The sequence below is a fragment of the Ammodytes marinus genome (assembly GCF_949987685.1).
Source record: "Ammodytes marinus genome assembly, chromosome: 17".
In the NCBI taxonomy this organism is placed as follows: Eukaryota; Metazoa; Chordata; class Actinopteri; order Uranoscopiformes; family Ammodytidae; genus Ammodytes; species Ammodytes marinus.
This window is the reverse complement of record NC_137221.1, coordinates 4,993,693-5,064,123: the sequence shown is the minus strand read 5'-3', so window position 1 is coordinate 5,064,123 and position 70,431 is coordinate 4,993,693. Positions and strand designations below refer to the sequence as shown.

Below are 70,431 nucleotides of genomic sequence, written 5' to 3'. Positions count from 1 at the left end.
TAACGCTGTCTATATTCACATTTCTGGTAATCGTGCGCCCTCTTGTGGCCATATGGAGGTATTACACCACTGGTATAAGTAAGTAAGTAAGTAAGTAAGTAAAATTTATTTATAAAAGCACATTTATAACAGTTTTCACTGACCAAAGTGCTGTACATAGTGCATTCAGTAGGCCAACATGGGCCAACATGAAGGTAAAATAACAACAACAACAATAGAAAAAATAAAGATAAAAAAAAAATACAAAATACATAACCCGGACTTCCACACACAAACATATACAGTAGTGTAAAAGTCAGATAGCTAATGGGGAGGGAAAGCCAGGGTGTACAGATGGGTTTTGAGCCTTGATTTAAAGGCAGTAATGGAGGGGGCATCACGTATGTCAGGTGGCAGGTGGTTCCACAGGCGTGGGGCAGCTACTGCGAAGGCCCGGTCACCTTTTTGTTTTAATCTGGATCGGGGGATGTGGAGAAGACCCTTATTGGAGGATCTTAGGGTCCTAGGGGCTGAGTGGGGGTGTACAAGGTCCGCTATATAAGATGGGGCCTGACCATTGAGGGCTTTGAATACCAGGAGAACTGTTTTGAAAATGATCCTTTGTTGTACAGGCAGCCAGTGAAGGGAAGCAAGAACGGGTGTGATGTGTTCCCACTTTTTTGACCCAGTCAACAGTCTTGCTGCTGCATTCTGGACTATTTGGAGGCGTGATATGAGGGACTGAGGGAGACCAAGGTAGAGGGAGTTACAGTAATCCAGCCGTGATGTTATGAAAGCATGGATAATTATTTCAAGGTTGTGATATGATAGGGAGTGCTTTATTTTAAAGATGGTTCTGAGCTGGTAGAAGCTGTTCTTCACTACGGATGAAATTTGCTTTTTAAAGCATAACTCAGAATCAAAAATGACGCCCAGATTTCTAGCGGATGGTTTGATGAATGGGGTTAGACTACCTAGGTCAGTGACGATGGGTTTTTTGAATTTGGAGGGACTAAAGATAATGACTTCTGTTTTGCTATTGTTTAGCTGGAGGAAATTATCCCCCATCCAGTCATTTATCTCCTTGAGACACTCTTGGAGCGTCTGAAGGCAGTCCCCGGATCTCAGAGGGAGATATAATTGTGAATCGTCGGCATAGAAGTGGAATGACAGGTTATATTTTCGGATTATATTCCCCAGTGGGAGCATATATAAACAAAACAGGATTGGACCCAGGATGGACCCCTGGGGGACCCCACAAGACAGAGGAGCAGAGGAGGAGGAGTGCTGACCTATGGACACTGAAAATGGTCATTATATCTAATAAAGTTAGATATAATGACAATTTTATACTATTATACTTCCGCTCTACTCTAGCAATACAACTTTTACGGTGGCGTACGTAACTGTTCGTAATGTGAGCTGTTCAATAGGCATAGACTATTTTACCTTTGCAATCAGTCAGTCTATTCTAATTTAACGTTGAATTTTTTTTCAAAAAGCCTGGATAATTGTGAACAGCGTGAGCCCACGTTCATGAGGAGAAATTACAACCATGGACCTATTAATGTAGTTAGACCAGTATACGAGTTAGACACATTAACATAGTGTTATGCTTCAGCTCAACACTTTTTAATACAACTTAAACAGTACAAATGTTAAATATAGTTTTTATTAGGCATAATTGATCATTTATGACCCTAATTCAGTAACAACCTCTTAAATGTAAGTCAACTTTAGCTTTCAACCAGTGTTGGTTGTAACCTTCATGGTTTTCGTTCGATGTAGTGGCCGTTTGTGTTGAAGGTGCGCCCTCCTGTGGCCATAGGGCGGTATTACACCACGGGTATCAAGTTAGACACAATTACATTGTATTACACTTCCGCTCAATACCTTCACAATAAAACTTTAACGGTCGTGTACAGACGATAGACTGTATGGTAGGGACGTGAGATAAAAAATTATTCAAAACTAATTCGTGTGTGACCTGTATTCACTACAAACCAGTTAAATTGTGAGTTAACCTTAGCAATAGGTTCATCTTATTCCTACGGGCGCTAATGTAGAAATAATTATGGCTGGATGTAACTTCCCCTCAGTTAGCGGAAGTGGTATTAAGCTAGTTAGTCCCAGTGGCTAATCGCGGTGCCTAACTGCGAGAAGCTGAAGTTCTGAAAGCAATTCGCCGTGAATTTAGGAAGTACATCTTTATATTTAAATATACATTTAACCAGCATTGGCATTTTCTAAAGTTTCACTGTGCCGCTCCGGTACGTGTCTCGGTGTTTGCGGCCGCTGTAGAATCAACCAGACCAAGCTAATGTACGAGTACTACAACAGTGTGCTGAAAAATGTTATTTCCCCCTTGACAAAAGCTAGTTTCCACCATTAGAAAAATATATGCCTGGGTTGAGTTCATAATAGATCCATGGCTGTTGATCGTGCGCCCTCTTGTGGCCACAGGTGGAACAACACCACTGGTATCAAGTTTGACACAACAACCTACTACTAACTATGCTTTTACTGCTTTCTTCCGTTTGATAAGGTCACATCCTATCTATTAATTCTCTTTTATACGATAGGTTCTCGTTCTTGTTCAGTAACAGATAGTAAAATGTAAAACTTTTGACTTTCATTGTTTTAACTGTCTATATTCGTGTTTGTGGTAAACGGGCGCCCTCTTGTGGCCACATTAAGGTATTACACCAATGGTATCAAGTTAGATATAATGACATACCACTACACTTTCGCTCAACACCTTCACAATAAAACTTACAGTTGCGTACAGAGAGACTTGAGATGTTTGAAAAAATAAAAATAAATCAAAACTAAGTCTTTTGTGAACAGCATTCAGTAACAAGTTAAATCTGAGTCAATGTTAGCATTAAGTCAATGTTATAATCTTCATTTTATCACGATTTTAGTGGTGTAATGTAACTAACAACATGTAATCCAGTACTGTACTTTGTGCACTTGTAGGCTACTTTTATTGAGCATTTTAATACATTTTGAAAAATGTAATATGCCTTAATATTTATTTTATTTTATTTTCCATAGCATATCTATGTTAGCTTTTTTTTTTTTTTTTTTTTAGAATACAGTTGTTTGTATTTTAAACTTGTGTTTTGACTTTCTTTCTTCCATTGTTTGTGGAAGTACGAAAGTTATTTTATTTTATTTACCAAAACAAAACTAAAAGTTCCCCTTGCTGGATAAAGAAAATTACTCAATTGCATCAACACATAACATTTGATTATTTATTTATTCTAAACATTCAAAATGATTGAAATCTGGTAATAATTCAGTAACAGCTGGTTATATGTGAGTCCATCCATCCATCCATCCATCCATCCATCCATCCATCCATCCATCCATCCATCCATCCATCCATCTATCTATCTATCTATCTATCTATCTATCTATCTATCTATCTATCTATCTATCTATCATCTATCTATCTATCTATCTATCTATCTATCTATCTATCTATCTATCTATCTATCTATCTATCTATCTATCTATCTATCTATCTATCTATCTATCTATCTATCTATCTATCTATCTATCTATCTATCTATCTATCTATGATATCTTTTCGATCGATCGCTGGGATTTTGAACGACCGTTTATAATTGATACGAGTGGTGTAATTCCCCACTGTGGCCGCCAGAGGGCACCAGAATACCAGAAACCCCAGTATAGACATTAGAAGCAACAGAGCTCTGCTTTGCTAAAAATGCTACAGCATGTTACCCGTGGCTTCACATCGTCCTTCAATCCTAATACAAAGAGTTAAAGAGTAGGACTTGACTGCGAGTTAAAGAGTAGGACTTGACTGCCTCGTATAAGCATTAGTTTACTGTTCTGCCCAGGGGAGGATCTAGAACATTTTACATGGGGTGGCGAAGGGGGGACAAGAGGTCTTGGCAGGGGGGCATGGGAGGACGGTAGCGGGAATCCCCATATATATTATATTGATCATCATTTCTGATAAAATAAGACATGTGTAGCCTATATCTTAAGCCTACATAGCTTACCCTATACAACACATTGCAACAACAGAAAACAGGCAATAATTGAAACATGTTATTTTGAGTGACATGACATATCACTCTAGTGTAGTGGAATTTATATGGAAGGAGAATAACAATAGGCTACAGTAGTTTAGGCTGGGACTGCAGTCAGACCCTCTGCTTACCTTTCAGCCATGTTAACCCTATGTCTCTCTCTCTCTCTATCTCCCATGTTGCCTGCTGATCACTACCTGCCTCTGTCGTCTGTCCCTCTGTCTGAATATAAAACCTCCTCTTCATCCCTCACATTTATTTCTTCTTTTCCCTCTATTCCTTCACTTATTTATTCATGTCTTTAACATATGATTATGTAACCTGGTTTAATTTGTGCAGCTCGTTTGCTGTGATATGTGAGAGTTTTTAGTAGGCTATGTTTGGCTGTTCATACAAAAAGTATCGATCTCCTAGCTAGCACTGTCAGTGTCACTGTAGTAACTTAATGCCTCAGAAACGGCAACTCTCTCTCTTTCTCTCTCTCTCTCGAAACGGCGACCCAGTGTTAAATTGTATGGATCCGAACATCCAGGTTTTTTTTTTAAATATTTTTATCAAGCTCTTGCCTGTACTACAACAGGCCTACAAATTAATAAAAGGGCAATATGCTTCTACACGTCACAAGCGAGTGATTTCCCTTTTGGCCAACGATTAATGGTTGTGCTCTTATTGATGAATTAGCTACTTTTGCATTGCATTACATTAATTACAAATATAACTTTAAGTTAAATTGGTGTGTTTAAAATTCACAAGGGTAAACTGACTTCACCTTCAGATGCTCGGAGCAGGTCAGTAACTCTTCGCCGGGCTGCATGGCACAGCAGCGCGCTGACTCGCTGTGTGTGACAAACTGTGTGATCGCCGATATGCGCATATGATGCAGGGCCGTGGCTAAGTATTTGAGGGGCAGGGGCGCAGGGCATAAGATTAGATTCAAAATTATTTACTTTTGTTCAATTTATTGTTTGTTTAAATTATTTGTGTGGCTTGTTGACATAGTGGAGGTTTGTTCTTACAAGTACATTTTTGAGAATGCAAAAGTTAGGGGGGCAGCTGGGGGGGCAAGGCTCTTCAGTGGGGGGGCCACTGCCCCCCCTTGCCCCCCTGTAGAACCGCCCCTGGTTCTGCCACATCCTTACTTTGAATTGATAGGGGCTAGGGAATAAGGTGGTCAGACTAAATTGAGCTCATACAACTGAGAAATTTGGCACGTTGAATAACATTATTACTTAGTTGATTTCTGGCCCTAATCCAGAGACAGCTAGTTATATGTGACACAACATCAGCATCAAGTGAAGCTTGTTTCTCCGTTTAGCGCGACCGCTAACATTTTATTTTGATAGGGTCGAGCGGAGGTGTAATACTATTGCATTGTGTCTAACTTGATACTGCTGGTGTAATTCCTCTCGTGACCACAAGAGGGCGCCCGTTCAACATAAATACTAAGATACCCTATGCAAAAAGCTAAATAGAGAATCAAACTTCTTCTCATTATGAGTTATTCTTGAAGAGTTTAGGTTAATGTTATTATTAAGGTTAGGGTAAACCTTTTTATAGATTCTACTGCTGTTTTTCTAATGATACACGACGTACATCCATGGGAAGCAGCGTCTTCGCGGTCTATTGGCGTCTTCCAGTGGACAAACCGAAAACTACAACAACACTGAAGAAACATGGCGGCCGCCACAAGGCTCATATCAAGGTTGACACTGGTCACTGGTAAGTTTAATTCAAATTATTAAGTCAAAAGTTTAAGTTTACAACGCATCATTCAGTGTGTATAGACTAGGAGCTAATAGTAAAGCGACTGGGTTGGTGTTTCCGTTGGCAGGGAAGTCATCGTCAGATTTCCCAAGACCAAAGGAGCAACTGATTTTCAATTGTAACTCTTAAGTAATCTTGTTAAACGTTGATAGAGTAAGTTAGGGCTAAGCTTTTCATACTAACTCACAACGAGTACGCGATCTTTTTGTTATGAGCTTCAGTTGAATCCTAGCTCTGATCCGTGACGTTCAAATAAAGTAGTAACCTACTATCTATGGTAGTCACCTTTCACCTGGATCGAGGCTCATTGTATAATCACTTGAACTTTGAGTGAAACTAAAGCTGTCATAATATTATTTAAACGACCGTGATTGTTTTCTGGATTAATCGTTTTGTCTATGATAAGGCTGAAACTTGTGAACAGTTTTCCAAATCTTCACATGAGAAGCAGCAACCAGAGACCGTTAAATTTTTCTGCCTGGTTTCTGCTTATGACTGACTAAAATAATGAATCCATTATGATCCAAAATAGTTACTGATTCATTCATTGAATGTAATAATTTTAAGCTCTTATTTAAAATAAAATAAAATATTTTGTCTGTTTAAATCTCCAATGTTTCTTTTTTTAAGTGTCAGAAAAGTCCATTTACTTTTGGTTACTGGAAGTTTACAGGGAGTGGCAAGAAAAATACAGAATCAAAAGCTTTTAAAAATTTAACCGAAGACATTTCTAACTGATAGCCAGACTTGTAATCACATGTAGGGGTGGGGTGGCATGGGGTGGTGGGAAGGTAAAAGTGTATATGCCTTGTACAGTAGGCCTACATATGTTCATTTTTTAAATGTATGCTTGTCTGTTTTTTAACGTGGCTATGTCTCATATGTGTTTTTTGTGATTGTTTCAAAGCCCTTATAGAGATGGGATTTGGAAATTAACAGTAGCTATACATGATGTGATGCTGGTCATTACATTGGAGATTTGTTGTTTAAGTTTCTATGTGGTAAACCCATACTATCTATGGAACATGTCCCTGTGAAATAAACATGTAATAAAATGAGTTAATCTCTTGACTACATTCTGTTTTCTTCCCACAGGGGGGGGCAGTGGGATCGGCCGGGCGGTGTGTCAGCGCTTTGCGGCTGAGGGCGCCTCTGTGGTGGTCGCTGACATCAGCGAGGAATCGGCCAATGAGACGCTGGGGAGCCTGACATGTGACCTGAGGGGACAGGGACACATGGCGGCGGTGGTGGACGTGTCATCGAAAGACAGTGTGAAGAAGCTGGTCACAAGGATACAGGTGTGTAAAAAAAGCACACACACGCACGCACGCACGCACGCACGCACGCACGTACGCACACACACACACGCATTCACACACGCATGCATGCACAGTCTTCTTCATTCATCAACATTTTCAGAGAAATACATGCTTTCTGCCCTCTCTTGACTAATCACTATCCAATATAAGCCATGATCTACGTTGTCGTTTTGTTACTGTGATGTGTGTTGTTTATTATCGGTGTATTTAGTCTGTTGTTCTGTGTTGAAATGTATTCTGCAAACCCCTAACGTGGTCCCCTCCCTGTGCAGACTCAGTACTTTCAGCCTCCCTCGGTGTGTGTGAACGCAGCAGGCATCACGCAGGACGACTTTCTGCTCAACATGGACGAGGACCAGTTTGACAGAGTCATCCAGGTCAACCTGAAGGTACGCAGCCGTGGCAACAGAGGCTTAAACCAGGAAGTGTTACATCTATATAAGGGCTGAACTCTGGGGTAATTTACAGTATGCTGCAGGGTTTACCTGCTCCGGGACATTAAAACAAACCAGTTCCTATATATACCTGTATAGTCCAGTATCACAAAAAGCCATTTGGCTCAGTGGGCTCCACAGTCCCCCCTGCAGGGCCCAGTTACTCAAAAAGTTTAATCAGAATCAGACAAATCTGGATTTCCATTTTTTGTTATTGTTGTTGTTGTTATCCAGCATGAGATAACCCACCTGACTTTGCGTTCCTCTCTCCCCCTCCCAGGGAACCTTCCTGGTGGTGCAGGCCGTGTCTCAGGCTCTAGTGGCCTGTGGAGCGCCCAAAGGTTCCATCGTTACCGTGGGCAGCATCGTGGGGAAGGTGAGATACCAACAGGCCTGGCAGACTTATCATGTCGATTTTACAGTTTTAATATTGTTTTGCATAAAGGCGTAAGAGAAAGCATATTAACCTAGCGTTAAAGTTAGCGCTATTTTCATGCTGGACGAGAAATGTAATCTTGTAGAGGAATAAATGTTTAATTAAACATCCAATAACAGATGGATTTAAAGTGAGTAACTCTAGTAATATTTAACATATGCCTTAAAGAAGTTACACAAAATATATTTTGACAAGTTTGAAAGGAATTTTACACTTTTTTTTTCTTAAAACATTCTGATCAACGTTAACACAAGGCACACAGGAATAACCCTAAAGTTACACATACTTAATGCATCCCTCTGTCTGTGTGGTTAATGTTTGCAGGTGGGAAACATCGGACAGGTAAATTACGTGGCCTCCAAAGCTGGAGTGGAGGGTCTAACCAGGACGGCTGCCAAAGAGCTGAGCAGGTGAGAAGAGACTGAAGCCCCAGTGACACATCGGGACAGAGATGATGAAATTAGTGTTTTTCACTTCTTCTCTATTCTCTTCTTCTCCAGGTTTGGAATTCGCTGTAATTGTGTTCTGCCTGGTTTCATATCGACTCCGATGACCGATAAAGTTCCAGAGAAGGTTATTAACAAGGTAAGACACACACACACCCACCCACCGACACAAATTGCAGAAAGTGAGCTTAGTTGATAGTCGTGAGTCACTACTGCATTTGGCCATTTTATTTCTGGAAGGCAAGTTGAGTTTTTTGATTAATCTTTGAGTGACACTTTTTGAGTGGCTGCATTATTCTTTAAACCACAGCAAACTGAACTAAAGCTGCTTGAATCACTGACTATCAACAGGCGTCATTGTCTCATTATAATGTCTTCCTTCATCTCTTCCAATGCAACAACATGACAATAGTGTTGTTGTTTCAATATGTCTTTGTGGGTTTCAGATCAAGCCCCTGGTGCCTCTGGGAAGGATTGGTGAACCTTCAGGTCAGTGAAGATTTTTTTTTACATCACTCTGATTTGTTTTCTCTGCATATCTTCATTCTCATTTCATACGTAGTTTTTAAATGAAGGGGTGTGTCCTGTTATAAGCTTCTGACAACACCAGAATATAAAAACTTAAAGTTCTTGAATTTAGGGCTTAGATATCATATTGCATCTGCTACAGCTACACCAGCTAAAACAAATAATAAAAGTTCAGTTGTACACTAAAGACTTGGGGCCAGTTTCGCAGACATGTATTAAGCCTAGTCCTGGACTAAATGGAATTTTGAATGGAGATAGATCACGCAGTAAACGTACAATTTAGACCAGGATTAGGCTTAATCCATGTCCGCAGAACTGGCCCTTAATGTATTAAAATAGTTCCTTCCTTACACCATCATGTCATGTACAGTGAAATCAATGAATGAAGGGATATGGATTACATCTAGTCTGTATGTGTGTCTGGCATGTTGCAAAGCCTTCATCACACTTGTCGTTCTTTATGTCTTCCTCCAGAGGTCGCTGATGCCTGTGCCTTTCTAGCTTCAGACGATTCTCGTTACATGACAGGAGCCAGCATCGAAGTGACAGGTAGAATATGATTCAGTTCTCTCACAGCTGCTTTTGTAAAAACAACATTTTAAGTACTCCAATGCTAACACTTTATTAAAGAATATACAAATACAAACATTTTCAATATCTTCACATTTTAATTGTATGTCTCTGTGTCTTGGTCAGGTGGAGTTTTCATGGGCTAAACCGATGAAGACCAATGAGAGGCCAGTTACATCACAGTTAATACTTGTTTGAAATTTGAATGGGTTTAATCATGATGACTGTTGATCATGTTTGATAAATCTGGTTGTTATGTACTGTACCACGTAAAGCTGCTTTTTGTGCCAATAAACACTTTGTAATATTTCTGTACAGAATGTTGTGTTTTAATTTGAAAGCTCAAAACTAGAATTGTCTACTGATCACTAACGATGTCTGTGAAATTATACTTCATGCAGGTTCTGGCTGTGTTCCAAACGGCCTACTAACGTCCTACTCATACTAATTGTTTACATCAACTTGAGTATGTTGTGGTTGTGTGGGCGGGAAAAAATCCCCCATAAAAATTTGAGATTAAAATACATTGTTTTCCCGCATTCTGGTGACTTTACAATAACACACAAATCAGTGAGTCTGTTGACTGATTTAAAAAAAAATCTTTACTAGATCGCTGTACTGCTATCAAACAGTCTTGACCGCAAAATGTGTTTTCTTTCATGTTACTCAGTGCATGTGTTGACGTGGTGAATCAATCAGGCCACCTTAGCAAATAGCCTATGATAATTGACCGTTGTTTGTTTTGATCGTCTCTCTTCCATGACATAAGATGCATTGATGATCCGATCTTGAAGCGCTCTCTAAAGTTAATATGAATTTCAAACAGGTTATGCAAACCCAGAATATTTTTTTTTTCACTGGGAGAAAAAAAGTCGCCGCGCGCTTTCGCCATTAACTAATGGTTCAAAGTTTTAAAGTGATAGGGGATTTGTCTGATAAACCCGAGAAGATAGTGCGGTTGGTGTCAGGAAATCGGAGGCGAAGAGTCCCCCTGGATGGCATGAGGAAACCCAACAACAGCTAAAATGCACGGCACACAAACAGCCACACCAGATCAACCACTGCACATTAATAACCTTGCACTGCGACCCACTACACAGTATCCCGTGACGTCAGAACCCACCTGTAGCGGCACTGGACGAGCGGTCTTACCCCTGCTATCTCTCCCACTCGACCCCCTTTACTGCCGCGTCTTATTAAAATAGGCTACGTTTCATTCATACACAGAGCCAATTTACAACTACAATACAAAATATAGTATAAAGCAGTGGCGGCTCGCCCATAGAGGGCGATAGGGCGCCGCCCTCCTTGAGCCATATCAGCAAAAAACGAAAATATAATAATGAATAATAATGATGTTTTTTTTTTTTTTTTTTGTATTAATAATCATAATTTATGATTTCAATACAGTTTTTACCTGCATCTAAGTCTGAATATCATTGTACAATCAGCGTCTGTGCTCTGTACCGTCACTCTGGGGCGATGTCGGGCTGGTTGAGAATCGCCCCCAGCGCTCTCATAGACATCAATGTAAAACTTTTTTTTTTCAAACTGCAAGCCTCGCAATGCAATCTCTATGGGTTCCAGGGGTGCTCGCCCTAACGTGTTGTCGTCATACGTACAGTAAACAATAAACCAATTACAGTGACTGATACAGTCACATGTCCAGTATGCAGCCCAGAGCGGTCATATTCAAGACCAACACAACTTTATATCAACTCAGGCTAGGCTGGCAAGCTACTTACTTGATCGGACTCGGACTAGGTCTTTCCCAGACAAAATGTAACCATCAAGCAAGTATCTACCAAGATGGATTGGGGGATCTTATAAACGCGGATTTTCACGGGGCTCGTTTGAACGGCTAACGAGGCTAGCAGGATGCTAATGCGCTAACGCTCTGTCCTGCTGCCGCTGCATGATGATATGGACTGTATACTGGCTTTTTATCCATCCTGATGGCAGCACAGAGACCGCATGGATAACTTTGGGTGTCACCCCTATGCATCATCTCTCAGAAAAGGTAAAACAAACATTAAACATCAATCTGCATATACGAGCCAGCGCCGTTCAACAGCTGATCGGCTATTGAACGGCGATCAGCTGTTGAACGTCGTTTAGCTGACAGCTGCTTTCACCGTCCGACATAAACCCGCCTACCAAGTGCTGTAGACAGTAGTAACCCAAACCAATGTGATGATTAGCACTGTTAATGTTGCACATGCTATGCCAGCATCCATTTTTGTCTCCTAACTTTTAAAGGAAGCCTATCTGAGGAGCACACTGGTAGATGACAAGTTATCTGTGATGGCCACAGCCGGATAATTAAATCATTTTAGAGCTAAAATAATTTTATTCAAGAAATTAACAAACTTAATTTCCAAAAATACTGTACAGTGCAATGCTTGTCTAATGTTGCCAGAGTGGTTATGCCAGATGAACAGGAAAAACAAACAGTTAAATGCAATATGACATTGTCATATGCTATCTGATTTAGGTTAATTTTGGGTCATATTTCCCATCATGGCAACAATTGCCCCCCCTGAGATTATTGTCAGGAGCCGCCACTGGTATAAAGTATTATACAACGTAACTCTCGATACAACTGATGATGATAAATTACTTTCAACTCTGCATGAAATCTTCAGGGGAAGGAACTCCAAATGGCCACAAGATGTCGCTGTTCTGCCGTATTGTAACATTTAAAGGAAGTGTGATGAATTGTGCCGATAAAAATAACAATGTCCAACATTCAACATAAGAGAGCAGGATACATAATTCTAAGCAATTTTTAGGTTCAAGGGTAAAATAATAAAATCGTAAATTTCAAAGCCACAAATTAACTTGTAATCAATCCCTCGAACCAACTAACATTGCAAAAAAAAAAAAAAAAAAATAAGACTAATGGGAGAAGATGAACTTATAATGCACAGAAATTAAAACCGACTTTCAACTTGGCAAAAGCTGTATTTTCATTATTCACAAAGGCAACCAAATATGTTTTATTTCCATTAGTAACGAAATATTACTTTGGCTATTGATGACAGGGTTTTGGAAGAAAAACAAGAGTCAACAGCTCTTTTTAAAAAGATTATATATTACAGAAACAAGAATTTAAAAAAAATTACTTACACACATTATAAAATAATACTTTTTTCTCTTTTCAGCACCATATTTTTTTTATGTTGAAATTTTCATCTTCAACACAATAGAAATAAACAAATATTTTGAGGTCATTCTCTCCGGAGAATCTCAAGGTCAGATTTTTTACGTTTTGGTTATCCCAGCCCATTTCCTGCTATATATAAAAAAAATACAAACAAATAAAAATTGAACAAATAAAATCAGAACGCTAGTTGTCCCCTCCCTCTCTCTTACTCCCTCCTACCTGCTGTGGTCTCACACAGAAATGAAAAAGATTTTAGGATTTTGTGTCATTATTTCTTAGCACTAACTCAGTGAAATGCATTCCTGTGATGTATTCCAAAGCCAACTGATATAAGTCAAACAGCAGCAACGACAAGGAGATGTGACAGAGCTGGAGAGTCACCATTTAATTATTACAGTGGAAGCAAAATTTAACAGCACAGTACAGTCGATGAAAACACTAAAAAGGGTTATTACAATAAAATATGGCCACAGATTCTTTGGTTCTACAGAAGGAGTTTGGACAGGGCGTGAACAGAAGCACCACAACTCAGGCTGGCGGTGAGTCTTAACGTCAGCTACAGGAAATAAATACAAATGAAATATATATATATACCACATTTGACTGGAATATTTAATGGTCCTTAGCTTTTTTTTTCTTATCTCAATGCACCCTGTTTTTAAATAAATACAATAGAATAGCACTATTTCTGTACAAATGGAATGTAATGCACATTTTCCCCAGTAAAAAGCTTTAGGAGATTGTAAAAAGAGACTAAAGAAAATGAAGGACTCAAAAGGGAATATTTAAACGTTTATGCTTTGTATAATTAGCACCTTGCCACACGGTTTCTTTCAGTAACGCATGCGTTTTATTCACTGCTGTAGGGGTAAAAAGAAGGAGGGACTGTGGATCTCATATACATATTTAAACCCTGATGATGGTCTGTGCCAAGATGCAAAATCAGAAAATGTGTTCTGGATGGAAAACAATGATCTAAGTGACTCAGTAAATACTGGACTGGTGTGGTAGTGATCCTAGGCACCAGTAACATGCAAGTACATTAGTGTCACCTTTAGCACAGCTTATAAAAATAATGGCTTTTGAATCCACTGATCTGGGTATAAACACATCTTCTATCCTGCCTCACAGCATGCAGCAGGTTTGGTCCAACGTTAACAAATGAACAATTCAAAGTTCGGGAGTCTGGGCTGAGGAAAGATTTCCCGGTATAAAGAAGACTCTATTAACCTTGCTGCACGACACCAGAATGATTGTCCAATCATCAGTTTGAGCTGAGAATCACATTTTTAGACTGTTTTAATACAACTTCAAGGTGGTCAAGAAGAGAATATTACAAAGAGTAGAAAATTCACAACAACAAAACAGATCAATGTAATGTAACAGGCATGCTGGTATCATTCGGTTAGTTCCCTCTTTATCTTCTGATTGGAAACTGGTGGCTTCAATTCTTTGGTTTCTTTTGATGTAAAAACATAAGATCTGAGTTACTCAGTGTTTTCAATGTGAGCAACATGATTGACAAGTCACTGGCTGTTCATTTATTTCTCACAAACTAGACCACCAAATAAGTTAGGCCTTACACCTGCTGAACATATGCAACCGCCGGCCATGGTCATTTTCCGGACAGGTTTGACGTCTGCTGTTTTGATTTGATTTTAGTTCCTGAGTTAAACATGGACAAAGTTAATTCCAAGCATTTATTCTTAGCTTAACTTCTTCTCTGAATGACTAAGGGATACAATCCCCCACAAACGCCAAAGCAGTGAACCAAAAGACATGATGTAACTGTTCAAAACACCGTAGTTACAGACAGCTGCATAGGAGCCTGTTGCACAAATGAGTGACCGTCAACCACGTCACCACAAAGAAATGGAAATAATGTCCGAGTGTGACCCTGTTTGGGAGGAGGAGGGGGGAGGTAGAGCAGGTGAGATGAGTGGATAAAAAGAGAGACAGCAGGGAGGAGAGAAGAGAGAGAGGGGGATCGGAAACGGGGGGCTTCAGGCCTCAAGTCGCCGGCTTGCCCTCTTTCTCAGGCCGGCCCCTTTCACTGCTGGTAAAGAAAACACTGTTTTATTTTGAAGAACACTCTCTCCTGGTTTATTTCTTCCTTTCTCGCGGTCGTGGGCAAAAAACGATGGTCTCCTCTCCGCAAGTTTTTTTCTCCTCTTTACTTTTGTTTGACGTCCATTAATTGTTGGGAGGATGTTGTTTTCCCGTGGCACGTACTCGAGCGTGTCTGTCTCACGACAGCTTCTGTGTGTGTTAGTGTGTGTGTGTGTGTGTGTGTGTGTCTGTGGTTTTAGTGTGTGTGTGTTTCATATCATTTACAATTAATTTACAAATTACTGGGAATGTATGTTTATTATATATAAGTGTTTCTCTAAGTGCATGTGTGTGTGCGTGAGTGTTTGCATGTGTTGTTCCTTGCATGATGTGTGTGTGTGTGTGTGTTTAGCCTTGGAAACAGACAGGTCCCACTTCAAAGCCAAACTGCTGGTTGCTCTCCCCAAAGTCTGACACCTTGATATCCAGCAGAGGCAGATGCTCCACCTGTGGTGTGTTGATCTCCAGCACTGTCCTGTCAAAGCCCTTACGATACTGCAGAGAGGAAGAGAGATAGAGACACATGTCAGACATCAAGATATTTACTAGTGTCATCTGGTGCTTGAAGTTCACAACCGATTATCATTTATCATGTTGTATGGATTATCCTACTATTGCACTTAAAGCACTGCCATTTTGTTAAGATAAGTGCTGTATAGATAGAGTTTAGTACTAATTTTAACATGGGCTCAGTATCAAACACAGTTTCCTAAGAAGTGACGGTTTCCTAGAAAGACTTATTAACTCAGTTCTTTCAACAGGTTAGAATCAGTGTCTGTGTGTCAACTCACAGAGCAGCCATCGACCAAGGCCTTGATGTAAGGGTTGGTCTGGTAGCTGAGCTTGTCTTCGTTAGCTGCCTGGAGGTGCAGTGCGCGGTGGTAGCTGTTCTTGGCGCTCTGGTCGGCCCAGGCCACAGAGCGGTGGCAGTGGTAGGTCAGGTTCTGACGAGCCTGGACACTCAGGAGACGCAGGAAACCAAGCTGCACTACGCCCACTGGCTCACCGCTGGAGTCCACGTAGGAGAACTGGGAGGAGGAGTGGGAAGTAAGTAGGTAAGTAAGTAAGTAAGTACAAGTAGCCTAAGACACATTTTATTTAATGACCTAGGTTACAAAGTCGCGCTTATATTTGAGAACAACACATACAATGAAAACAGAAACAAAAAATACACGAGTGTCATACATGCAATTAATGAAGAGCAGGTAATAGAATGTGATTTGTAGTAAGGACAAGAAGATATTGAGGAGGAACATTTTTTTAGGGCAAAAGGTGGGGATAGTCATGAAGAGTGAGGGATAACAGTGAAGGTAAAGGGGGAGAAGGGAAACTAATACAAAGTTAGGATCTGCACTATCTACTAAGAAGGAAAGTGTTTCAGGACCAGTGTACTTGTGATGTCACAGAGGGGCACTAACCTTGCTGCCAGTGGTGAACTGACTGTACCAGGATCCTGGAGTCTCTTTGTCCCAGGAGCTCATCTTCACCTGCCACAAGAACCGTCCACATCCCATATTACAGTCTCATATTTTACACAATCTGGACAAAAAGTTTTTTCTAAACTTTTATAGCACTGAGCTCTTCTTAATTTTATCACGTGAGAAAACAATCGTCTTGTGTGTGCAGATGCAACTGGAAAATGTAAGTGGGAAAACAAAGAATTTCCACAGACACCGATTTATAATCCCACCTTTTTTTTACACACCCAAATGCATCACTCCTATCCTATACATTTTCAAATATAATGCATCTCTTAACTTGTACTCAAACACACATTGTTTTTGGACTTTATATCGCAGGATTTAAAGGAGAATTGACAGCATTGCTAATCTGATGCACTGACCGTGTCGATGGTCTTGCTGGGGTACAGGCAGGTCTCGGCTCCATTAGTGAAGTTGCAGAAGACCTTGAAGGAGTCTCTGGAGCAGCCCTGGTTGGGGTCAATCCAGTACTCTCCTGCAGAGGGTGAGAGGGACAATGCAAGGTGAAAAAACAACAACAAAACAAACTCAAAACTAAATTCTTAAAAAGTCTAGTCATATCTTATGCATTACCATGAAATGTCAGTATGTCCTTATTTTATATAAATACTGTAACGTGTTTTTTGTTCTCATATTGGCAAGGGGATGTCTCTAGTTTTCAACAAATAAATTATTTAATGGAAGGATCATTGCTCTGAGTTTAAGTTTTGTACTAATTCCCGTACCGTCTTTGAGTTCTGGCTGACTGAGGTGCAGGTCTTGGCAGGTGCGTGCGGGACTGTCCTGTGTGCCCAGAGGGTAGCGCATGGTGTCGATCTCCTGTCGTAGTGAGTTGAGGGAGCCGAAGATCTCCTCCATGCCTTCACTGCCCATCAGGAACTCTGTGCCCGCGGCGTCAGAAGCAGGCATGTCTGTCTCGAACATCTGGCTGGCGTCGATGGAACGCTTGGACTTGGGACTCCTCTGGATGGGCAGGGGCTGGATCACCTCGCCTGGTGGGCCCTGGTTAAACAAGTTTACATTACACGTTATTTCTCTGACGCTTTTATCCAAAGCGACTTCCAAGAAGTACATTCAACCATGAAGGTACAAGCTCAGAACAACAAGAATCATGCAAGTACATTCACTTCAAATTAACCAAACAACAGAGTGCCACATGTAAGTGCACATTTATTTTTTATTATTAAAGCATCATCTTCCTAGCCTAGTAAGTTCACATTACACACATTAAACAGTGTCGTGCAATGAGTGAAAATAGAATAATTAAAATTATACATTTTATGATACAAGTACTTACAGGAGGTCCGGCAGGTCCTTGTACACCCTTTTCTCCCTTTGGACCGGCTCCTCCCTAAACACAGCATTGAGAGGAGAGATTCATCAGATACAAGTCAACACATATTTACAGTATATATTTGTGTTGTTGTGCAAACACTCTTTAAATATACTCACAGAAGAACCCTTAGCTCCTTTGATACCTTGAGGACCCTGGAAAAGACATGCAACTTTAGTTTAGTGACTGTGACCATACTTCAGTGTTTTACTGCTCTCATTAATTATTGTGGTTCTTAATAACAACTGGAAACTATGTCAAGAAGAAGAATAAAGTGAGATGATGTGTTGATGGGATGAGAGAGGACAGTCACTCACAGGCAGACCAGGAGGACCAGCAGGGCCGAGGGGTCCGGTGCCTCCAGACATTCCCTGGAATAACACACAAGATGTGTTTAACATTAGATCAGATTCAACTCACTTTATTTTCATTACACAGTAAACTGAGTACAATGCAACTGAATGTAGGTGGGCCTAACCAGAGTGCACACATCAGTTATATGCATATGCGTCTAGGCCTATATACAGTATATATACACAACATCTATACTGTATATACAGCAATACAATACAACAGTTATATAAATATGAAACAGTAAAGTTCAAGAAGTGCAAAAAAGTGCGAGTGATCAATGGGGACTAGGCAGTATTATATGAGATAGTGACGTGTACATGCCAGTAGTTTTCATACATTAATATCTTATTGATAAGTGATAAAGAGTTCAGACTTACATTCTCTCCCTTTGGTCCGGAGCTTCCGTGCGGGCCGGACAGCCCTCTGTCTCCCTTCTCGCCCTGCTCTCCTGGGGGTCCGATGAGGCCGATGAGACCGGGGTGTCCCTTCTCTCCCTTCTTTCCGGGGTCTCCACGCAGACCGGGCAGACCAGGGGGGCCCTGTGAGGAGGGGAAGAGAGGACAGTGAGGAGGTGGTGTTCTTTTTTTTTAAGTTGTTTTTATTTAAGTTTTCAAGTGTTATACAGGAAAAGAAGCTAAATGCATGTAAAGTTAAGGAAAGATAAAATAATATCAGAATCAGCAACTTGGTTATAGATAGCATCTGCTAGGTTCTGATATGAGGTATTGGCACTGCAGTACAACAGATCACTTTCATTTACAGCATCATTGATGTTTCATGTAGGCATAGGATAAATTAAATTCGTAAGTGTCCTTTATATCAGAGGGTAGAGTAAATATATATGTGAAATTAAAAAGTCGTTGTTATCTTACAAGAGGTCCAGCTGGTCCTTTCTGTCCAGTAGATCCAGGAGATCCTTGCTCGCCCTGAAACAGTCAGAAATACATTCAGCAGGTTGTAGTCGTCCAACACGCCATAGAACAAATGACTTAATACACACATCACGTCTTACATGTGGTATATAGTATTTTTGTATTAATCACAAATACATCAACATCTTTCTACTGACCACTGATCCTGGTAGTCCTCTGAGACCTTCTGTTCCTGGTTTCCCTGGCTGACCCTGAGGGCCAACGGGGCCGGTTTTACCTGCGGGGCCGACAGCACCTGAGTCTCCCTGGAAATGATGATGACAAGAAATAAGATTAAAAAGGTTTTAATAATAAGTCAATAAGATATTATATCATTATTAGATTTTTAAAACAATGATGTAACGCCATGACATATGCATCACCATTGCCCAACAAAAGAAAATTAAATTATACAAATACTGTAAATGACCTGTTTTTTTTTTAAGATATTTTTTTTGGCATTTTTATGCTTTATTGATAGTGTAGAGACAGAGTTGAAATGGGGCAGAGAGGGGAGTGACATGCAGAGTACGACCGCGGGCTGGAATCAAACCCGGGTCCGCTGCTGGCCGAGGCCCATAGGGGGGACGCGCTACCAACTGAGCTAAGGGCGCCCCCTATAAATGACCTGTTTAACTTAAATAACATTTTCAAAATAAAAGCAGAGTGGTTTATCCTGGGGTCATTGATGTTAAATAACATCACCAAAAAGAGGGACAGTCAGTGATGCCACAATGTCTATTTACTATCATAACATCGTGTCTGTATTGTTTTCCATGTTGTAGACTGAACTTTATCTGTGCAGAACCATAGGGACCTAAACATGTTCTAAAAAGCTGTGAACTTACCTTAGATCCCTTCTCTCCTTGACGTCCCTCTGGTCCTCTTGTTCCAGCAGGTCCCTGGCAAATAAAACACAAAACATTACATGAACAATCACAAAATAACTTTTATATTCTGTCATTTCAAATTCCATTCGTTCAATTTAAATATATTGCAAGAAAATCTGCCATTAGATAATGTAATTTGCATGTATATCAAATAAAGGCCTTTCTTCTAACACTAGATAGAATCCATTTTGAATTTAACACTGTTTGCACTATTTATTGGATACTGACTGCAATACTACAGCACTGGTACTGCAATTGTTATATTAACTCAAAGTACAAACTGTCTGAGTTGGTGAAACAGGTTTTATGCTCCAACATTTACCACATCCTATCCACTACTTAACACCACAAAACAAAACACTTTGGCCAGTGACATAGGAGATGAGAAGCAGAATGGATGCATGATGGAGGAACTGTGCTGTTGTTATAGAAACACTCCTCATCGTCATATGACGTTAGTGATCTTACCCTCTTCCCTGGAGGGCCGAGTGGTCCGTTCTCACCAGAAGGTCCAGGTGAGCCCTACAATATGAGCCAGAGAGAGCAGATTTAGGACACATAGACAGACATCTTTATAACACTTCCTTTACATATTTGCATTGTTGCAAGTTTTGACTTACAGATTCTCCTGGTTCACCGTCTTCTCCTCTCTCTCCCTTGGCGCCATCTTGACCCTGAAGTTAAGCAGATCATGATTATTTATTGTTTATGTTTTTTTTGTTTGGTTAAGCAAAAAGCTCAAGACAATACGTGTTTGGGACAAGCTGAACTGAACTGTCGGCATCCATGCAGCCACATATAACACAGCTTTTAAATCTAATAGAATATATTATTATTATTGTGTTTTAAATAAGCTTCTGACATGTATTTTTCAAAAAACCACACTCACTCTGGGTCCAAGCTCTCCAGGGGGACCAGGATCACCAGGGAAACCAACGGGACCCTGAAGTCAGAGACAAAGACATTTCTCAGAGATTTAGCACCACAGATCAAAACATCATCTGAATCTGTCATGGTGTAATGGTGAGTTTCGTATCTGAATCCATGTCATGATGTTATGGTGTAATGGTGTGTTTCGTACGGGGTTTCCTTTGGGTCCGTCGTCTCCAGGTCTTCCCCGGCCTCCACCGGATCCAGCAGTTCCAGGCTGTCCAGACTCTCCCTTCTCTCCACGCTCTCCACGAGGGCCCTGCCAACAGGAGACCACAGCTCTGTGTTAATGACTCAGAGATGAGATGAGACGGACAGTGAAAAAGGACCAGAGTCAGTATCATGATATTCAGTTCAGACATTCAGCCACTCACCTTCTTTCCTGGCTCGCCTCCGATTCCAGGTGGTCCACCCTCACCGGGTTCTCCCTATGGAGCAAACAGTTTTTTTTAGCTTTCCGAAATAAATTAACTTTTTTTGCTTTATATCAAATATCAAACTTTGCTTGGATGTTAGCAAGAAAATCTTTATCTGTGCACCTTCTCTCCAAGAGGTCCAGGATTACCCAAACCGCCAGGAGGACCTTGAGGACCCTGAAAAACACAAATCACAAACAATTTAAACAAACTGCTGCAAAAAGCTAAGAGCTGCTTTACTTATTTACTGACCTGCTGAACATATAGTTTACCAAAATACCATTTTAAATGCTAATAGGTCATTAATTTGAGTGTACCCCACGTAGATGACATATTGTTTCTTAATAATAGCTGTTAATACTCACGTCAGCACCGTTAGGTCCAGCAGGGCCACGGGGTCCTGGGGGGCCGGGAGGACCCTGGAGAAATAAAGATGCTCAAGTTTTATCCTCATTTATTATCGTACTGAGATGAAACAAGTCACTGAAACGATCTCTACGACTGATGTCATGTACGTCTGAAACTCACCAGAGGTCCAACATCTCCTGTCTCTCCCTTCTCACCGGAGGGTCCTGGCAATCCCTGCAGGACAGAGAGAGAGAGAGAGAGAGAGAGAGAGAGAGAGAGAGAGAGAGAGAGAGAGAGAGAGAGAGAGAGAGAGAGAGAGAGAGAAGTAACACACATGATTAGTTAACTTAGCATCTTAGCACTAGAGTGGAGCTCAACATTTAAGAGTGAACTTGAGCGATTCGGCCTTCTGAGTATATGTTTTTTTTTACCTGCAGTCCGATAGGTCCTGGGGCTCCTGGGAATCCTCTGGTTCCTTCATCTCCTTTAGCTCCAAAAGGCCCCTGCTGGCCCCTTAGTCCAAGCTCTCCATCAGCACCCTATAGCACCACAGAAGAAGAACAACATAAATGAATACAAAGGGAATAAAGAGATTGAGATTAAGGTGAAAACATTGTCTTCAACCACTCATGGTAGTGATTGAATTTTCATTGTCTAAACTTCTATATTATAATTAAGTTCAATTTCTCTACAGCTTCTGTATTTTATTTCCTGGTTTGATAGGAATTATTAGAAGAACTGAGTTTGTTGCGTGAGCATTGACACTTAGCATATCCAAACAAAAAGAGTCCTACCTAAAAAAACAATTCACACCAAACGAATCAAACTGCAAGTTCACAATCATGAACAAGTACAACCAAGTACATGATTTCGACTTCAAAGGGTAGACGTTTTTACTTACAGCAGCACCAGGCTGACCCACAGGTCCCATTGGCCCGGGGGGACCAGGAGGTCCCTACCAACAAACAAGAAACAAACAAACAATGAGCAAGACTACAAAACAAAACTATTTTGATAAGATGAATAGAGACACAACAATTTTCATAAACACAAATTAATAGAATTTAGAATAGAATAATATAATTTTCGACTTTTCAATAAATTATAGGTCTTCACACTTACATGCTCTCCTTTAGCTCCCTTGCCTCCCTTCTGCCCATGCTCTCCAACCTCACCCTGCAATGACAAAGACACATCACGTTACAGGAAAGACAAAGGTCTGGAATGAATCATCAACCCTGATAATAACATGGTGGATGCACACCTCAGTTACCATATAAACGGACACAATTAATAGGGTAACTAAGTGGTTTTAAAAAAGAACGTATAGAGTTACTGGCCTTGTCTCCGTCCTCTCCAGATACGCCAGGTGATCCTGCAGGCCCAGGCAGACCCACGGGACCCTGGACTCCATCGCGACCGGCTGGGCCAATAGGGCCTTTCTCCCCCTGAACATGGGAACGAAGAGGAGAAGCAATAGTTTAGAGGTTCTCTGGATGGATCATGTCTTGAAACCAAATTCCCAATGTTGAAGCCTAATGCACTAACACAGATAAGACGAACATGTCCAGAATACTCACAGGAACTCCCTTCTCTCCAGCGTTACCGGGTGGCCCCTGAGGGCCGGGTCGGCCAGGAGGGCCAACAGGTCCAGCGGTTCCAGCCAGTCCCCTCTCACCGGGAGACCCCTAGAAAGACACAACATCATAAAGACAGTGCCACTTAGAACTTAAACCTTTGTTAAAACAATACTGTATGTCATTCAGTCATTAATGATTTTAGGAAAATAAACTTTTCAAATGGTTTGAAACCTACAGCAGGTCCAGGAGGTCCGGCAGGTCCTTCACTTCCCTTCAGTCCTCCACCTCCCTGGAAGAAAAGAACGGATTCATCAGTAAACTTTCACCTCACCTCTGCTACACACTTTTATCAAAAGGTAATATGTCATAAAATTTGTCAGGTCATAAAAGTGATAAATAGAAACCTAAAAATGGATTCTTAAAAACTACTGTCCCGGATGATCTGAGCAGTGTTTCTCATGGTGGTACTCACGGGGGTTCCAGGCAGTCCTCTCTCCCCAGGGAAGCCTCTCAGTCCTGGGGGTCCGTCTTTCCCGGGGCCTCCGGAGGGTCCGGGGTCGCCCTTGGTTCCTTCCTTCCCTGATGGACCAGACAGTCCCTGCTCTCCAGGTGGGCCGGGGGGTCCGGGGTGGCCGCGCTCGCCCATAGCGCCCGTCTCTCCAGATGGACCCTGGGAGGAGGAGAGGAAATAAAGAACAAGTGCAAAGAAGGTGAGAATTAGGAATGAATAGATGGCGAAGGGAAAAGGGAAACAATCCATTGAAAATAGGACAAAATGTGTTATGAAAAGTGATTTATTGTAATCAGTAATGACAACATTCTGCACCATGATTTGATAAACTTACCTGAGGTCCAACTACTCCAGGACCGCCAGGTGGACCCATTTTACCTTGGAAACCCTGGAGGAGAGAAATCCAGTTAGCAAAAGAAACATCTACACAATAGTCAACATTGCTCGTACTGTACAGATGCATCTTTATGTGTGTAATCCACATCAGAATGACTCAACTCTTCTTATGACATGCATCACAATCTCAGGTTCATGACTAGGGTGGATGTGAAATAAGCAATTTAACAATCTGTTTAGATTAAAGATTGTTTTGTCGGCAAACATTTTTAAATAAGGAACCAGTCTACAGGACATGGCACAATATCCCCAATATGTATTAATTCATTAGAAATCCATGATTGGAATAAGGGTAAAAGTCTTAAACTAATCCTTTTTAACAATGGAACATTCAACCATCTTCAAGAATAGTAAAACTTACAACTTCTCCTCTCTGTCCAGGGTGTCCAGGCAGCCCATCCTTTCCTGGTGGTCCCTGTAAGGAAACATCGATTAATCTTATATCAATTAAAACACAACTTTAAGAGAGCTTCACCTATAAGAGGAGGGGACACTAATCCATTACCCAAGACCATGTGAGGAAACTATACTATAATTCTCTTATGAACAGCTAAGTGATACCCCATTGAGTATATACAGTATCTATAATCGGTCGATAGGAAACTGGTATCAAAACATTTCTTACTGGAGGTCCCTTTGGTCCTGGGAAACCATTGGCTCCCTGAGGCCCGGGCAATCCCTGGTGAGAGAAGAACATATGATATAATAAGAACATGTAAGAAAACCAAATAGAGCCAGTCACAGTCTTAAATAAAATCTTAAAAGTACGAGGCAGGCAGACATTAACGCAGACTAAGTGATACGCAACAGGACATGCTTTTCAGTAGCAGAAGAGTAAGCACTCACCCTCTCTCCAAGTGGACCAGATGGACCATCACTTCCAGATGTTCCCTAAAAAAACAACAGTAAATTCAAAATTACCTAGTTGGATCTCAACTATTGTGCTTGAAATAAAAAATTAAAAAATCCAAATATCCATCTTTGAAGTTTCAGTTGATCAATATGAATATGCAGTCATAATAATAATGAAGAAGACAATAAAAAACATGACAAAAAAATTATAACGTTCATTATTCAATGAGTCAAAATCATCATAATGTAACTCCAAAGCATAAATGTGGAAACAGTTTATCAGTACAAACCTTTGCTCCTGATTTCCCAGTCGTGCCCCTTGGACCTCTTTGCCCTCTAGGGCCCTGAGGACACAAACAGTAAGTATGATTAGTGAACAGCCTTCATCACTCAAAAACTATGCAACAGCGACGCTATCTGTGATTACCTTGATGTTGAGTTAAATGTATCAAATCATATTAAAACAGTTCTCAAATAACTTAAACTTCACACTATGCTGCAGTGATGTGCAGGTGTATTAAGGGACTCCGTGACATCACTGCTGGGTGTGGTCACAGCAGGGTGTTGTCAGAGGTGTAATTGGCTAACAAGTTTCCACCAGAGAGGGCAGTAAACCCTAGCCTGGAAATCCAGACCCTGATATCTTGAATGATAGAGGGTCTGGCCACGATCAATAGTAATTTCCAACTCAAGGGGCGGCTCCTACTCGTGCATTTCATATGCCACTGCACGCAGTTGGATAGCACTACAACCAATCAGAGCGAGGCACAAGGTGACGTATTAAGCCCCGTTCGTTTAGCGAACAGCTGTTAAACTGTTAAATTAAACTTTTGCCGTGGTTGGTCGGCAAAACAGAACATTCCACTTACTTGCTAATGAAAGATTTGAGTGCCGTCTTCCAAATCATAAAGGGTCGAGGCCAAAGCAGTCTCAAACTCAAACAACATATCCGCATCTTTGATGTTTACTATCACGGCTTCGACGGTGCATGCACATCACTGTCGTCATCCGGTTACGTCCGCCCCAGAGCACCATACAAAGGGCTCTGGCCCGCCCATATTAGATAGAACCAATTGAAACGTGAGTCTGGATTTCTGGACTTTTTGAAAAAGCTTCAATGGAGAGTGTCCAGACCAACAGGCGCAGCAAATTTAATTTGCCAGCGCCTAGTGGCAGGTCTGGAAATGCCAGGCTAAGTAAACCCTGCTTTTCAGCCTAGTTCTATAGTGAAATAAATTTAGAAAGCCTTCGTGCCCCGAGTATAATAGCTTTTGTTTCATTCTAAGTGTTTCAAAGAATGAGTGAATGAATGTGAAATAGTACCGTTGGTCCTCTTTGTCCTCTTGGTCCTGACTTGCCACCAAGACCCTGAAAACAACAACAAACAAAAAGACAATTGCAGACTCAGTCAGACGGAAGTGAACTGTAAATATTTACTTTATTACTGATTCTATAACTTAATAACTATAACTTAAACAGGATTGATCAGTCTAAAGTTAATTAATCAGCTACATCATTTGACATTCCCACTCTCACTTGATAACTTGATACCTATTTAGAACCTTGAGGAACTGTATAAATCTGACTTGAGAGGCAAACATCTTAAAACAGAACCACTGACTTACCCTTGTTCCCTTCTCCCCATTTGTTCCAGGGAATCCCGGGAATCCAAGAGATCCCTGAAAAACAAATCAAAATGATCAGTGTTTTTCCCCATACATAGGGTGGTGTGAAAAAATAAGTCATTCTGGACAAAGTCAGAAATGAGTAGCCTAAGTGAACATGGTACATGCTAAATGTGTTTTTCTTACCTTGGGTCCAAGTCTCCCAGGATATCCAGGAAGTCCAGGTACACCAAGTTTACCCTAAAATCACATGATGACATCATAAATATTTATCCTTTAACTTCAATAAGTCACAACATCTGTATTAAAAACCTGGCAAACATGATTTATGCAAATTCAGAAATACAGTATGCCATAACATGAAGGTAGCTGATATTGTACTCAGGTGTGCTCAAGTCATATTAACATACAATAACAATAATGCAAACATGTCTTGCAGTAACCCCAATGTTAAGTTGCAGGAACCATTATACAAATGCAACACAATAAAAATACTTATTCAAATGAAGAGGAGAGAAAACAGGGCAGCGCAATGGTATTTGCTGCCTAATGTATTGTCAAAGAGACTCAAAGCCACCCCAAATTTAAAAAAAATGGTAAATATCTTAGTAAATTTGTAGGAAAAAAAAATGTAAAGGAATATATTCACTCTAAATGAATAATACACGAAGCAGGAAATGCTATCAGTAACCTACAGTTTCTCATGTTGCTAATAGCCAATGTAACATTATTCAGATTGAACGGATTGTACCTTCTCTCCAACCAGTCCGAGTGGTCCGAGCTCACCAGGGGGTCCAACGCGACCCTTTGGCCCCTCAGGACCGTCCTCTCCTCTGGGCCCTGAAACTCCGAGCTCACCCTATGAGCAGGGGAAAAAGCAAAACCATTAAAACACATCAAACGCAATGCAAATAACCAATAACTCAAAGACATAATATAACCCATAGATATGGAATGAAAATAAATATTTCTGAGAATTAATAAAACCGCCCCTTCATTAATTGATAAATCATTCTATTATTTAACTAAACAAAGCAGTTATTCAGTATATCTTACCCTGTCTCCCTTGGCACCAAATTCTCCCTTAACTCCAGGGAAACCATCTTCTCCCTAGAAAAACACAAGCAAACACAGAACATAGAGTGCTTACTCAGCAAAAAACCATAACAATATTGGTCTTGTCAAAGACCTAAACATTTTCTATGTATTTCAAAATGTACATATATGCGTGCTTTCACTATGTTATTGTGATTTGAGAGAGGATGTTTGGAAGTATCCAACTGTAATGAATCACTTACCTTCTCTCCCTTGTGGCCCTTCAGTCCACGGATTCCCTGACCTCCCTGTAATCAAAGAATATCATGATCAATACACTGACAGGCTAAAGAATACTAAAGTCTTTTGTTGATCCAGTTTATTGGTACATGCAATGCAAAATTCCACAAAAGGAGATTCATTTTTACAAAGCAAATTGACCTCATAACAGTTAAAAAAACAGTTGATTTCAAAAGACAATAGATTAAAAAATGAACCAAACTGACCTTAATACCACGAGGGCCAGGATAGCCCAGACCGCCCTGGGGACCGTTGGGACCCTGGAGATGGACAAAGGAAGAAGGACGAGTTTACAAAACAATACATGTGTTGGGTCATTGTTTACATGGACACCTACAACTGGGAAAACATATTTAAAGTAACTGCAGAAAAAAAATTAACTGTACATGTGCATTATAATCAAACTATTTCAGATGTAATTCATCTGTTATGAGTTATATTTAATTAGTGAATTAAGTTTGTTAGATGAAAGAGATACTGTGTAATGGGGTTATTTTTAATTAACACCCACATGGTTTCCTTTGGTGCCAGAAGGCCCCTCCTTTCCTGGGTGACCCTGCAAAGTGAAGACAGAGAGTTTAAGCCTCAGAAAGGACTTCCAGTGGTGGTGGATTCAACTTAATTCAGTTCTATTGACATAAACAAAGACAACAGATAAAGACAAACATACAGGTGGGCCGTCGGCTCCTGGCATTCCTGGAAGACCTGGTTTTCCTGTGGGACCCTGGTGGAGGAGACAGGGTGGTCATGATCAAAGATATTCAAGATTCAAGAAGTTAATTTGTCATATGCACATTAACAATTACAGAATCAGTCATTGACAAACAAATACTTGAGTCCCAGGCTCCTCTCAACAATGCAATATAGAAGAATAAAAGGTATAATAGAAACACACAAGTGAAGAGAGCTACACCTGAGACACAGGACGAGAGGATACAATATTAACAATTAGTAAAATAGTTAACCTGGTCACCCCTTGCAATTCAGAATAAGATATAATATGCAGTGCAAATCAAATCAGTAATGTTTTTCAGTAAAACTGGAATGGTTCACAATATCCAGATAGATTTGCTAATTAATACAGAAGATACGACAAAAATACTACAATAATTCTGAACATGATGCATTCATTTGTTTACAAACTAACAGGCTTCAATAAAATCAATAAGTACATTCTTGATTGTATAACTTTTGCTTGATGAATATATGTCCCTGAACAATTGAACTTCCTGTATCTCGTAGCACTTTTGATAAACTTTACATATATTCTGTTTCTTACTTTCTCTCCGTGGGGTCCGAGGGCTCCCTGGGGTCCTGGCATTCCCTGCAAAAAAAACCCAATACATTTAACATGTGTGCATGATATTGAATGCCTGTTTTCCTTATCACACAATCATTTAGTGAAATAAGCATGAGGTACTGGCCAGCTGTCCTCACCTGTGTTCCTGAGGTTCCCTGCTGACCTGGAGGTCCTGGCTCTCCTTGGGGACCCTGAGACATAGAAACACAATACCAGAGAGTGATGACTAATGCAAATCAAACAGTAGGTTAAAGAGTGAGGGACAGAAGAGCAAGAGAAAAGAAAATCTTAGAATTACTCAAAATAAATGATTTGTGTTACTGAAACTATCCGCTTACTGAAAAATACAAGTATCTTGATAACATGGTAGATAAGTATAGTATCTGTATGGGGACATATATAAAGTGACACTGACCAAGTTTCCTTTGGGACCATGGGGCCCGTCATTTCCTCGTACACCCTGAGAAGAAAGAATGAACATAGAAAAATCAAAATGGCATTCTGAAACTAACTGATAACTGAGAGCAATTCAAACACAGTTACACACAACAATAAGACAATAAAGGTGAAAGCCTCTATCCAAAGAAATATTTTGATCAGTTAGGAAAACTGAAACTATATTTGCAAATGCCTTGCTCAATGCCAATCACAGCTAATTATAGATTTCGGGGGTAATGATAAATGTGTGAGAATCAGCAGGCATTTAAAAAATGACGCTTAGTTAAATGGGATCTCCAATGATTTTACACATAAACAGTCTTGGGGAAAGAAGTTGTATGAAGCCTTTTGTGACTCCAGATGGAGCTCCATGAAGTCTGGTGGAGTTGCATTATGGGTAAGATAGATGCCAGGTTTCGATGAGGAAGTAGAATGTGTGAAATAAAAACAATCACTTTTGATGCTTTTCAAACAAACTGTCCATATAGTGAATCAGACAATGTTATAGGAGTGCAATGCTAAATCTGTGGAATCTACTGGGGGCGGAGCTCAACCACTTTAGCCAAGCAACTCTAGTACATATGAAAATATAACAAATATATACATGGGACTTGGCTGCCTGAGTCGTGGGTGACACTGTGTGTCTTGGCATTGTTTTGAGGCGATTGTGGTCACATTACATATTCATTTTTAGATGACTTGATATCCTGGTCTTTATACATCAGGACACAGCATGTTGTTTCAGGAGGCTGACTGGTCACAGAGGGATGAAACAATGCATTTGAAATAAAAGCAGCACAATGTGGTTTTAAAGTGTTTTTACTTACAGGAGGTCCAGGGATTCCAGAAGGACCTTTGGGTCCGAGCAAACCACGAGGTCCCTAGAGACACACACAAGCCAAGATCAGTCAGACATCAAAGTTGTCAATGACATATTCAAGCAGCCTTACAAATCGTCTTTAAGAACAAATATTAACATAGCTAAATATTATTGGGGGTCAAAGGTCAGCAAAACGTACAGCAGCAACATTAGAATTACGACATTGCACAGTAGGATACTGATAATTTTGTCATAACTGTTTTGATGATGATGATTTTGGTTGATGACACATCTATTTTTAGGGGATTTTTTAAAATTATGTTATTCTTATAAAATATTTTGAAATAACCATTGGAATAACCATGGGTGAATATCAAATGGTATAAAAATCATTGAAAAATCTATTTGGCCTTGAAAAATGTAGTATACATTATTTTTAAAGAATATTATTTATTTAAATTCCCTATTTAAGGTTAATTCCCTATGGTGAGAAACATCAGGTGCTACAGATGGACCTACAGATGCATTTCTGGGTTGCTTTTTACAACAGAGATAGGAGAAGCAAATGTGACAAATACATAGACAAGAGGGAGCGATTTAAAATCATATATATTGTCATGAAAACACTCACTGGTTCACCTTGGAGACCTCTTTGTCCAACCTCTCCGTCATCTCCCTGCAAACACACAGAGAAACAGCATGCCAAGGATGGAACAATGCTTAACAACAGTTATAGGCCCACAAAATGAACGGTGTTTTTAGCAGTGCCTGGATTTATTTTAGATTATTTTCTCATATCTTCGTACCCTCTCTCCGTCCTCTCCCTGAGGTCCGGCGGGGCCCATCCCTCCTGTGTCACCCTGCGGAGAGAAAGAGTGGAGGAATAAGAATAAGAAAATTCTAAAGCTCTGCTTAGAAATAGATAGTAAGTACAAAAATTGGTATATACTGTACAGTATATTCAAGAAAAATCAATATAAAGATATACTCCCCCTACTACTACTCATATCAATAATATGACTGAGTAAAGTGTATGTGCTATTTCAAGTCTTCAAAAATTTTATTGTTCACACAGGAAGTACAGTGAAATTAAGGTTGCAATGCGTAGAGTAATGTACAAATAACAAGTATATTACAGGTAGGTTATCAATAATAATAACAGCAATAAATATAAAAAAATATATCAAACAATATGTACAAATATTTGATAAAAGTGAGCAACATTATTTACAGGAACAATTGTGCAGCAGTATTTGCAATAGGATCAGGATATGTAAATATTTGTATACACTATATTTGTGTCTATTTGTGTTTGCATGTAATTGGCAGAAAGTGTATGTGATAGTTTTCATTATGACTCACTCTGTGTCCTTTGTCACCGGGCAAACCAGGAAGGCCATCAAAACCACGGTCACCCTGGGAGAGACACATAGACAGGTATTATTGCAGCATCTTAATCACACTCCTGTGACGCCTACCGGATTACACATTCATTATTTCACACATAACATTTTCATCGTGGAATCACAGTCCTTGTCTGTATGAATTGGCACTTTAATGACATTGTTATTAAAAGTATTAACTATTAAGTGGGATCCATTCCTGGACATTTAAAATCCCATCCATGTGAAAAATTCAGCCACAAACAAAGTGTGAAACTGATAATTTGCTTATTTTTTGATGATTTCCATAAAGAAATGACAGCAGAGTGAAGTTACCTTAGATCCAGACTCTCCTGGCATTCCCCTCGCACCATCAGCTCCAGCACGGCCCTGTTAGGAGGAACATGTTATTAAAGTGCTACGGTACTCTATATGAGACATAGTTGTACCACTGCAGGCCATGCTTTGCTAAGAGAGAGAGAGATTTTGAATGGGACTATAGGAGATCTCCAGGTATGGACATCAATAAAGTGTTTAAGAGAGTTGGGAAATCTTTTTCTTTTTCTGTGCTACTTTCTTCTTGTCATTGGTTGAAAATTTGAAATATCTTTAGAATTTATTACAAACAGTTCTTAATCTTGGAGTAGCACCGGGGCCTTTTAGAAAAACAACATTAATGTCAAGTTAATGAAAACACGATCCCAAGACAAGCAGGACACGTTTTATACTCACTCTTCTTCCTGATTTTCCTTGAGGTCCCATCATACCCTGGGGTCCCCTGGGTCCCTGAAAAATTAATTAGGTGTCTGTGATACATTTTATTCATAGATCTGAGCTGTGTTCAATAGTAACGTAAACAATACTGTATGGTAAAAGGAAGGGTTAATTACACCATTTGACATACAAATTATTTTAATAAATTAATTGTTTGATTTAGAGGTTCGAGTTCAGGTTGTACCAAGTAAGTTTTATTTATTTATTTTTTTACCTGTGGACCGGGGTCTCCACCCTCTCCTTTATGACCATTACTTCCTGGATTTCCCTGAAACACACACAATAATCATCACTATCATCAAATGTATTTGATATTCCACAACGACGGGAAAAAGATACAGGAAAGCTGTTTTTGAAAAGTACTTAGACTTATACAAGACTGATATTGAATTGTATAAGTCTATAATTGTATTGTATTGTGTTGACTCAGCTAGATTGTGAAATTGATAGTTAGCAATGCCAACAATAAACTCTTGAATTGAACAAGTAAGGGTCCAAATGACAAAGTAAACATACCAAGGGTCCGGTGCGTCCAGTGAATCCCATTGGTCCAGAAGGTCCTTTCAGGGACAACTACAGACAACAACATCTCAAAGTCAATGATGATGGAGATGAGAGCTTGTAGTGTTGATTTATGTAGAAAAAGAAAGGATTAAAAATCTCCCAGAATGAGATCAGCTAAACGTCTAATATTGAAAAGTAAACAAGACGCTATGAAGTCAAACATTTGCTGTCATTTGGTATTTCTCTACCGAGTTTGTGTGATGTGCAGTCAGCTTCTGTTGTGTTATGTAACATAATTCATTTTGTCTTATTGTACTCACTTCAGTAAGGTAAATATCTTTTTCTTTAGCATAAATAGCAAAGACAGGCTAGTGACTTTCAACTCATATATCTATGAGCATTATTATACAGCTAAGAAATTAGAAGTTGTTGACAATCAAGGGCAACAGAAAAGCCTGAAGACTCCACAGTGGAGATGTGAAGTAAACATGATGACTCACCCTGGCCTGAGACAAGATAGCCGCTGCCTGGGCTTCTTGTGCGGAAACGGATGGACCCTTTTCTCCTCCACTCTGACCAAAACGGAACTGCAGAATGAAAAAGAGATGGGCATTTAGACTGTGTGAGACACTGTGCCTAACGAATGGTAAGTGGCAACTCCTGGATGAATTGAGTATTATTTGTTCACCAAAAATGCAACAAACAAGGCAGGTTTATAGACTGTAGCTGTGATAAGTGAAGAACCTCCAATGTATTGGTCTCTGAGCCATTTTAAAAAGCATGTGTACTGAACATACAGAATTACACAAAATGGTATAGCACTTATTTTTCTAAAGCACACAGACACACACACACACACACACACACACACACACACACACACACACACACACACACACACACACACACACATACACACACATACACACACACACACACACACACACACACACACACACACACACACACACACACACACACACACACACACACACACACACACACACACACACACACACACACACACACACACACACACACACACACACACACACACACACACACACACACACACACAAACTACGATGGCAGCAGCTACCACACTAACCATCGTGAGCTATTTGGGGTTTAGTGTCTTGCCCAGGGACAATTGGACATGTGGCAGTAGGCGGGATTGAACCACCAACCTTGCGATTAGTTGACAACTACTACCTGCTTAGCCATAGACGCCAAAAATATTGTACCAATGATAAATCTTGCATCCACAAACAACCCATAATAGTACAAACAAACATCACACACTTTAATGGCCACTCAGACAGTTTTGACAGTTGTAATCAAGGATCAAAAGTTGAGGGTGACTCACAGGCAGCATGACAGAGGTACCGGGAGGTCCGGGGATTCCGTCAGCTCCATTCAGACCGGCCTTACCAGGAAGACCCTGCAGGACGGAGACAGGGATGGGTGAGCGGACAGGTGGAAGGGTAGGGTGGAAGACAAAATAGGCTTCTCTTGCAAAGAACATTTTTATTGGCTAATAACATCAGCATGTGCCCAGATTTCAGCACTCATGTCTCTGCAAACACTCACCCTCTCGCCAGGGTCACCGACAGAGCCAGGAGGTCCAGAAGATCCGGGGGGGCCGGTAGGACCCTGAAAGAGGTGGGGGGAGAAGCTTGAATATTCAGATTCAGAATACTTAATCCCAAAGGGGGAATTCATTTTTACAGTCTATCCCATCGATGTAAATTTAAAATAAATAAAGTAAATAATACATAGGCTACACTTACAACAGCAATCAAACCTAAACATCAGCATTAATATCAACAACATAAAAATGCCAAAAACAACAAGTGCACAGATCAGTGGGTTGCGTTTAGTAGCCTGATAGCTAAAGTAATTAATTAATTTCGGTAACAATTTGTTTTCCGTGCAGGCATACTTAAAATAGCGCCGGCCTGACGGCATAACTAAGAATTCTCTAGAAAGTGCATGATCGGGTCGAGCAACTATTCTTTCTGGTGGTCATTTTCTATGTCAGTCAGGTACAGTTTTATTACAATGTTGTCCTTAAGAAAACAGGGAAATAACCATTATTTACTTACAGCTGTTCCCTCAGGTCCTGGAGGTCCCTCAATCAGCATACCCTGGAAAATATACAATAAAGTTCTAAACATTGTGCAGGGGGACAAAAAACTTGACTAATGGAACATTCAAGTGTGTACTAAAGTCCAATTATTCCATTAATCAGACCCCTCTGACTAAGTGTGATACATTTAGTTTGTTTGTGATTAAGTATTAACCAACACAGTTCCCTAATTAAAAACACATTTGTATCCTGCTAGAAGGGAGTCCATTTTCAATCGCTGCATTTAAGTTAACACTTATTAAAGCATTATGGCAGTTAATTATGCCCAAAAGAAAAAAATACGTTTAGATGACAGTGGGAACATATAAGCCTTTGGTCTACGAGGACAAGTAGCTTAGCTTTGTAATTTATTCTTGGGAAAAGCTTTAAAAGCCATCGGAGATTTGACAAGTTTCCCATTCAACATTGGTCCTATGCATTGGTCCCAGACATTTATAATGTAACTCACAGGCTCCAAAACAGCAGGATCTCCTTGCTCTCCTTTTTGGCCTCTGACGGCAGCCTGAGGAAAACACACATGTAGCCAACAACACAGCCTAGTCAGTATAGAAATACTCACACACACAGTCACACATACAAACAAAATAAAAAAATAAAAAAACACTCTGCATTTGACAATAGTGTCATGCATTTCAATATCAGGTAGATGTACACTTACATTAAGAACCCCAATTTAGAATGATAAAAAGGAAACCTGTTTTCTTTGTGATAAAGGCATAAGCTTCCATTCAAATACAGATGATTCAAAAATCAAAACTGTTTTGTTTGCAGATACAGAGAATCATCTGGGCTTATTAGCAGTTCTACATTAAGCCAAACACTGAGATAAATGGCATTTAATACAAAGATGTAGCAACTAGTTTTTGCTGCATTTCCAAATGCCTTTTTATGCAGTGTATGTTCAAGTTAACACTAATGTTTACTAGGATCCCCAATAGCTTCTATCATGGCAAATGCTATTAATCCAGGGTCCTGAGACTATACACAGTATAGATTAAAATCCATTTCAACCACTGATTTGTGGACTATGTCCTTAGAGTATTTGAAATGCATTCAAATACATGTTTCTCTGTGACTGATTGAGCTTGCCTGGCATAGCATGTAAGCTATGAAGAGACCTTACTTGCATGGTGGCCATTTTTTAATTTACTTACATCATACTTTGGGTGGGAAACTACAACAAGTGTTAACAACCAATATACTGTATATACAATGAATGCAAGGGTAAACTGAACGAAAGGTTCAAGTCTAAATATCTAACTAAAGGGTCAAAGTTGGAGCTGGTCCGAACTGATTCATAACTTTTAGGTCTATGTAAAGTTCAAATGAACCACCATGGATAAGAAGGTCAAAGGACCCTGAGTGGTAAACACTCAATAAATAATTGTTTCACCATAAAGGCCTTTCAGAAACGGCAAACTCAAACAAGTCATTTGAGAGGACATTCAATACAATTTGGCAAAGACTATGAGAGTTGGTTGAAACAGATTTTATTATTTTTTTTGCCACTGAAGCAAAACGACTTACGCCTCCCTCATCTGTCACAGCGGACAGGGCAGGGCCCATGTTGGCATTGCCGTCTCCAGTCTCAAGCATGGGCTCATTGTAGTCCCTGTAGGAATAGTCGTATTCCTTAAGGCCCAAGTCCCCAGGCACATACTCCTCAGTGAAGGTCTCCTCGCCCACACCGCCTGCCTTGGTGGCATCTACCTCCTCTCCCACCAACTCTGTCTCCTCCTGGGGCTGGTTTGGGTTTTATTAAAGCCGCAATGGGATAGATAGATAGAGGGGCACCAGAGGAAGAACCAAGCAAAGGAAAATAAAGATGCAAGAGACAGAAGGAATAGTGACAGGAGAGAGGTACGTATGTTGGGGAAGTGTTAGGAAAGGAAAGAAAAAATATAGAATGAAACCAGAGGGGGAGCGGAAGAGGGGGGCATATATAGAAAATAAGTGAGTCTTACCTTTTGCAAATAAACAGTGACATAGGGACAGACAACAGAAAGACATCTGGCAGACTGTATTAGTCTTTCCTGCTGTAACTTTAGTCTGATATTCTCAGGTGAATTATGGATTAACAGGTTTATACTGCGACCTTAATTCTTCTGTTAATCAGTAATAATATGTTTCCTCCAAAGTATATCCCCATCAGCTTGTGTGTGGTGATTACATTATTTCTCAAAATCTGCCTGAACTATATTTCACTGCTAACGTTTGGTTTAAAAATAGATAGAGGGACAAAATACACCTTTAATGCCTAGGTCATGCTTGCTATTCCTCTGAACACACAGAACTGATATGAAATACTTTGTGAAAACAAGCTCCTGCTTTATGCTATGCTCTGCAAAGCATTATCTATGTTATTTGCTTATTTACTTACCATGAGTTTTTAACAAATACGATCCAATGGAATTATACTGTTTTATTTCTAATATCTAATATGAAATAATAAAAATGTGAATACATCTGCTTCACAACAAATCAAGAATAATGTGCATATTTGTCCCTAAAGATAGCATGACACACAACTGACACATTTCCCGCCCAGACATAACATTGACATACTTAGAACCAAAACTGGATAACAAAACAAAGTCATCAAAGTCAGCTAATATACTGTAGATTAAATGTTAATAACAATATTGATTATTGCCAAAATTAGTGAACTATGAGAAACAGATCAGAAATGCGAGAAACTCGTTCTCAGATTTTGATAGTTTAGGGCTGTAAAATTAGCCACAGTAACGTCTGTATTCTTTAGTTCGGTTAGATTTTACTCTCAAACAAGAATGCATTATATTCATCTCCCCTTGTTGCTGTGGTTAAAACTGCATATCAAATATCCTCATGCGGATCCCTTTTTCACAAGATTTTTTGCTCTTATGTCAAGATCAACTTGATCAACCAAGGACCCAGAGATGAGAACAAAACAGAAATCTTGTTGTTATGGAAAAGGGGAGCCACATAAAAATGTTTGATGATACAAGAAGATGGATGTGGTGCATTCTCCTTTGTTTTTCTCGTATGTCTTGTCACGTGGCATCGGTGCCGACAAAACATTGATGTGTGGTTAGAAATGAGTGAGGACAAACAGAGCTAAAACTACTTGGTTAAACTACAAAGACTGGGCTCACCACCACACAGGTATTACTCTGTTTTCTTCCTTTGGCGATAGAGGGTCTCTTGTATTCTAGGTGAGGATCTATTCTTCTTTATCAGTGTACTTATTGGTAACTTAATATATTTTACCGGGTATTTAAACAAAAACTATCTGAATATTTGGCGTTTAATTGACATGTATGTTCTTTATTAGGTTTTTCTATTCTGTCGGTCTTCTTTGACTATGTTGTCTTCTTGACCTGTGTCACCAATTAGTGTGTCATTTTCTCTTTACCTGTAAATGGCTTTCGTCTTGTCCAGTGACCTCACCGTCTGGCATTGGGACCGTCTCCTCATAGTAATAATCAGTCTCTGTAGGGGTGTGGCCAGCCTCGGAATATTCAGTGTCTACATCCTGATTGGTCAAGTTGACAGGAGTTGGGGAGCAGTGGGGAGGTAAGCAGATTTGATTGGAAGAGCGAGGTTAGTTCAAAGTCTGCTTGTAGGAGATGATGAGTTAAAAGGATAAAATGGAACCCGTCATTAAATTGTGGTTGCCAGAGAGGAATATGTGTTTACAGGCAACTCACATTTTTAAAGTTGTGAGGATCCATTTTAGAAAAGAAATTTCAGTAAGTTTCAGAATCTCAATACCTATAAATGTTGCCATAAGCAAGATTTAGGGAGACATTGAGACTACATTGCTGAGATTTCTTTTTATTGTTGAACAACTTTTGCTTTATTAAAGCACACAAAGCCAAGATTCATGACAGGGTAAAGTCTGCTCTTACTGGAAGTAGGATTGAGAGCGTCTATCCATCCCTTGAAATGAAAACATCATAACTTGATGTTTTGGGATGTCTAGTTCCACCCAGGACCAGAAAACAGAGAGACACACCCAATCAACAGCCTCACAGAACAAAACAGCTGTTACTTTAATGTAACAGTCAATTCAAGCTATGAATTTCCCAGAACCCATTGATGGAACATGAACCCCACAATGTCTCTCTACCTTGAAGCATGTCAGCATCGTAGTAGACTACACATTGAATAACATTTAAGGACACTTAAAGCTTGCTTTTTAGTTTCTGTGAGGCTGCTTCATTCATATTGAATACAAAATATGTCCAGACACAAGGAGACAGGTATTAGAGAGAAAACACAGGTAACAAAAAGAGAGAATGACAGTGACAGGGGAGTTGTGTTGTGTTGTTTGTGTATAGAATGGGATAGTATTTGTGTTTTATCAGGTTTAGTGTTGTGCATAGAAATCCATGCTCATTCATTTGACCGATACGTTAATGGATTCCCCCCGAAAAGAAAGGAACTGAATGTATTCAGGTTTTGAGATCCCGTTTCAGCAGCTTGAAGGTAGGAGTACGAAATGAAGTAAAGAACAACCAAACTGTACAAATAGCCATGCTTCAGTGTGCCCTGCTGCTTTATATCATATTGAGAAGTTTTGGTGATCATGAAGATCATATGATATATAAAGAGAGGGGAAGACGCCCAGCTTGGTATGAACCGACTACCATTGTGACCCCCAGATTGTCCACCATCAAGGATTTACCTCAATATTTACACTGACAGTCATCAACAGAAAGAAACATTGTCGCAAACCCTGGATGGTGGAAAGACCTGGCAACCAGATGGGTTAGATGGGACATACAACTCTGGACATTCCAACCCAAACATGGGCCCTCTTGTTGTACCTGTTGATAACCGTTGGTAGCTTTCTTCGCTGGGACTCCAGTTCCGCTCAGCATAGTCTTGCCAAAGGGTGGGAAAGGTTTGTGCAGGGATTTGACATTACTGTCCAGCACCCTGGACTTCGTTGGTCTGGGTGGAGTGGGCCGGACAGGGGCAGACGTTGGTGCTACTTTCTTCTGGACGGAAACCTTTTCGACCACATTCTTCAATACTGAGCTCACAGTTGATTTGGCCAGAGGGACTTTGGTGACCACAGTTTTAACTTTGACCTCTGTCTTAACTTGAGTCTTTGCTGCGGGAGCTTTGGTGGTCACAACCTTTGCCATTTTTGTGGGTTCTGGTTTTGATGGTTTTGTGGGTTTAGGTGCCTTGGTAGCTTCTACCTTTGCAGCTGATTTGGCTGCACTGACGACAGTCTTTTCTATCTTCTCTACTTTGACAATTTTCTCAGTCTTTGTTTTTGTAGTGGTTTCAGTTTTTGCTTGGTTGGCAGCACCATTACTAACAGCTTTCTTTTCTACCACAGTAGTAACTTTGCCATTAGCCTTAGCATCACCATTGCCTTTATTCTCAACTTTGGTGTTAACTTTTACTTTAACCTCCTTAACTTCGATGGTAGTTTTGCCATTGGCTTTCTTCTCCGCTGTAGCTTTGCCGTTTCCATTAGTCTTCGATACAACAGTGGCTTTTCCATTTACTTTCTTCTCTGCGGAGGATTTTCCATTCCCGTTGACTTTCTTCTCAGCTACAGCCTTGCCATTCCCGTTCACTTTGGCCTGAACTGTCGGCTTGGCATCAGCTGGAGCTTTGCCGTTGCCATTTGCTTTCGCCACAACTGCTTTTCCATTGCCATTGCCGTTAGCTTTAGCGGCACCATTTGCTTTCTTCTCAGCAGCTGGTTTAGCATTGCCATTCTTAACTGGGGCAGCTGTGGGCTTTGATTTAGCCGCTGCTGTTGGTTTGATCTTAGACAAGAGGATCTCTACTGCAGTGGGCTTTGCTTTGGATGGCTTGGCCGCTGTGGAAGCCTTGGGAGCTTTGGTTGGCATTGCCGTCTTGACTACCAGTTTAGATGGTCCAGTCTTGGAAGGCTTTGCTGGAGTGAGTTTGGCTTTGACAATGGAGGGTTTGGTGGGGACTGCTTTAGCAGCGGGTGCTTTCTTCTAATATCCCCAATTATTGTTTGGTTGAGATGTTGTTTAGTTTGTAAAAGTGAATATTGACAAAGACAGAAGAGAGAGAGAGTGGAGGAAGACAATGATACATAGAAGGGTTGGGAGTGGGGGATGAAAAGCACAAACAGGGGATGGACAGAAGGAGAGAGAAAGACAATAGTGGATGTTTTGAGAAACAATGACATAAAGATGGCCAAGGCTTGGATGATTTACTGAGACTGTACAGGCATTACTGGATACAGCAGAGGATTAATACACATTTAAACAAGTAAGCAAAAATAAGTGTAACAGTATTAAGACAAATTCAAATCCAAATTTTAAGATAGTTCATGTTATTTCCATATTTGTTTTGCTGATTTCTCCAGTAATGCCATTCCCAATATTATATTACAAAGCAGCATCTTTGTGCTAATATTAACTGGTAGCCTGTGGTTTGGCAGAGGCACTGAGGGTGGGACTGGTCAGGTAAAGCTGATGCTGAACACATACACCTATGCACACACACACACACACACACACACACACACACACACACACACACACACACACACACACACTCAAACACGCACGCACACACACAGTTTATAATGCACTGAGCAGTACAACTTTAAGACAAATAGGTTACTGCTGTTTAGCCATGCAAAAGAAGCAGCACGGAAGCAAGTCCAGCATGCACATTAGTCACATAAAATCACAAAATGAAAACAGTACATCATTAATTATTTCTCATGCTGCTATAATACAATTGCATGCACATTACCATTGTAAACAAACTGATAAAATGTTGACCCAATTTACATAGTGTGAAAAACAGCCCATCGTCATGAAGACAAACTCCTCAAATGCAATACAGAGCACAATCAAACTTAAAGGAATAAAAAGGTGGCATAACATCATCTATGCCATACAAAGCTCAAATGTACAACCATGAATGCTTTGACAAAAACATGTGCATTGATATCCCATGTTGACTAGACAATTGGAATGAAAGTGATGATGCAGAAGTACAGTAGGTGCATGCGTTGACATCCTCCAAGACAATTAAGAAATCATGCAAGTAAACAAGACAATACAAACACATGCCCTGATCAAATAGTATTGCAAGTCTTTGTTTTTTGTGTGTGATCAACTGTGAGACTGTGGTTTGCAATTTAACACCTGTTCATCTTGTACACAATGTGAATTAAAACAAAATTAATTTACAAAGACTATTTGACCAAGATCAGTTTAAGAAAAGGCTACTCTGGCACATTGTGACTGTGTGTGTTTTCATATGTCAACCTGTATTTGCACATGCTCAAAAACAAAACACCCAATAAACCTGTTATTCATTAGTTTGATGTGTTATAGTAATGTCAGCAGATCCACACATTTAAATCAGAGACTATATCAGGTAACCTAAAAGTCATGACTTGCACTCCTTAAATTCTTAAAAAGCTTTCAATCTATGTAGGAGAAGTTTTTTTTGGTTGGGTTTGACAGGAACCGGATCTGAGATTGTATATAAGAAAAAGGAGTGAAGATTGGAGAATTGAGTGCAGAAGAATGTGAGAACAAGTGTGCTCTTGTGTGTAACAACACAGCTGCACCTAAACCACCCCAGTGCCCCCGCTTGGCCACATCTGAACACACACATGACAACATGTAAATGACATGAGGACAAAAAAATCATAGGTAAAGGTAATCCTGTGTGACGGAGATGGTGGAAACGAGGGGAACGTGTGAGGGGTCAATGTGGATTAAAGAAATGGTGATGTGAATCAAACAAAGGAGGTATGGAGTGATGAGGGATGAGAGAGGCATAGTAGATTTTCAAACAAATATTTTAGGGATTGTAAATTGAGTTGACACTAAAATATTTAGAGAGCTAAACCTACTGTATATTATGATGTATGCTTTGTTAATGCTTTAATACCTCTCTCTATCATTCTCCTTTCCTTCCACAAACCCCGCTTGTGTTTTTCGTCTCTCTTGCTCCCTCTTTACCTGTTGATTGGGGGCCTCAGGTTGGGGAGAGGGGGAGGCAGAGGAGGAGGGAACGCCTGTTGTTTCCTCATAATAATAGGGGTATTCATGGTCATCCTGCTCCTCATCAAAGTACTGAGAAAGATGGGGGGATGGATAGATTGAAAGCAAGAAGAATGGAAGGAGAGGAATGCATAAAGAGGGGGAGAGTGGATTTCCAAGGGGAGGGGAATTAAGAGTATAGCAGAGGACACAGATGGATGAATAAAGGTCAGGAAAAAGGGTTGAAAGAGAGGCAGAAGCAAGAGGAGAAAAAAAAACATGATGATAGCCAGCGATAGACAGCAAATTTATTTTTCCCATTCACCAGAAGGAGTCTGTGCTGCCGGTTAACAGGTGTTGATATTAAAAATGTGCACACACAGACAACCTTGATGAATGATAAAAAAAAGCAAAAATAAAAGCAACAGGTGAAGCCAATGAATACAACCGCATTGATTTATATTCATTCAGAAAGCAGTCATTTCAACAGCATCAACATGACAGGGTTTGGGTCGCACTGTGTTGGAGATCTGTACAGTGACTGATACGATTTGTATTGACTGATCTGGCATGCAGGCTTGTAAAACAAAGATGATGTACTTTGGATGGATGAATGCGGATGAAAATCACTTGCTACATTAGCACGGTGATGTAGCTAGTGTCAGGGAACTGTCAGCTCCCAAATATCAGTGTGTTTTTGAGAGAAAAAAATAATGAGGGAGAGCTTGCAAAGCTTATAGTGTATGTATGTAATGTACACAACCAGTCTCAGTAAGAAAAGAGGCTCCACCTTAAGCCATCTTCATGCCAAATCTCTCTAAGTCTCAATTTAACCAGAGAACCAATCAGAATTTAACTTCATTCACATGTTTAATGTATTGAACAGGTTCTCTTTCTTTCAATCCATGGGTTAAAAATGGGGAAAAGCATTGACTTATATCATCCTCTTTCTGTGTGTCATTCTAGTATAGCAGAATGTGTGACAACTAATCCACAAAAAGCTTATGTTCTCCAACTCAAAATATATGGAAATGTGCCCATTTTTAGAGGTGCAGTTATGGAAAGATATGATATGACAATGCCTTTGCTTTTCTTTAGTTACCCCAGGCCCAGGAGGTGAGGAGGAAAGTGGATGGACACAAACTGTTGCTGATGACAGGGATGAGCGAGGAAGACAGAAAGGGAGAGCAGCACTTTGATGACATAATCAGACTACTCAAACTCAACCTGAGGACTTTGCTTTCCTTTTCAGGAGGACTTGGAGCATGTAAACGAGACTTTAAATCGGCCCATTAAATCATGTTGCATAGCTTTTTTAACATAAATCATGATTTTACACACTGAATGTTTTTAGTCTTTGAAAATGGGTTGATTTTATAACCTCTTAGGGGAGGAAACAAGGTAAACTGGGAGCAGTGGCAGTTTAATAAAATATACAAAACTCAATTGGGGGAGGTACTAAATGACCTTTTGACCCTGAAAGATGCCAGTGCTAACTACAAAAGGAAAAGCCATTTTGCTTTTTATCACTCTGGTTACCTTATCCTGAACTCTTTCATGTATTTCATTTATTTTCCTTTCAATAGGAAAACAACAAAACACTTTTATCTCCAAGAAAAACATATTTTCAAAAGTGCCAAAGGAAAGGAAAACCAAGTCCACAGATTCTGTTTGGGCCTGCTTAGTAGGAGCTACAGATGAGCCTGCATTTATGAGTTGTGTTATCATAATACTGAATCTGAGGATATCCATTCTGTAATGGATGCTACTCAGCTACTCAGTTGTCTTGTAAGTGCTATGGGATTTGTGTTTGGCCGGGTGTAAACTTTTTGTGAACAACTTAAACCTCATCCCATGGTCAACCTTTATAAGAGGTGAAAGAGTGCTAGTTGCTGTACCGGGCACGAAGGTTGGGAAGATAACTATTGACTAAAATGATTAATTGTTTGAATAGCTGACAAATTAATATGTCAGCGTATATACTCATGTTAAGGTGGTTTTACTCACGTATGTGTTGGGGTCCTGAGACTGGGTCTTGGGCAGAGGGGAGTCACAGTCAGGGCTGTAATGTTCACAGAAGTCGTAGGCAGCCTGGGAGTTGGAGGCGATCAGCAGTTGCTGGATGTCTCCCTATTGAAAAGAAACAGATCAAGAAAAACTTGTACAGCTGCATCATCTTTTATTGGGCTCAAAGGAAGAAAAAAAGGAAAAATTTAATAAAAATTATAATTTTAATTATTAATATGTTCTAACGTAAATCAATGCAATATTTTATAGTTCTTATTCTGTTAAATGAGCAAACAATTTAACCTCATGAAAAACCAACAAATATATGATTTGCCTGTTTAAACTTTGTAGGTGCATAGTTACAATTACAGCAGAGCTTAGGCCTACTCAGTCACTTACCCAGTAATCAGCCACACAGCTAATAAGTGCCTAACTTTTACCTGGAAAACTTCCTCATCAAGCAGACGGGCACCGAACACAGTGATGCCGTTGGTGTCGATCTCAGCGTGGTTGCCGCGGGCCAGAGGACGCGTCATCTTCTTCTTGCAGTCCAGCAGCAGAGTCACGTTCTTCTTTGACACAGAGATAGCGATGCGATGCCACCTAGAGGCAAGGAAGAGGAATCGAAGGCGAATAAATGTGTAATGTGACTACAGGCCTGATTAAAAAGGATTTTAACCAACCCAGGGATCATATACATTCCAACCTCAAATCACATAGACAGACACACACACAAACACATGCACACAGACGCACGCACGCACAAAGACACACACACACACACACACACACACACACACACACACACACACACACACACACACACACACACACACACACACACACACACACACACACACACACACACACACACACACACACACACACACACACACACACACACACACACAACCCCAAACGTGTCATTTCAACCAGTCACAAACTGGTTGTTGCTGGTTACTGACTTGCCATCAGCCAGGTTGACGCCTTTGAACAGTGGGTAGTCCTCGGGGGCTGGCTTGCCGTTCTGGTCCTCGTACAGGAACACAGGGGAGCGTCCCATTTCAATGCCCAGCTGCTGGATGCCCTGCTCGCTGTAGATAGAGAGGAGGAAGGCCTGGAGACCCGCCTGGGCCTTCACCAGAGCCATGATGGAGAAGTTCTCTGGGAATCGACCTGTTGAGGAGGGAAGAGACAATGAAATAAAGAGAAGGTTTATTTCACTAATGTGTCATTGCTAGACTGACATGTGGGTATTTAAGGAGAACAGAACATGAGGAGAAGTAGTTAGAAAGGAGCCAAAAACAAACAAAAAAACAGTGCACAGTAAGTTCACAGAAGGATATAGTGTAGACTGACATGTACCTTGCACCTGTTAACTGGTTTACCTGGAAAACAAGGCCGACAGAGGGAGGTAAACTTGAAGAAAGGAAAGAAATAGCAAAATTGATGTTTCAAGCAGGACAGATGAAGGAGTGGTGGGTAAGTAGTGCAAGAGGAGAGATGGAGAAAAACATGTAAAAATGGCCCTGATCTTTATTTTTATTTTTTTATATAAGGATAATTTGATTACCGAATTTAATAATACAATCCTATATGAAGATGGCACAGATGATGAGGATAATAACAGGCATGCAGAGCTGGAGAAGGAAGGCTCAATCTTAGAAAATGAGTTGAAAATCAGCTTTGACTTTTGAGGATTTCTTCACAACCACATAAGTGCTACTTTCCCTTCTCTCTCCTCACTCCAGGGAGTCAGACAGTATAGTAAAGTTAATTTGTTTTGGCTCTCCCACAAAGTTAAACTAAGCTCCTGCACTGCAACACGTAATTATTCTTTATATACATGAGCAATCTAGCAAAGAGCTGAATAGCATCACTCAACTCCACAAAGCTCAATTTTAAATACATCCAAACATATATAGCAAACTGTTATTCTAATTATAGGTGTCTGCACTGTGGAATTTATTGTAAATATGCTAAATATTATACCCACTCTAAAGTGTAGGCTTACTGTGATACTGTAACGTATAATGATATAGGAATGTTAACTTCTTTAGATTTGTCTCATTCTGGAGAAAAAAAGAAAATTCCCTTACACGCTATATCAGAAGTCAGAATCAGAAATCATTGAGTAATACTGCACATATAAGCTAAATATAATTATGGTATATATACAAATAAACAAAAAAGGTACCAGCTATTCAATGAGTTTCAAACCACGTGTATTATGGCATTCGTTTACTCATTATGAGGAGTACCACTCAGCCTGCTGTAGATTTGAGTTCCCTGAAGAAATAACCTTGATAATGACAGGTGCATCTCTTTTACACGTGTCTCTTAAAGCTCTTCAACAGGTACATCTCTACGTAAAACAAACATTAGACTTTTTAGTTTCCATAACAGTGTTCAAATAGCCTTATTACAAATGACAGAGCAGTCTCTCCTATACAAGTTGCCCAGTCCAGTCCAGTTGATGCCTACCTGAGAATAGCTGCTTGGTGGGGGCAGAGATCTGGGCCTTCTTGGTGATGCGGTAGGCATGGTCGGGGGTGCTGGAGCGGCGGGACGTGCAGAAGCCGGGGACTTTCTTCACGCCTTCAGGGAGAGAGGGAACCTGCAGAGCCCGCAGCACATCCACTGGGTCTGAGGAAGGAAGAGAGGAGAAGTCAGGACATTGTTTAACAAACTACTCAATAGAATAGTTGCCCACTGGGACACAACAGCTTAATTCGGTGAGCAAGTGAAATGTCCCAATAAATCTTGCAACAATACATCAGAAGAATTCCCCAACTCATCACTAATCAAGCTCAATGCTTTCACACAAAATATATGAAATGTAACTGTAAGCCTTATTTCTCAGAGCACTTGAGTTTACGGTTTTCATTTGTCACTTCTTGTGGATGTAGAGGTGTATATACAGAATATCTATGATGTCTACACTGATGGAAATAAAAATATTTGGTGAGTTTAGTGGAAGCTTTTTCTTCTGCCCAAGATCATACAGGCTCCATAGAAACCCCTTTTAAATCTAACTCCTATACTTCTGTTGCTAAATCCACAATAGATGACAATTTTATTTCACCGCAGAGACCTGACTGTGCCCAGGGGTTCAGAAAAGTTCATCTGGAAAGTGATCTTAAATGTTCTTGCAGCACTAATGCGATGTAGGAGTAGGTACAAGGGGATGTCCACAATGGCTACCAGTGTACATTTAGCTATAATGTTAGAAAGGAAGCTCTGTGTCGGAGCAATTGGGCCCCAGTCCAAGTCACATACATGAACCACTGCAGGTACAGTAAAGCTCAGTTTAAATCAGAGCGCAGACAGTGCCCACTATTCTGCTCACATCAAGCAACCGAAACAAGTGGCTGTTGACGTGATAGTGCTGAGTCAAATGAATATTTGTTTGAGGATACACAAGCATTTCACAGTTTCACATGACATGCACTTACACACACAAAAAGTGCAGGTATACACTCACACTGCAGATATATAGCACACATCATAATAACACATATACACACATGCACACATACACACAGCCACACACTACCGGTCTCACATCCTCTCTCCACTTTCACACGCTGAGGTCAACCAGTCGGTTTCTCGACCCTCAGTCTGCACTGTGGTTTAACTTGTTGGATTTTTCACATTGCTCAAAGGCACTGTGTCAGCCTGTGTATTTAGGTTTGAAAAGCACGGCTCTGACTTCTATAACGATGTTCGATTGCCTTTATGATCTCCCATAATAATACAATAAATACGGAACCATGAGGCAATTTATTATAAATTCCCTACATGAGTCATAGTCGTGTCAATTGCATATCTCTTTGAAAAAAGTAACCTTTAAATAAATACTAGAGGCATATAATTTCAAATACAGAGGTCTAATTACTCATACGAGTTGACTTACTACAGAACAATATTGTGGCAAATGCAGTGTTATAGTCAGGTATTACTGTTAGAAGAGCAGCACGCTATATTTTTGACAGACAGTCAATAGTTAGGCTCATTCTCTTTATACATTTCCAGATCATGCTTATTGAGATAACAACAATGCTTAACCCACATTCTACCAGGGTTTCAAAAGAGAAGCACATACTTGAATTAATTCAATCTTAAACAGTTACATAATCTGGATGGAGGCCTGTGGTTTTAAAGTAAAGCACCTATAAAGTTAGAGTTTTCAAAAACACCCAGTATTCACATTTTCCTGAACTCAGTTGTCCACCCTCAGTCTTGGCCAGCTGGATTGAGGTGCACCAGAGGGCTAACTTTGCTGTTAACAGCCAATTAAATGTATTTACAGCCAACCCTGCCATGGAACTTCTCATAATAAACTTCTGGTGGCAGTGATGCATCACCATTGTAAAATCTACAGCTGTGATGAAAAGAAAACAACCGAGCCCTGCTGTGATGCAGCCTTAGAAGTTACACTTTTATATTAATTTTTAATTTGACAGCCACATTAATGAACATTAATTTCCAGTCACTTAAAAATGCAATATACTTATGCAGTATGTCTGTAATCGTGGACATGTCAGCATGTTTAAAAGTACGTAGTATCACAGCATGGCACTAACAATCGCTACAACTCCTGACCTGAGTCACAGTTGTCAATGATAAATTAAATAAAAGTTTGGGCCGTACACACAAAGCGTCAAGGACATATTACTTTGTGACAAAAACATAACAACAGTTGTTCATGTGCAGCCACTTATGATGCTTTGTATTGGCCTCTGATGGGAAGTTTCCCTGTGTTTGTCGTACAATCCCACTGATCCCATCGGTGGTGCTTGTGTTTAGGTGACACCCAGTGTGTCAGAGTTAACAGTTAGTCAAACAGACCCACAGATGGTTATGTTTATTCAGAAAGAGCAAACAGTGCATTAAAATTCCCCCAGGTTGTCTAGACCACAATCCGTTAATGTCACAATACACCAGAGAGAGAGAGAGAGAGAGAGAGAGAGAGAGAGAGAGAGAGAGAGAGAGAGGAGAAGGAGGAAGGGAAAGAAATTGAGTGAAGGCCAGAAGAATGAGAAGGATGTAGAAGTACAAGGAATGTGTAAGGAGGGGGAGAGTGAGTTAGATTAAGTGAAATTGTAATGCTACATTGGCCATCCAAAACAGATACTTTCCTTAAAAAAACTGCTGTTTTTGGCCAAAATTAAACAGAAGTGAGAAATGAAGACACACATGAACAGTAGGATGAAGAGAGAGAGAGGGAGAGGGGGGAGAGAGGGTAGGAGAGAGAGAGAGAGAGAGAGAGAGAGAGAGAGAGAGAGAGAGCAATGGACATCGGGGGGGATACAAACAGAAATGTATTGTTCCTCTTTTAAAATGGTATCTTTCTATAAGAATTTTCACAGATTTTAGTCCATCACTTCTAACATTTAGAATGAACAGGAGTCTTTATAAATAGACTAAACAAAAACAAGGTTTTATGCTATTCCAGAAGTATCCAATTTCATGACTTTTCAAGACCTTAGGGGCATTGAATTCTGGGCACCATACATTTCAAGACTTCTGCAGAACCGGACAGGAATGCTGGGAATGAGAAAGCGGTAGAGGGAAGAAAGGAGGGAGAGAGAGGTTCAGGCAAAGGTGGAGTGTGTGTGAGTGTGTTTTGGGGGGTCAGGCAGTGACAGTAGACAGTGTGGTTCTATGATGGAGGGATAGTGGATCAGATTGCAGCCCTTAGCTCCCCCAGTCCACCCAGTACAATGTGCCGCTCTGTTCCCTGCTGCCTGAACAGCTCACATCTGCAGCCGGGGCCCTTCCTGCCTCAAGGACCACAATCACGACAAAAACACACCCACAAAAATAACACACACAGGGCCACAGAGGTTCAGACTCAACCGGCCTAGGCAGGGGAAACTACACCAACACACCTCTTGATGAGTGGCAAAAATGAAACTAGACAAGGTAGGAAAACAGAAAGACAGGGGGCACACACTCTCTCTCTTTACTTTCTTTCTTCGCCCTCTTCCTGCTCCATTCGCCCTTTCTTACCCATAAGCGCTCACAGATGGTTACGGCCCTTTGATGTAAACGCAGGCCAATTACACTGCTGTCATTAGGAGAGGAAACAGGGCTGCCTGCCACGTGAGCTCTGTTTCAATCGGTGCTGTAGGTAAAGATTACAGTAGCCTGTAGGGTTATCCCTAATGACAGCTGCACTGGCTGGAATGAAAATGGCCTTTCAAGTAGCCCACTCATGATGACACTTAAAATAGAACATTAGCACAGTGCTTTAATACCATCAAAAATCTACCTGATGTTGCTGAGACTTATCGATTCTTAAACTGTCTTTATACCTTTTATTATTCCCCTGGTCTTTCCTTTCTGATGCTTCTCTCAATTTAGATGTTATGTATTTATTCATTTATCAACGCAAACAGTAAAACTAAACTTTTTATCCACTAAACATATAGGCATTGTGAAAGAAGTTTGCATGCATATCTACATTTTAATCTTGAAAGTTAACTTTGAAAGTTTAAAGTAAGTATCTGCAGTGCCTAAACGTAGTGATCAGATAGGTTGAATAATGATAACATGTGTTGGTATAAGGTTATACAGTGCAATATGTTGGATCTATCTTTGTAACAGGTGCCACCAGACTGAAACAATAATATGGCTGTTATACCGGTTCACAAATCTACAACTGACCGATCAAGCAGACCACAAACTTATACAAACTGATAGAAATCATATGTTGGCAGTCAAACTGTAAAATGAAGTGAGCTGCTAAAATTGCAATATCTTTCATGAGTCTGTAATTTCTGTCGTTCCCCTCAGCTACCACTAGATGGAGCTAAAACAGATTTAATGAACTGTCTGTTGAAGGGCTAGAAGCACATGTTACACACACACACACACACACACACACACACACACACACACACACACACACACACACACACACACACACACACACACACACACACACACACACACACACACACACACACACACACGCTCACTGGTGTGAGAGATAAACAATGCTAATGGTCACTTAACAAGTAACTATTAGGCAGAGTCTGTACATTGTGTCAGCTGACAGGGTGAACGACTTGACTACCAGAACACACACACTCTTCTGTCTGAACACAAAGCAGATGGACACACCGATTGGACCCTGTATTTACACAACACATCAGAATGAGAATCTGGCCATGCTCATAAAGGAATTAAGCTCGTCTGGTTCCTGATAAAGCCAACATGAAACAACCCCAAATGCTTAAATAATAGAAATAAGGGACTCAAATGTGGAGAATAATATAATTATCAAATGCTATGTATATATTTCATTAAGCTAGCCATTCTCTATCCATACTTATTCGTTCAGGCTGGAGCCTAACCGGCATGCCTTGACTGAAAGAAGTAAGAGACACCATGGACAGCTCCAGCAGAAAGTTAACATTTTGATTTGTGCACAAACTTCTAAGCTGAAACACACACACACACACACACACACACACACACACACACACACACACACACACACACACACACACACACACACACACACACACACACACACACACACACACACACACACACACACGCAAACACACACACACACACACACACACACACACACACACACACACACACACACACACACACACACAGTCATCTACTCAGTGTCCTGAACCCTGGGTCATATCAGTATCACTGCAGACTGGTGTGAAGTGACAACTGTGTGATTCTCAGTGCACATCAGAGGAACCTTTATTTCCTCTCCTTGGCTTTGTGCCAGAGATGCTTTGTGTAATAATTTATGTGTGTGTATGTGTGTGTCTGTGTACACACGTGTGCCCTTTCCTCTTATGGTACAGCTGTGCAAAATACCAGACACACACTCCAGCTGACACGCTGACCCCTCACCTCTCACCTTTACACAACCACCACATTGTTAGACACACAGAGCAAAGGGGACGAAGAAATGTACACAAGGTCTCTAAAAAGCACCAGAAATGACAAAACCTTTAATTAAAAACAAATGTCAGTTTGAAAAGCTAAATTGTTCCAGTTGTTCCTCAGTCACAGTTGTGTCCCCTTCCACCCAGCTGACCACAATGGCTAGGCGTATGAGCTGCTGTAGGTTATAATTTTCTACATAGCGCCCTATAGTTACGATTTATTTATAATGCCTTGTGTACACAGACAGAAAATCCATTATGAGCACCCGTGCTGTAAAAAGAGGGTTATTAGACTTTACATTGTTTATATGTTGGGGGTCAGTGGTTTGTACATGTTGTGTTAATTGTCATGTAGATGTCACACTATGTGACAGTGTCTTGCTGGTAAGAAAAGACCAATACCGAACAGTCCTTTGTCCTGTATGAATAACAGTAAATCATGACCTAGGTGTGAGGGCTGAAGAGGAGTTTGATCAATGAATGACAGTGAAGTGATCCCGCCATCAACAATATTTCCCTGAATTTCCCTATTAACAACAGAGGACTCAATAAAAGGATGAAAATTAGATCGACATAAAATAATAAGGAGTTCAAGGTTAAAGAAGAAGAAAAGAGGGATGTTAATATAGGTACAGAAACCAATCTGACACTCAACGACAGCAATATATCAGTGACACTACTGGAAATGAATGGCATAATGTGAATCTAAAGTATAATTAAGTTGAAGTCAGTCATTTCATTCCATAACAAACAAACAAATAAATAAACCCAAGCTGAAGCTGGTCACTTACTAAATAAATTTTGATTCGTGATGAAAAATACCTTCTTGATTACAAGTAAAGAAGGTACACAACTTCTACGACAAGGGTCTTTATACTATTTACAAGATCACTTGGAGGGCTTTTTGAATTTTTGGGCTCTTTGCATTAAACACCTGCCTCAACCTCACAATCCATGTGATTTATCCTTCGCTACAGGGCACTGCCAACATTTACTGTGTTGCAGCCTTATACAGTTTCTCCATTCCCTCTAATGTGGAGCTGCTGCCAGCATAATATAAGCCCAAGTCCTCTACTGTCCCCTGTGTCTCATTATGTGGTCTGTCTGTGCCCGTCTGTGTGTGCTGCACTGAAGCTGCCAACGTGTATCGTTCTAGAGTCCCATGTGGTTTCAGGGCTGGAGGCCACAGCCTTAGTTTGGACGTGAGGGCTGGACACTGACACCACAGGGCCTATACATGGGACCACAGGGCCCTTACCAGCAGACAGGCACATGGGACAGACAGTCAGCAAGGGCACACATTAGAAACCCCTGTGATGTGTCTGTGCTGAACGATAAGACTAAATAGGAACACTATACTGTACTAAGTTTATAAAACCTTACAGTCCAAATACTGACCATATTATAAACGATTGAAAGCCATGAGGGGCAATTCCACAAACTGGACCCATTTTTACAGCAACACGATGCATAACAATAAAGAAACCGCCCTCTAAAAACTGGTGAGTACTAATGCAGATGACACATCATTTGTAGATAAGATCTGAACACTTCAACAATACTTAATTTGAGGAAGAGTCAAAAAGTTTTATCTTTTGGTCTACAACAGAAAAAAATTACTTCCATTAGGAAAAGTGTAAGTTACAGCCAATGCAGTAATGTTTAATCAAATATCTCAACAACAATTATTTGTATCTCGTATCTGAATACCTATCTACCTCAGAGCCTAGCCAGAAGTGACAAGTCAGATAAAAAGCAAAGTTTAACAGCAGTGGGACAGCATTACATAAAAATCATAATTAGTGTCTAGAGCGACACCCCTTCAGTGTGGGAATCCCCACATCAGAAATCTACCTGAACTTCCGGGGATCACTGTAGGTGTAATTTAGATGATAAAACACGTATGAGGAAATGGTGGATAAAGGCAGGAGATCTACAAATGTTTGTGTTGTGTTTGTGTGAACTAATTACAAAACCCAACACATTTCCAGATATTGGGAGATGCTACATCAGTGTTTGAAACTATGCTGTTACATTTTTAAAAACACAAATTATTATGCACAAATTGTATAATATATCTGAAGCTTCATAGGGGCATGGCTTATAGTCAGGATAACCTATAACAGTGTAACGTGGTGGTAAATACAGCTTTCCTTCTAAACCTCTATCTATTCATTATTGCTCCAGGGTTTTTCCCTGGGGTCTTTGCAATGCATGCTGGGATATAATCCAGTCTTCTTGTGAGCCTAATCAGAATGAAACATGTATGAGAAAGAATAAAGGAATGTTCTATGCTACTAAATATTATTAGATAATTGGGGATTACTGCAACAGGCCACTTCAAATACTCCCAGATAAGTTACAAAATTGCAGGGAGAGGCAAGTGCTTTCCTAGGATCAGTTACTTTTTGGCATGTTTTCTTTATTTTAAACCTTACTCCCTCTTCCCTTACTGAAGAGTAACACAATCCACTTGTCCCAGTCCAGGGAAACAACTAGCTTGAACCAACATTTAAAACTATTTTACAAATAGTTTGACTGCACTGATGTCTGGAAAAGAGATGTACATTAACATAAAAGCACACAGCTGGTCTCCGCGCCCTCCTACACCGACTTCCTAGAAGCCAAATAACAGTGAATAGGAATAGCATCATATACAGACAGTCTGTCATTATAAAGTTGGCACACTCTCCTGCCGTCCTTGTACATCTTCTGCTAAAACAAAATGCCTGGGAGGAAAGACGGCTACCCATCCACCACACACAAACCACTAAATCATCACCTTTGAAACCAAGATAGGAGGATGATATATCTTCTACTCACTACGTTCCCTTAAGCCCCCAGTGCTAATGTGGTGTTGTCTCAGAAGGCTTTTATGAGTTCAGTTTGAGGGGAAGTCATGGTTAGGAGACAAGGTGCTTTTATGTGTATCTCAGTTAAGACTTGTGAATGTTTTAATTTTTACAACCCCAGGCTGGCTCTTATCTCAAATGATGTGATGTGGTGGAGGCCATTGAGAGACTGAGAGTGATGGTGTCTAACAAACAGTCACAGTTTCCTCTCCAAAAAGATGCCGTAGCCTATAAACAGTCCTCATTAGTGGCTTTATTTAACATTAGTGGAGTTATTTTTTGTAGAATCTAAAGCTTCTCTCTAAGATCTGTAAGAAAAACGGGTACACAGAGAGGTGTTGCATGGAAATGAAATCCCAAATTAATGTATAATGTAAATTCAACTTCAAACTAATCTACTGTATTAAAAAACAATCATTTGTAAGGCTACAACAGTCACAATGTTAGCAGTAGCAGTGTTTACATATAAAGCTGTCCTGCTCCTTAATAATCTGTAAAAATTATTGAGAGGCTTAAATGCCACTTCAAGAAAATGTGCATGTTTGCCCTTAATACACCTGACTTTTTTGTATCAATTTTGCAGAGGAAAGGCAGTTGTGTGGTGAGTTCGAAGTCTTCCTATTCCTACTCACAAAATGATTCAATGGCTGAAAAGTCAATTTGTATATTTATACGGTGATGGCTCATAGAAGGAATATTAACTAAAACTTAATTGAACTGGACACAGTACCATGGACAACAAGGTATGTGTAAAAAGAAAGGAGGAGGATGGATGTGGATCACTAGAGCAACACAATTTCATGAGAAAATGATGACAAAGCAAAGGAAAATCAAAGGGACAAGGTTTAAGCTGCCAAACTAAATCACGTGACCACCACCAGCCCGAATTACCACACACTTCCATACAGTCACAGGAATGAACTGTCAAAACTCCTCATATAGGAGCTCTATTCACAAGCAGAGAGCGAGAGAGAGCAGGTTATGTTTAGCCAAACTGAGACAGGCTGCCCTTTGAGGAGCGATTTTCTTTGAAATGAGGTTAAGGAACATCCATGTCAAGAATATATTGCCCCTGAATTTCTCCTTCTTTGAACAAAACTCGGCTTTCATGCCCTTCTAGGCCTTCTGCTCTCTGGGTGATGGCTCTGCCTCCTCCACCACACCTCCTTCATTCTCCCATGAAGAGAGAATAAACATGAAAGATTCTGAAACCCTTCTTCTCTAATTCAGTCTTTCAGTTCTTGGGTGGGGCGCTGTTATAGTTTACACTAAAACCTGCGCCGTACACTTCACTGCGCGCCCAGGGAAACACACGAACGGCGCACGCAGTGGTCCAGCGCGTCTGACCAATATGCGCATAAGATGCACACGCACGCAAGGGACCGGAAACGCTCTTACAGTGCCTACTTTGCGTCACTCTAACCCTAACACAGGTCAGAAGATCAAATTAAACTTTTCTACAAGCAAACGAACACCTCCGCATGCACAGCGCCTCTATATGCATATTTTAAGATGAGAAATCCAGCCTGTCCAAGGTGTTGCAAACAGAGACACATTCACATGTGGCATAGGACCTACATTTCCACACCCTGGACTGGGAATAACATCCATAGCTTACAGACACATATATACAAACAGAACTGTACAAAGCGCACATAGACACGCAGACACTGAACGCTTTCACAACCAAAGCCTGCTACCGAGGTGCTCAGCCGCATAATAACCTATTCATAAAAAGTCAAAAATGTCTCGGGCTTCCGCCTCCAAAATACACACGGGAGACGACGGGAAGGTGCAATCGCCTCTCGCAATCTGAAATTGGAAACGGGGCCAAAGAATACACTGGAGGAGGGCAATTTATGTTACAAAAGCCCCCTAGTTCTGTAGCTGTCTCCGCAAGTTGTCCAAACGAAGAATAAAGAGCCATTGATCCATCCGTCCACTGAAACTTCTGAAGCTTTAATTTATTTATTCCAAAACGTTTGTGTGAACTACACTTGCTTTGGTGTCTATGTTCAAAGTCTGTATGATGTGTCTTGGTTCGTCAAACTTCGGTTCAAATAAAACAATAACAAATATACAACAACAGCAAAAATATAGGCTAGGCATCCTCAGATCCACTGTAGGCCAATCGAACAAAAATAACAAATTCATAATTTTAAACATAAATTGAAATTGCCAAACACATCATAATCAAACATAACAATTGTATCGTGCTGCTACACTTAATAAAATATTTTATTTATCATTACTGTATCCTTTTTCATGGTGTGCAACGTGTCATTACGCATAAAACTCCTCACTCAGAGCTGATTTGAACTCAGGTGAATCAATGGATTCTCTGTGTTAAATATAACTCAAGACAACTAGAGGTCCGTGAGGGAACTGCAGCTCATATAGATAATTCCTTTTATGAGAACTAATCTATAACTGTATTGTGAGGACTTAACAACTTGACAATAACGTAAAACCTTGAAGTATAATAAACTGCAAACCAAATGTTTAAACCATTCCTAATAATATGATCGAATCTCTTTTTTTTAAACATTATTAAAACCAATTCAAAGTATCAATCAAAGCCTGTTCTACACATGGAAGAGTAATCAAATTAATAGCCTTATATCCATCCTACAAACTCGATGCAAAATCCCTCCTTCCTAGCCAACCAGAGGCAGTGATGGATGGACTGGTGCACAGACTGAATTGGTAAACAACCTCACACAGTGCCTGCTGGCAGCCTTTATCCACAGCCCGTTTGCTCATAGGCCAACATTCAGTTACAATATAACAAATATACTAGTATAATGTTTAATAAACCAGATGCTAAGCCGAAACACCTCGAAAGAATCAGCTCTATGCACCGTCCTACCCCATGCCCCCCTGCGGATGGGACCAACAGAGGTGCATAAAATGAACACCATCCTGTGAAACTGAATTGGATTCTTAGAACTGAAAAAAGTGTATAGGAAGATAGTTAAAGTCAACATATGTCAAATTGTTCAAACCTGCTTTAAAAAACACCTGGATGACACCAGTCATGTCCCCAAAAAAATTAAATTGTAAACATAATGACACGTTAAGTATGTTTTCCTGCAACAGAAAGCTTACGATGCTTTTGTAATATCTTTCCCCTGTGGCCATTGATTGATAAGGAACGTGAGTAGCATCCATTATCGCACAGGGTGTGTTAAGGCTGGCGAGATTCCCGATCAAAAAGGTAAAAAAACAAAAATGAAAACGGCATTGGTGCCATTGTCCTCTTCATAGACTCGTCTACATGCTATTACATTGTATAGGTCCATTATGGAGACTGAGAATCCCTTTGCGTCATTTATTCATTTTATCCAACTACAACAGTTTCAACGCCTTTGGGAACCAGGGAGAATTTAAAAATTTTACACTTCAGGTATCAACATACAAAAAAACTGATTTACACATCTGGATACTATGGGGCTATTGTAGTTGAGACAATGTTGACCACATTTCTTAGCAAAAATCGTAAAGAACATGTCAGGTGCACAAGGGTACAATAAAGGATGAGGAGGACATGTATTACGCACGCTGGATGCAGGTAGACAACGAACAATGAAGACGTTAGGAGCACACAAAAAAACCCCACCAAAGATAGCCAAATAATCAGAGCAAGTCTCATTTGAAACGCGTAATAAACATCACAACTATTGATAAGAGAAACCGTCTTACCTGCCCGAACCAAGGTCGTTTGGCACACGACGAGCGCCACGGTTACCAAGGCGAAGGATGAGAAGTCCATGCGCCACGGTCTCCGTTTCTTCCTGAAGGCACAACCTCCAGTATCCATAGTGTTGCAGTAGTTTGCCGGCCTGGTTGAGCTGTAAATGTAGGATATGATGGAAGTTATCCTCTCAGAGAAAGCCAGCCGACGAGAAGGACCCGACTGAACCTCCGAGGCAACAGACAAAAAGGCACGCCTCTGGAGACGTCTCTACCTCTCTCCCGGAGACTCCCCTTAATGAGTTACCTATGTCTCTCTATTTTCATGCACAAAACCTAAAAACTAAAGGGTTAGGGGTAAATAAATATATTTTATTTTAACGTTTAACCCCTTAGTGCTAAAGCCCCATTGAGTCAGACTGGGTACGAGTACCCAAAGTGGAGAGAGCAGCAGAGAGAGACCTGGAATCACGCTCTCTCTCTTCTCTCTCTTTCCCTCTCTCCTTCTTTACTTACACACTTACTCCCCAAAAGAGTGAGAGCGTATGTGTGTGTGTGTGTGGAGAGAGAGTGAGAGTGAATGGTAAAGGGGGAGAGTGAGAGAGAGGGCGTGCGTAATTGCACCTTCGGCGCACGTAGATCCACGCATATGGAGTAGTGTCTGGGAGTGTGTACGGAACGTTTTTAATGATAGGCCTATACAAATATTTTACCTCACACACACAACAATGGTGTCTTTCTTTTCAACTAGGAGTGAGTGAGTGAGTGGTTTATTTTGGTCATGAACTCACGGCATCCAGTAAAAGCCTATTTCTGTCTGTCTCTGGTTCTCTCTTGAAAAAAACACTGAGAAGAGTATTTTTCTTTACCTTTTGTAGTTCCCACTTTGCTGTCTGTGTGTCACTGGCATGAAAACCCTGGCTTTATACACCACGAAGAACCATCCAGGTACAGATAAAAACCAGCACCCCATATCGCGCTGTGCAGCCACAGAGGAGTGAGAGTTCAGCCAGCCAATCAGACGTCTGTCCGCGCGACTTACCACGCCCCTTTCACCCAATCCTCAGATCTCTTCTCTCGTCCTGATTGGTCAGTCCCACGTGGCCTTGTTTTGCAACATCTGCTCAGGTGCGCAGAGAGAGAGAGAGAGAGAGCGAGAGAGAGAGAGAGAGAGAGAGAGAGAGAGAGAGAGAGAAAGAGAGAGAGAGAGAGAGAGAGAGAGAGAGAGAGAGAGAGAGAGAACAGCATACATTAGGCTTTGGATACAATGGCAGTACATGTTAGTTGAATCAATTCCTTGGTGATGTTGGCATTTTCATAGTATTTGTAGAAAAAAGTGGCAAAGAAATTATGCCTTAAAAAATTCTGGACTAAATTCCAATAACACCACTAACTCACAAAAGTAGTATTCATTGTAAGATTATTGTATTCAATCCCACTGGATGTATGACTTGAATGCACTTTATGTGCTTTGTCACATTTGTTACAATATGAACATCACATTCTCTGTAGTTTTCAAGTCACTGATTTATATTTGCAACAGAGAATATATCAAACCACTGGGATATAAACTTTAAACCAATGTTAGAAGTAATCTCAAGAGACATTCCTTTCATAATTTCAAAGTCACTTTCATATCCATACCTGCCATAAACGCTCAAGAGCAGCCGTCTGCCTTGTAAATGTTTCTGCAGTCACACAGCCCATAGTTAGTCACTTTCTTTGAATGCAGACTCCAGAAAGCAGTAATTAAACATAATTATGCCCTGATGCTCTGTACCAATCCCCCTACTTCCATGTCTGTCTGATTTTCGAAAGGGAGTCGAGGGGAATGTGTTTGCATTCTGTGGTATTCAATGATAACTCCCCTTACAATCAGTTTTTTCAATAGGCATAAAAGAGTGAAGCTTAATGGCCTACCTTTACCTTAGATTTGAAAAAAATCCTTCTATAGACAGGCAGATTAAAAGCAAACAATTTCTGGGACACGTTTCGATTGACCTGCAACATTTAACATTAGTTAAATTTAAAAGTTATCCGTCTCACAGTTCTACATGCGTAGGATGGCTGATAGAGTAAACTTATTTTCTACGAATTAAATTAAATGCAAGAAACATTTCCTTTTTGTAAAAGGTTGAATGTTTTTTATGATTTACATTTGATTTATCGCTCAACAGGATAGATAGCTGTTATGTGGATCAAAGCATTTTATTATGTGTTCTAAACCTAAGGTGGCTTACTATGCGGTTAGATTTACGTAATTTATCATAATATGAACACTATCATTTGACAGGTTGAAAGTAAATAAAATAAATCTAAACTGTGATTGTAAAACTGAAATATAGTATTTAAACATTTTAAAATATGACTAGTATATTTAAGTAATTAATATGTTTTCAAATGTTTACAGCATAATGTTTTTAATATTGCAAGTCCTTGTTCAAAGTTGACATGTTTATCACCAAGTGTTTCACCTAAGAACATTACATTTCCTTTAAATAAATCATCATAGTTGAATCTTATCAATGTAACAATGTATTTGGTTCATTCTGAAGACACAAGTCAGACCCACAAGGAGAAAAAATCTCAACAGGACCCCAATTACACTGAAGTACGAGGTAAACAACGACAGCAGACTAAACACACACATGCTACAAGTAGACGTTAAAAACTGAACACTTGTGTCTGTGTATCAAAACTGTTGACGTTATTTGAAGAAGCAATGAGAAGGTCTGCAAACGTCTGGCAGGAACGTAACTGGAATAAACTCATTAACCCACTACAATAAAGTGTCAAAAAAACAGTTATTAGTTTAACTTTCAGTGGTGATTTTTAGTCTACACTTTGTTTTTTAGTTTTTTTAAGAAGGAAATATTGAGGGACACATTCAACATTTATAATGTGGTAATGTAAAGATGGCCAAATTGAACAATATCAGCATCATACCTAGCTTTAACAGCTTGACTATTTTAAATTGGTTTAACTAGGACTGTATATGCCATAAGCCTCAGTGTGGATACTATCCAGGTTTGTGCCAGTGCCAGTGCCAGACATTCTTTCTTTTTATACATTGTGTGATTTTAAAGACGCCTGACTCCACCATATGGTTCCCCAGAATACATCTCTACTGGAGACTAAACTCCAGTCAGAGAGAAAAGGGACACGCTTAAGTATACCATGGCCATGTTTAAGCTTCAGTTCAGTGGTAATATAACGTCCATGAGTTTGCATATAAGGCTGCCAAAAGAAGTAGAACAGTGTATTGCCCTCTCATAAGAAACTACATGGGTGAGCTTTGATGTGTAGAATGAAAAGGAGCGGCCTTTGTGTGATCATTCTCTGAAACCATCAACTAGGCTGCTGTGCTGCTGCATCCAGCAATTACCCATCAGGAATCGTACTGAACATAGAGCGAGGGCAGTTTTTAAACCTATATATTACTATATGGAAACCAAGAAGGCAATTCTAGATTTTCATGTTCTCTGATATAGAAGAAAAAACATAAAATATATCTTTAATCATATAATAAAGTAGGAAGGGTGGGGGGGGGAGGGGTCACTCTTGGCCCAGGCCCAGGCCCAGCAGCAGACACGGGTTCGAATCCTGCCCGGGTCAGTTCTCTGCATGTCCTCCTCAGTTCAACCCTGTCTCTCTAAATCTGTCTAATAAAAGCAAAAATACGAAAAAAAAACCTTTAAAAAAAAGAAAAAGAGGAGAGAGGAGGTGAACAGAACAGCAGGAAAGCTGAAAGATCAGAAAGCAGAAAGTGGACAAACCAAATATACATGTACATGTTGAGTATTTACAATACAAACCCTAGATTTATTTTGCTCATTTTGTACACACTGTAGCTCCACTGAGTTGTTATTTTCTCAGCGAGTGTTTTCGTACAAAATCCAAATGTCAGGGAAACGCTCCCTCATTGCGGCAGCTCTGGGTTTTTGTTTTGGCTGCCTGGATACAGTAGATCAAGTGTTTTTTGAGAACGGACTGTTTGGTTCTAGACTCCTGAAGGGAGATGCCACAAGTTGTAAAAAGAGACACCCCAAGAGACATCTGTGGTATGTGTTTGTGCTAAACATTTCATGTGTGTATTGCTTTTTTTTATCACTTAAACTAAAGGATTCCCAAGATTGTAATCACTACTTTTGGTGCATCCACAACATGGAAAAAGTGGTGGACAGCAAACACGTGTCTCGTCTATGGTTTATGTATTACAGGTAGGACAATATCACTGTTCAATGATTATCATCACTGCTTTATTTTCCATAAACTGTAGTTTTTTTTATGTTAAACTGACTATGTTGTATTTATTCTTTTTTAATCACATCTGTCAGGATCATTTGCTTCCATGTAAAGTTCTCTTTATTGCATTTTATGCATTTATTGTGCAATATAAATAATAATCTTTAAAAAAATATTTTATACGATTGTTAAAGTGGCCACAGTTTCCCCTATAAAGACCAAAGAGCAAGAGTGGTGAATCTTAATCTGTGTTTGATGCTGAAAGATTTCCATAACATTGGTAAACCACCAAGTGTCAGTTCCAGAGTGTGTCTTCCCTTCTAGTCTCATTTAATTTGGACCAGATGAGTCTGAGATTTGATTTACATATTTTGACAACAAACACCTACATTAGGACACCACTGCATAGTTTTTAGTTTAATGAATAAGTAAAATATGATGATTTGAAAATAATGCAGTTAAACTATTATTTAATGACTGTATATGTAAATTAAAGGCTTTTTCATGTAAGTTCAGGTATATTCTTTTGCTTTGATTTTTGTTTATTTATTTCACAGGGACAATGCACAGCTCATTAGCAGTACCAGAGTTAGCTATGAGCTAATTCTCATCTGTAAATCTAACCTGTGTTCTCATCCAAGCCCCTTTTCTTCTAACATCCATCCATATGTGTTTGTCTCTCTTAAAGCAGGTTGGAAGCAGGTGCTTAAGCAGGTGCATACAGTTCGATCCTGATCTTATATCCGTTTGCTTTGACGTGCCCTTTCTTCCCTGTGAGTGATGTGACTTGATGAAGCTTCAGTCTGTATCTTGATCTTTGGTGTTTGGAGAGAAATCTGGAGGAAAGAAACAAGAACACAAACACCATGAACCATATAATAAAAAGACTTAAAAGAATGGATTCATAGACTTGTCATATTGTCTTAGCAGAAACCATTATAGAGTAGGTGTGGTTGTGTTGAGCCAAGTGTTTGATACAAGAAATGCACTGTTGTTTTTGCACTGCAGCTCTACATATTAAAAAAGTCGGACGCTGGGACCGTGGTGGAGGGAGAAACAGTTTTTGTATCCGTTATTTTAAACACGATCTCAGCAGGGAGTGGTGAATTGTTTAATTAAAGAATTGAAGACATTTTTATCAGCTACAAATAGTGCTTGGTGGGGTAAAATAGGTAAAATATAGTTAACTGTATATGAAGTATGTCTAAGACAGCCTTACGTGGAGGGGCATCCAAATGGCAACAAAAGTAGGGGAAGGTGGGGTGATTTGTGCATTTTGGAAGTTGCAAAACCCCTTGTTTCTAGAAAACCGTGGAAGAAATTGGAAATGTGACCACATATTTAAGAAGAGCCATCCATTTGACTCATCCTGTAAAGAAGGGAGACACAAGGAATAAGATATAAGCACATTTAAGCTCAAAAAACTGTGTTTTGCCTTTCAAAGTAAAATTTCCATGATCAAGGTTTTTTGATTATTGTGTCTGAACAATTATAGACACGTTTGAAAACATTTGACACATGTTTTAGTGCTTTGGTATGCTACACTTTGAGTCTATATAGTTAGCACAATGTCAACCCTAAATTGCTGCATCATGCCTATTATCCAAAATTCTGGGGATGGGGTGATTTGTGCGCAAGGGCCTGGGTGAGTTATAAGTAAGTAAGTAAGTAAAATGTATTTATAAAAGCACATTTATGACAGTTTGCACTGTCCAAAGTGCTGTACATAGTGCATTCAGTAGGTAAACAATGAAGGTAAAATAACAATAACCAAAATAAAAGACGTAAAGCCCATACATCCACATAAACACAGATAGTAGTGCAGAGGTAAGTAAGTAGTGCAGAGGTTAATGGGGAGGAAACACCAGGGTGTACATATGGGTTTTGAGCCTTGATTTAAAGGCAGAAATGTAGGGGGAATCACATTTGTCAGGTGGCAGTTGGTTCCACAAGCACGGAGCAACTAGTGCAAAGTACATTTCTGAGAGTTGTGCCAGTGGCATGGCTGTATACGCTGGTCACCAAAAGAAAGTGATAGTCTACAGTAGCTCAGGAGAGAGTGACATCTCAATTCCACTTAACGACACCACTGATGAGAGTTCAGATGGCCAGAAAGATGATGATGGTGACTTTGTCATTGTGACACAATGACGCACAAATCACCCCACTACGTGGGGTGATTTGTGCGACAAGACAACTTTTTTTCCGAAAGCTATATTTCTTAAACAGTTTATTCCAGATCCAAAGTTTTTATTGCCAGGGATGCACAACATCCTGAAATATATGTACATATTTGAGTTGGAGACATAACTGTCAAGGCCTCACTTTAAAATCACTTTGAGTAAAAAGTTGCACAAATCACCCCACCTTCCCCTACAATCTTTAGAATATATAAAAAATTTAACTTTTGATTTGTCACTTCCAGTGAAAAAACATTTACACTGCCATTGAGTCACCAGACTGAACTGATTGGTTTTATATGGTGAGTCTATGGTAACTCATTATTATTTTCCCTTAACAGTATGTAAGATGGAAGAATTTGGATTTAAAATCTCTTATAGTGCAGTTTTAGCATCCCATGTGGTGCCTACACCCTTAACCAAATGTAATATAAAGCCACCAAGCCTTAGCAACTGCATAATCCACACAATCTGCTGAGCATCCTGAGGAACCTCAAATTCCAATGAAGAAGAATTGCATGTATGCCCCCACCAGCAGCATGACTTCACTCTCCTGAAACAGAACTATGGCTCATCCCAGTGACCACTTCACTAGAGTCAAAGGCGTTAAATATCCTGTCATCAAAAGACAGGTGCTTCCACTTGTCTAGTCCATCAAACCTGTGTAACAGGTCAATGTGAACCCTTCAATTACACAATTAAGCCCCAATGTCAGCTGTTCTGGAATTAATAACGCCTTATAATTTGCTGAGCAGTAATTTAAGGGATAAAGGAACCCACAGACCACTAGGTTTCCCTAAAGGGAGGCTACATCAGTCATAGCCACCCACTTAACTGGTTCTGATGCTCCATCCAGTCAGACTGCACTAGAATCTAAACTGGTTACAATGTCAGAGGGGGACTAGTGTCCAGCTGATAGATCCTCCTGATGTGGAAACATCTTGGTCAATGCAAAGCAGGCAGACTTTGGATGAGACAGAGACAGAGGCATCTGCAGAAGGATTGCAAGAGATGGCATGAGCTCTTGGATACGGACTCAGCAAGTGCCTGTGGGTAGCAGCTCTGTGCGCTATTTCCAAAAGGAGAACCTTGTAATTACAATAAAGCGGCCATATTATATTGCTGACTTCCTTGAAAAGTCTGTATTTTAATGGGCAGGGCCGCAAACGCACACACACCCTGCTAGCCACAACACACAGAAATAGATCAGAGCAGGGGCTCGAACTGGGAGGAAACGGAGAAAGGGAGTTGACTGATACTCTTTGCACTAACAGTGGGGTCAAAGAGTGTGAGTGTGTGTCTGTGTGTGATGAATACACACTCTGCTTGGCCTGGTGAAGCTGCTGGAGGTGTGTTGAGCCAGGTAGAAAAGGGAATTTAGACAGAGAATGGGTCAGTGATTTTGAATCTGGCCACCGAACACACCCAGCTAACCACATACCTCGAAATAGGCAGGAGAGGAGAGGAGGGGAGAGGGAGGGAGGGAGGGAGGACGAGTGGTGACGGAGGGGCAGAGCCAGGCAGAGGGGAGGCACAGCAAGGGTGCACCTAAGTGGGTGTATATATTTTTGTGTGTGGGGTGAGTGTTCACAAGCACTGAAGTTTGCGTGACAACTGATGTAAAACAGTGTGTGTTTGTGTGGTAGTGTGAGAGATAGAGTTTCTATATAGAGTTTCTATATGAGTACAAGGTATATTTTGCCAAAGCGGCCTTCTCTTTTGATATTAAACAAACTGAACTAAGTTTAAAAATGCGATGTGTGTGTTCTCTTCCCTCTCATTCTCAGCATTTCTCGCGTGTACGTGTATCATTGGTAGCTTTCAACACTCAGCAATTCCTTTTTAGACGTTAGAAGGCAGCTTGCCCCTTTGACGTTAAATATAGCAGAAGGTGAACTCCAAGATTTGCTCAATTTAGCACAATTACTCGCTGTTAGAGGGTAATTCGCCCAGATGGCACATAATGGCTGGACTAATAAAAGGCAGTCAGAAGGACTGGTGATACAGCATGAAGCAGAAAGAGGAAAAATGCTATACATCCAGAAAGTAGATTTTTTTCAGCATTTGTATACCATATGAATGGATATGAAACAATATATACACCACACTAAGCCTCATGGAGCAGAAGCAGTAGCAGTAAAGAACCATCTCAAACCAACACTGAAATACCTGGACCTATTACAAGTGAGCCAGAAAGTTCTGGCAATCCTTTTTTTTCTCATAAATGCCAGTGAACATTGCCTAAGCCTGAAATAACCACATCTAGATCTGCATCTAAATACCAAAATCCCCAAAATGAAACACTGCCAAAGATGGAGGAGGGAGATATAGAATCCGAAAAGAAGGTTTGAGGAAACGGTTGCCTGGGAGGGGACGTTAGGGCCGTGGAAAGGTACAGGCAGGAAAAATCACAGGAATGAATAGAGAGGGGAGGAGAGGGGGAACGGGTGGGCAGAAAGCTGGTGGTGGGGGGCACACAGGCATGCAGAGGGTGAGAGGGAATGAATGAGGGCCATTGATAAAGAGGGAGAGAAAGAGAGAGAGAGAGCAAAGGGGCGAGGGAGGAGGGATCAAACAGTATTTACACTTGGAGAGAAAACGGAGGTGGGGAGGGAAAAGGTGGATGGATGGATGGATGGACAGAAGCATCGCTAACTGACCTACTGACTAAAACACAGGGTGGGACCTCCACGTCTTTGACACAGCAACACATTTGTTTCCTCAGTGTCACAGGTTTTTCCACAAATGAAGTCACCTCAAAGTGTCAGTGCATTACACAGTAGGCTACAGTGAAGTTCACAGCAGAGGGACAGTGCAAGGGGTTACCTCAGTTTAAAGGTGGTGAGTTCACATGAATTTAACCCATATTCTGAGGTGTCTTGAATCCCTGGGTATATTGTTCCAATTATAAATTAAATTGCATTGTCAATTTTTTCCTCTGACATAAATATCTAAATATTTCAGATGACACAAATGGAGTTTGGAGGGAAATACAAATATTATAACCCAGCTCAAGATAGTCCATGAAGAGAGGTTTGGAATTTTTTGTCAGTCTACAACATTGGCAGAATCAGCTGATGCCTGAGTTGAAGGCAACCCTTCATATTAGTCCCTCTAACCACTCCTACATTGAGATGGCAGGGGGGATGTGGAACACTCAACAGCTCAGTTCAAATTCCATGTTCCAGTCTTTGTCCAAATTTCTTTTCAAATCTCTCAACAAATCCCTCACAATGTTAATTCCTGTGTTATTAACCTATTTAAATGCCAAACGGAAGGAAATTGCAACCTCAAATCCGTTTCATGGGACCTTTATACAATATTTTGATCTATGATTCGATCTATGATTATGAGGACAATTCTGAATCTTCTAACCGTGGACACTTTTGATCAACCACAAAAAAATACATTTCTAAAGACAAGAGCACTAAGTATTCTGCCTTAATCTAAATTACTTCCAATTTTACAAATTAATTTATATACAGCCTAGCCTTTGTAATAACCATGAAGGAACTTTGGGGCTCAAGTGAATCGGGAACTTGACTAGAAAACACAACTTGGTGAGTTGAACACTTCTCCCATTACATGCTGTGGCTGCCTTTAAAAATAACATGCAATTGTTTGGGGTGAACGAAAGCCTTTCATTGACTATGACAGGAGGACAGGTGTTCATTTTCAGAAAGAGAAGATTCTGACTGAAAACAAGTCTGTCTTGTGGGTTTGTTTCTCCATTGTAAGGGATGAAAGAGGAGAGGCAGCAAGTATGTGAAGTATTAAAAGCATTCGTTTGGTTGAGCAGTGAGGGGACAGAGGCCAGTGAACCCAGACTAGTCAGCTGGACCCTGTGAGGTGGAGGAAAGGGTCAGGTGGGTCATTTTGCCGTTAGAGTGACACCTTGCTTTACCTGGCTCTGCTGACCATAACAAAGAACTGTGCAGGAACCAGAGGAAAAGCCTGGAGCTTTGAGCCTTTTTTCACACCAGCTGCTGAACTGAGCTCTTCCAGGCTGAGGTGACCTGAGGTATTAGTACTGTATTCATCTGGCTATCGTGAGGAATTGATTATATACTAACAGTGTAGAGAAGGAAAAGAGTTTACTTCCAATAGATATCCATAATTTGGGAGGAGTTGAAATTATTGGAAAATGAAGAAGACAGATAAATTCATTTGGACATATATTAGGGGATTTACCTTAAGGTTTGGCTTCATGAGGAATTTCTAGAAAGAGAAATCAATAAGCATTTTGCTAGGAAACTCCCTGGCGTAGAAAACATTAAGCTTAAATCTTGGTAAAGTCAACAACACAGCATGATGCATAATGAGGAGGAGATGGGAGATGCAGCACTACAGACTGTGGCATCAAGGTAATTCCAGTGTGAAGGTTGTTA

The 70,431-nt window shown here is 40.3% G+C and overlaps 2 protein-coding genes across 3 annotated transcripts; one reads left to right on the top strand and one right to left on the bottom strand.

Moving 5' to 3' along the window:
• The first annotated feature begins 5,704 nt into the window (after positions 1 to 5,704).
• Positions 5,705 to 9,817, top strand: hsd17b8 (hydroxysteroid (17-beta) dehydrogenase 8). The gene is made up of 9 exons (XM_080046139.1): positions 5,705 to 5,765; positions 6,906 to 7,108; positions 7,402 to 7,518; positions 7,844 to 7,939; positions 8,324 to 8,409; positions 8,500 to 8,584; positions 8,892 to 8,934; positions 9,448 to 9,522; positions 9,670 to 9,817. Exons 1-9 carry the CDS (start codon positions 5,720 to 5,722, stop codon positions 9,687 to 9,689), a joined length of 771 nt encoding a protein of 256 aa, XP_079902265.1. The 5' UTR covers positions 5,705 to 5,719; the 3' UTR covers positions 9,690 to 9,817.
• A 3,256-nt stretch (positions 9,818 to 13,073) lies between these two features.
• Positions 13,074 to 60,134, bottom strand: col11a2 (collagen, type XI, alpha 2). Of its 2 annotated transcripts, XM_080045110.1 has the most exons (65): positions 59,628 to 60,134; positions 47,630 to 47,791; positions 46,111 to 46,321; positions 45,586 to 45,748; positions 45,146 to 45,268; positions 39,959 to 41,119; positions 38,542 to 38,661; positions 36,675 to 36,890; positions 35,596 to 35,649; positions 35,104 to 35,145; positions 34,589 to 34,651; positions 34,365 to 34,439; positions 33,499 to 33,585; positions 33,011 to 33,067; positions 32,709 to 32,762; positions 32,453 to 32,506; positions 32,057 to 32,110; positions 31,701 to 31,754; positions 31,145 to 31,198; positions 30,970 to 31,014; positions 30,346 to 30,399; positions 29,496 to 29,540; positions 29,218 to 29,271; positions 29,060 to 29,104; positions 28,451 to 28,504; positions 28,292 to 28,336; positions 27,987 to 28,040; positions 27,744 to 27,788; positions 27,502 to 27,555; positions 27,197 to 27,304; positions 26,632 to 26,685; positions 26,446 to 26,499; positions 26,144 to 26,188; positions 25,111 to 25,164; positions 24,815 to 24,859; positions 24,594 to 24,647; positions 24,330 to 24,383; positions 23,907 to 23,960; positions 23,534 to 23,731; positions 23,297 to 23,350; positions 23,062 to 23,169; positions 22,822 to 22,929; positions 22,604 to 22,657; positions 22,383 to 22,436; positions 21,913 to 22,020; positions 21,662 to 21,715; positions 21,499 to 21,552; positions 21,257 to 21,310; positions 21,092 to 21,145; positions 20,869 to 20,976; positions 20,677 to 20,730; positions 20,408 to 20,461; positions 20,256 to 20,309; positions 19,746 to 19,799; positions 19,056 to 19,163; positions 18,859 to 18,912; positions 18,364 to 18,525; positions 17,950 to 18,003; positions 17,752 to 17,787; positions 17,597 to 17,650; positions 17,025 to 17,301; positions 16,662 to 16,774; positions 16,237 to 16,305; positions 15,610 to 15,846; positions 13,074 to 15,313 (listed from the first exon to the last, which is right to left on the bottom strand). In XM_080045110.1, exons 1-65 carry the CDS (start codon positions 59,743 to 59,745, stop codon positions 15,167 to 15,169), a joined length of 6,474 nt encoding a protein of 2,157 aa, XP_079901236.1. In that variant the 5' UTR covers positions 59,746 to 60,134; the 3' UTR covers positions 13,074 to 15,166. The 2 variants fall into 2 exon arrangements, with proteins under 2 accessions (XP_079901236.1, XP_079901237.1); XM_080045111.1 differs by lacking the exon at positions 39,959 to 41,119 and having other exon boundaries at positions 59,628 to 60,133.
• Positions 60,135 to 70,431: the final 10,297 nt, after the last annotated feature.

Excerpts from the sequence above, each read along its gene's own strand:
- hsd17b8 (XM_080046139.1), top strand. The coding sequence starts at position 5,720 with ATGGCGGCCGCCACAAGGCTCATATCAAGGTTGACACTGGTCACTG. Across the intron at positions 8,935-9,447 it reads AAGGATTGGTGAACCTTCAG|AGGTCGCTGATGCCTGTGCC; the intron begins GTCAGTGAAGAT and ends GTCTTCCTCCAG. Across the intron at positions 9,523-9,669 it reads AGCCAGCATCGAAGTGACAG|GTGGAGTTTTCATGGGCTAA; the intron begins GTAGAATATGAT and ends TGTCTTGGTCAG.
- col11a2 (XM_080045110.1), bottom strand. The coding sequence starts at position 59,745 with ATGGATACTGGAGGTTGTGCCTTCAGGAAGAAACGGAGACCGTGGCGC. Across the intron at positions 24,860-25,110 it reads CTGGGAAATCAGGAGCAAAG|GGAACATCTGGAAGTGATGG; the intron begins GTTTGTACTGAT and ends TTGTTTTTTTAG. Across the intron at positions 20,977-21,091 it reads GAGGCGAGCCAGGAAAGAAG|GGCCCTCGTGGAGAGCGTGG; the intron begins GTGAGTGGCTGA and ends TCCTGTTGGCAG.